Source organism: Adiantum capillus-veneris, chromosome 22 (genome assembly GCF_014529385.1).
Source record: "Adiantum capillus-veneris isolate H3 chromosome 22, ASM1452938v2, whole genome shotgun sequence".
In the NCBI taxonomy this organism is placed as follows: Eukaryota; Viridiplantae; Streptophyta; class Polypodiopsida; order Polypodiales; family Pteridaceae; genus Adiantum; species Adiantum capillus-veneris.
The window spans coordinates 96002620-96074708 of NC_140952.1; the positions used below are offsets into that span (position 1 = coordinate 96002620).

The 72089-nt window shown below is 42.2% G+C and overlaps 5 pseudogenes; 4 read left to right on the forward strand and 1 right to left on the reverse strand.

The window, feature by feature from the left end:
- The first annotated feature begins 9805 nt into the window (after nucleotides 1-9805).
- LOC147429839 (scarecrow-like protein 33) lies at nucleotides 9806-39002 on the forward strand (annotated as a pseudogene).
- Nucleotides 11711-14338, forward strand: LOC147429840 (uncharacterized; annotated as a pseudogene).
- Nucleotides 18664-19125, forward strand: LOC147429841 (large ribosomal subunit protein eL21x/eL21w pseudogene; annotated as a pseudogene).
- LOC147429842 (large ribosomal subunit protein eL21x/eL21w pseudogene) lies at nucleotides 28459-28975 on the forward strand (annotated as a pseudogene).
- Nucleotides 39003-45871: 6869 nt separating the features above from the next.
- LOC147429843 (uncharacterized) lies at nucleotides 45872-48475 on the reverse strand (annotated as a pseudogene).
- Between the last annotated feature and the right edge of the window lie 23614 nt (nucleotides 48476-72089).

Consider the following 72089-nt stretch of genomic DNA (forward strand, 5'->3'; position numbering starts at 1 on the left):
CCTGAAATGAGAGGGGAAAGTGATCTCTTTTTGTTGCTGCATTTAGTGGATGATAATCCACATACACCCTCCACTTGCCGTTTTTCTTGGGAGTGACAACAACGGGAGAGACCCACTCTGAATTCTCCACTGGATAAATGAAACCTGTTGCTAGAAGCTTTCTTACCTCCTTGAGTAGAGCCTGCTCCTTGATGAGTCCTAGCCTTTGTGGCTTTTGAGCCTTAGGTGTGGCCTCAGGTTTTAACTCAATCTTGTGTTGAACAACATCTACCCCATGCACGTCGGTGTAGTCTTTAGAAAAAAGCCTAGGAAATTTCCTTAACACACCTTTGAACTCCTTCTTTCATCCTTTGTAAGTGTTGTAGACAACATACCTTCTAACATTTCTTCATCTTTCACATTTTGGTTCTCTTGGGAACCTACCTCCTCCAAACCTTGGCAAGAGGTCTCTTGGTTGGTTGTCTTAAACCTTACCCCCATTACTTTTTTGAAGGACTCCTCTTCAGTAATGCTACCGCTACTTTCTTCTTCTGAAGTGTTATCGGTCCAATATTCTTCCGTTTCACTTTGAGATGATTGTTGCTCCTTCATGTCAAAGTCAACCTTCTTATGATTGTCATTCCTGCAAATTAATTTTCCACTCTCCCAATCTTGCAAAGCTTGCATTTTCATTAGCCATGGTCTTCCTAGGATAAATGGATAGTCACTTCCCTTGGTCTACATAACATAAAAATCCACCACCTTCTTAATGCCGAAGGCCTCTACAAAGACATTTTTACAAATGCCTACACACCTAGCCTTGCTATTGTTTGCCATCTTGACTTTGATTTCAGGTGTCTCATGGATGTGCATGCCTAGTCTTTGCATGAGTCCCTCTGTCATGATGCAAATTTGTGCACCTCCATCCACTAGACCTTTCCTAACCAATCTTCCTTTAATGTACAACTCCGTGGTCAACTATTGAGTGAGAAAAGCAACTTTGACTACAGAGAAGGGCCGAACTATTGTACTTGATGTAAAACTTAAGGGCGAGTTTGTCCCTATTGTATTGGCTTCGGCCGTTTCAAAATTAATGAAATCCAGTCTGTTTGTTTACTCAATCTTTTAGAAAGAGTTGAATGATTGAGAATAGGAAAAATATGTCTAAACTTGATAAAGAACGCTAAGATTTTCTCCAAACTCATACCGATTGCTTTTCAAAGGGCTTGCCAGGCAAGTTACCACCCGCTCGTCTTGAGGATCATACCATTGATCTGATACCTGGAAGCACACCACCGAACCGGCCACCTTACCGTGTGAGACGAGCCCTGAACAAAGAAATTATGAACAAGGTGAAAGACCTCTTGGAAAAGGGTCTTGTCCAGCCTAGTACTTCACCGCACTGCTCTTCGGTGTTGTTGGTTTTGCATCGATTATAGAGATCTCAACAAAATCACCATCAATAACTACAAGACAACTTTTGGGTTATTTGAGTTTTTGGTGATGCCTTTTGGCCTAAACAATGCTCGAGCAACATTTAACCGGATGATGGACACGATTTTTTGAGAGTATAGACTATTTGTTGGCACTTTCTTTAACGACTTCATTGTTCTCTCCAAGGATGAGGCAAAACATAGAGAACATCTGCTATAGGTCTTTCAGGCATTACGAGATCACAAGTTGGTGATTAATGCGAAGAAAAGTGAATTTGTTCCTACCTGAGATACACCTTCTAGGACACATTGTCTCAGCAGCAGAGCAGGAGTGCAGATGGACCCGGCCAAGATAGAGACTATCCGTGATTTACCCAATTTGAGGAATGTCCATGAAGTTAAAAGCTTCTTAGGCTTGTGTTCGTACTACAGGAGGTTCATTAGAAAATTTGTAGAGGTTGCTTCCCCTTTGCATATCTTGAAACAGAAAGGAGTCCCATGACTGCCTTTCAGACATTGAAAAAGAAATTGACTACAGGACCAGTTTTGACTTTGTGGATTTGCAGAAGTCATTCAAAGTATATTGTGATGCTTGTGGTCGTAGTTTGGGTGCGGTCTTAATGCAAGAAGGCCATGTCATTGCCTACAAAAGCCGATTGTTTTCAAGACCAAAATTGACAGCACAAATTTTTGAAAGAGCTTTTGGTGGTTATCTTGCTGTTACTCAGTGGCGACATTACCTACTCAGAGCGGATTTTACTATCTTCATAGACCATGAGAGTTTATGATACTTCTTGTCACAAAATCATCTATCAAAAAAGCAGATGTAGTGGGCGAACATCTTGTCATAGTTTCACTTCCAGATTGTCCATGTGGAGGGACATAAGAATTTGGTCGTGGATGCTTTGTCCCAGAAGCCGTTGGTTCTGGCTATTTCCATGATACATCGTAGGAGCTTAGAGGATATGGTCGATTAGTATGCCATATTTATAATTTTGCAGATATTATCACTTGGATACGAAATGGTGAGATAGTAGCGGGATATTCCATTCGGGATGGCTACTTGATGAGGAAAACGATGTTGTGCGTTACATAGCCGTTGAGGGAAAAGGTTCTAACCGAATCCCATTGTCCACCTTTTACGGGTCACCGTGGCATAGCTACCACCTTGAAAGGTGTAGAGAGATACTTCTTTTGGCCGGGACTCAAGAAGGTTGTGGATGATTTTGTACACAGTTGCTTGGTATGCCAGAAGGTCAAGTTTGACATGCATAAAGCATAGGTTTGTTACAGCCTTTACCCATACCCACCCGCCCCTGGGAAAGTATTGCAATGGATTTCATTTTTGATCTCTCAAGAACACAGAGTGGTCACAGTGGTATCTAGACTCTTATTGACAGATTTAGCAAGCAAGCTCATTTCATTCAGTGAAGAAAACAGTCAAGCCAGATCACTTAGTGAGATTGTTTGTGGCCCAGATCTTTAGATTACATGGCATGCCTGAGACGATTGTCTCTGACAAAGACCCCAGATTTACAAGTTTGTTTTGGAAGGCTATTTGGGAGAACATTGACACGCGGTTGCAGTTCTTGTCATCATTCCACCCACAGACTAACGCGCAATTAGAGATTGCCAATTTAGTGGTACTAGATTTCTTGAAGTCTTACATCTCAAATCAGAAGACTCAATGGGAAAAGTATTTACCTTTGGTGGAATTTGCCTACAATAACACATTACACTCTTCGATGGGGAAGGCGCCATTTGAGATTATTGAAGGTGTTCCGAAGGTTCGACCCTTCCTAAGCACGAAAGATAAGATTTATGAAGCCGACGAGTACACGTGTGACTTGGACACGACTTTTGCCAAGGTCCACGAGGCTTTGCAAAAATCTCAAGAAAGACAAAAAAGGCAGCAGATCGCCATCATCGCGATTTGAAATTGAAGGAGAACGATTGGGTGCTCTTACATTCTAAGAAGGCACGCCTGAGAAAGAAAAAGGAAAAGGAGATGCTTTTTCCGAAGCTTAGTATACGATACTACGGACCTTTCCAGATTTTTGAAAAGATAAATGATGTCTCCTTTCGACTGAAGCTACCAGATACTTGGAGGATTCACAATTCTTTTCATGTGAGTCTCTTGAGGTGCTGTGCCAAGAGATGGGGAGCCTGATGAGCAACCCAAAGTGGAAGAAAATGAGGAGATCCTTGTTCTAGAATAGATATTGGCACATAGAGACATAAAGATTAAGGGTAAAGCGATAAGGTGGTTCTTGGTTAAATTCAAGAACTATCCTGCATTGGATGCGAAGTGGATGGAGGAGGAGGACCTAGAAAATATGCCTCAGATTGTGAATCTTTACCTTGAAGCATTTGGATCAGCAGAGTCTATTCTAAATGGAACCCCTTGGGCAGAATTTGGTGCAGCGGGTATGCACAAGAGGGAAGTCACTCCGCTCCTTTGTCAACAGATTGCCTCGATTTTTTATACTAAAGTCACTGATGTCTCTTTGAGTTTCAGGGATAGTGTGAGCTGACAATATTCTGGTGTATGACTTTATGAACTGGAATTCCCAATAATATGATATTAATTTGTTCTTGACTTGTTTGAGTGCAGGAACTGATAGACGAAATGAATGCAACATTTTGGTCTGAACGATCTGGACAGACATGGATGCAATAAGGATTAGTCAATCGGGCATCCGTGAGGTCCCGAGTGGATCTAGATGTAATTGCTAAATACGTTGCCGATAAATCATGGTCTAAGATCCGAATGAATTTTGAACGTGATTTGTCAAGTGATGTCGTGTGAAGTCAAGTGATGCCATGTGATGTCGTGTGATGCGACTGTTGATTGGTACATGTGCTAGATGTGTGTTCCTAGTGCGTCGGTACTAACAGTCAGTGTTTGCTAAGACAGTTTATGGCCTTGTCTGTTTTGTAGGCGTAATCAAGGGCAATTACAATGCTTTCAAGAGGGGGGTATGTCACAAACTTGTGATGTGGTAGCCAATACACACACATACACACCCTCCCTTGGCAAGGACAATCCCAAAAATGCTGGCTGCAGAGCTGACGTGGCTCCGGAAATTCCACCGCAGCACACACTAACAGTGCTGATGTGGCAACAGTGTACGGACACGCTCTACAAAATTCCACATTTTACGGCGTGTTTCATAGAGGCAGTAGCATACGCCGGTTTTTGGGCTTGCTTTTGATCTACTCAATTTAGCAAGAGAGAGAGAGAGCTTTAATTGGCTTGCTTTATTTTTATCAAGCAAGGCTTGAGAGACAAAGGGGCTTTATTTTTGAATGCTTTTGATTTTGGGACAGCTTTTGGGGTTCTACTTTGGCATCCCTTGTAAACCTTTAAAAGAGTGGTCTGGGCTCCCACTTCTCGGAGCATTTGGACATAGAGTCTGAGAGTGAGACCCTCCCACTCCCTTGTAATTTGTGCAACAGATTTAATACAAAAAGAAATACCGAAAGGGGTGCCAGTGTTTGGGGCCAATACCTCTTAGCACGGAACTCCGCCGGGCTGGTGTCAAATAAAATTGTGAACTGTTTTGAAGTGGATTCCTGTTTTGTCGCGGTAGATTCTTGACTTGGGGTGTCCAAGTCTGTTACATGACGTTTTGCAGTCTGGCTACCAGCACTGGCGTATTTAGGCCTTTTCATAGCAAAAGACCCCTCTCCTCTATTTGCGTTTTTCAACCAAATCTAGCATTTCAAGCTATATTGTTTTTGTAGGAGAGGAGGGGAGAGCGCTATGCCCATTGAGATCTTGCCTTTCCACACCGGCTCTTCATCTGGTGCCTTGCCTGTCAAGTGCAACGAAAAGTGAATGTTGAACTCTACTCAAGATGAGTGCTCCGAACTTTGCTCAGGATGAGTGCTCCGAACTCTGCTCAAGGGTTCCTTTTACTTACGAAAGAAAGAGCCTTCCGTTCCTTTAGTGAGAGAGTGCAATGATCACAAACAATGTGAATGACACTGTGAATGAAGGTGCTGAGACTAAGAGAAAGAGAGAAGAATACGCCACCAGAATGTTGTCAAACCCTCCTCCAAGGGCCCCCACTCTCTATGGCGAGAGAGGTCTATGCTATTGATTGCACAATCCTTGTACAATGGTCTAGATGCAATAGACTTGCCAACGATGTCACGACGATGATGAGGATGACGACAGGCTATAATCTGAAAATGCTAAGGGCTGAAACCTACAAATCTTGTATCTGCTGAATTCTGACTCTATGTCAGTGACGACGGCGGTGATAACGATGCGGCGACGATGTGCTGAAAACGCAGATGCTGAAATCTGCGAATAGCTGGCTGAATGTGCAAACGCAGGCTGATCTGACCGTGCGGCGAGGATCTGTTGTTGCAGGAAGGTGAGATTTGCGAGGTTTTGGGGGCTGCGGTATGGAGTCTAATTGTGCTGAAAATGCAAAACACTGATGCAACTGAAGGTTTTGTCACCGGGAATCTGCAAAACATTGATGGTAGTCAGTAATTGCAAAAACACTGGGCTGATCTGCTGCAAGAACGCTAGGGAATCTACTATGAATCTGCTAACGCCACGCTCATCTGCAAGTTGCAGAAGCTGGGACTGATCTGCAAATGCTGAAAACGTTAGGCTATCTTGATCATTGAAAAACGCTAAGAGTTCCTGCCGGGGGTCTTACTGAGAAGGTTCATTGCCAGACACTGGGTCCCTGCTGCCTCTTCTACCAAAAAGTGCTAGCACTAGGTTTTCTTATATATTGACTTACCAGAATTGCCCTACCCAGTTTCCCAACAAAGTTACTTAATAATAATAAGTGAAAATGGCCAAAATAGGGAAAATGGGTTCTATGCACTGTAAAATGCTCCTGATGGATACTAACTGTAATATGGTGATCATGCTGTGTGCAACCAAAGGAAATGCAGCTACTCTAAGTGTTTGGACATGCACGGCCTGCGACGAACAGACTCACAAAGGTGCCAGAACACTTCTTAAGCTAGCTGAATTGAATCCTAGTCATGAAGTAGCTTGTCCACATGCACACAGGGTTAGATGTGCACGTGACATCCCCTCTTGTTTAAAGTGAGGTACTGGTACCGAACTATATGGCGTCGAGGGAGATCGCCAACAACTTCTAGAATTTTGGGAAGAACTCTTTGCCGGCCTACTCTGATGTGTGGGTCGTGCTATACTTGAACTTCATAAAGGTCTACAACGCTTGCATCTTTGGGCCGCGACGAAAGCAACACAAAGTCATCTGAGGCTGCTTCAATGGTCAACTGCCTCTATGGATCTAGGTCCACCTTCATCAAGACTCTCCGAGAAGGAAAATTCCTGAAACAACTTCCAACACAAAAACATGAACATACCCATTCCATGTAGAGTGAGTGGAAAAATTCTAGTCTTCTTTAAAGACTATGCATGCGATGTAGATGAACAAAGAGAGGAGTGTCAAACTATTCACCAAAAACACGCAAACAATGAGATCAAATCTTGACTTTCTGATCTAAATCTATCAACTATGGCAAATCACAATGGAAATGCTAATGCTTGAGGGAAAAATTTTCTGGGAATTTTAGAAATTTGAGGGGTATTTTGGGAATTTCCACAAATTAGAGGGGTATTTTGGTAATTTTCCCTAGAATGTATTTCGATTAAAACTTGCAAATTTTGTTGGTTTTCTTCAAGGTAAACTTGAATCTTTTGGGATTTTACAATAATTTGCTACACTCTTGCGTTGGAGACCAACACACACACACACACACACACACACACACACACACACACACACACACACACACACACACACACACACACACACACACACACACACAGAGTCACTGGCAACCTGACATCCTTCCAAAAGGAACTAGATACTATTTCAAGGAAAAAGTGAGTTAAGCATTCTGCAATGAAAAATACTTTATTACTAGCACTCTCTACTTTGGCTTTCAAATACTGCATAAAATCAGTATTACATTTTGTAGACATGCCAGTGGTGTGAGTGAAAGATTATGGAAAGCAAAAGATGAAATATCCTAATATTTGTTGACGAAGTCTTGATTACTGCTCAAGGACCTGAGGTTGTGAACACCAAAAGAGGGTGAAACTATTGTGATGGATTGCGATGGTTGCACTATTGACTATTGAAATCATATTTTTGAGTCTAAAATTTTGAGGGAAATTAGAAGTGTTATTTGAAAATGTGGGTTTGGACTCATGAGCTTAGGTGGTGTGTGCATAATTATATTACTAGTAGAATTTGGGTATCCAGATAATGATTTCAACAACTTTTTGCAGACAAAGACTCTTGTATTTGTGATAAATAAGACATTGCTTTTTGACATAGAACTCTTAGATATAGAGGCATCAATTGCCTGAAGGTTTGTTTATCTTGAATAAAGAGATCAAGGCCATGCAATTGAGCAAATCTTTATTGAAGAAGATATCATATCATTGTCCAACAAGGATCAACTGTCAGAATTGTATTACAATTACATTTTTGTGGAAAAGTTTTAATGACATGCTTTCAATTATAATTCCTGAAGTTAGAGAGAGAGAGAGAGAGAGAGAGAGAGAGAGAGGTTGCAGCTCCTTACGGGCCTCCATTTGCTTATAAGAAGAGAAAAATTGATGGAGGGAGATAGAGAGGGTGATCCAAGGTTTTGAATGCCAGATGCATGCATGCGTGTGTGTGTGTGTGTGTGTGTGAGAGAGAGAGAGAGAGAGAGAGAGAGAGAGAGAGAGAGAGAAGAGAGAGAGAGAGAGAGAGGGAGGGAGGGAGGGAGGGAGAAAATAGTTGTAGCTCCTTATGGACTTGAATTTTTTCATAGGGAGAAAATGATTGATGGAGGGAGATAGAGAGGGTAATTGAAGGGTTGTGCAATAGCGCGCGCACGTGTGTGTGTGTGTGTGTGTGTGTGTGTGTGTGAGAGAGAGAGAGAGAGAGAGAGAGAGAGAGAGAGAGGTTTTAATATCATAGGAACACATGGGAACACATCAAGAGATCTCAAATCTCTACCCTGACAAGTCTTTAATTTGAGATCTGGTTTTGAAGAGGGAATTGTGATAATCGATCCACCACACTCAACGGTTATTATCATACTTTCCTCTTTTATTCACTGAGAGAGATCTCAAAGATCTACTTGACAAGTCTCAACCTCAAAACTATCTGTGCATGTGTGTGTGTGTGTGTGTGTGTGTGTGTGTGTGTGAGAGAGAGAGAGAGAGAGAGAGAGAGAGAGAGAGAGAGAGAGGGATGGAGGGAGAGGAAGATAAAATTTATTGATTCAAATAGACATCAAAGATCTACTCGACAAATCTTGATCTCAAGGTCTAATGTGTGTGTGTGTGTGTGTGTGTGTGTGTGTGTGTGTGTGTGTGAGAGAGAGAGAGAGAGAGAGAGAGAGAGAGAGAGAGAGAGAGAATATTGTCATCTTCCTGGTGTGATTACAAATACTACATTCCACCCTCTCCACTTGTATGCATACGCACACTCACACACCCCTACAAATATGTGTGTGTGTCTGTGTGTGGTGTGACCCAATGTCAATGCTTTTCGTAGCCGCAACAATGCTCCCGCTAGTCTCTTCTTATTTGGAAATTGGAAAACCCTTTTCTCTTCTCCTTTGGAATTTAAACAAAAACAAACACAATTGACAAGACGTTCGAGAGGTCCTTTAAAGATTTACAAAGACTTTTTTTCGTTTCTTCCAAAACTCTTTTTTATTCTCATTTGGAATCTCCAAAAAATCACAAGACCTCCTTGAAGTCGTGATATTAATAAATGGGAAATTCCCAAAATACCCCTCAAATTTCTAAAATTCCCAGAATACCCCCAATATTTTGTCATAAATTCCCAGAATGCCCTTCAAATTTTCCAAAATTCCCAAAATACCCTTGGTTGTGAAATTAAATTTCTCCAAAGATTAAAAAATTTGCAGCTTTTCATAGGAAGACTCATTGCTTATGAATATAAGATGCTAAGTCCAAAATTTGAGTTGATTATGTAGGCTTTGGAGATGAATTGCTTCATTATCTTTAGAGAACATGCCTTTTTTTGCGAGGTAATTTGTGACAAATTACATGCTAAGCACGCAACGTGGATCTCAATTGTCAAAAAGGAGTAAAGATTAAAAAATCTTGAACAATCCAACCAAAATAGATACAAGGGTATTTTGGGAATTTTTGAAATTTGAGAGGTATTTTGGAAATTTCCACAAATTAGAGGGGTATTTTGGTAATTTTCCCTTAATAAATCTACCCATTCCGACTTCAAAATTGAAACAAGGTGGTGCGAGACTTTGCCAATTACGGTGCGTATGTGCACCAGATCACTCCCAGCCAAAGAGAGAGAGAGAGAGAGAGAGAGAGAGAGAGAGAGAGAGAGAGGCACCATGGCATCACTCAAGAAGCTCAGAGTCTGCAGAATGATGGGTTCTCATTCTCAGCACAAGGCGATGATGTACTACACGCCATTCATGATGTTCCCCCTCAAGAAGCCATTGCCTACATTCAGGATTTCTTTGAACAAAGAGGATCAGGATTGCTCCTTGTCAAGTTTTGGTCAATTTTTTTCCTTTCATACTAAGGTCTCTGAATTTGCTGCCATCTTGAAGGAAGACTCTCCTGCTTTAAACTTCAATTGGAGCTCCCCCATTGACTCTAGACAGCAGATTTTGCTCACAAAACCTCAAGAAGATGTGAGCAGATTTTGACCAAATGTTTGACAGAGCTTGTGGGGAAAGGCACACGCAATCATGTTCTTCTTTTGAATAGCTTAAAGAGCTCCCACAATCTCAATTGCATGCCAAGCAAGGTCCTTGATGTGGGGCTCTTCAGCCGTCTGCTTAGTCGACCGTCAATATTACATGAGAGAGAAAGAGACGAGGTTTGTAATGCCGACAAGGATGTGAATTCTATACTTCTATTATGCAGCTTGAGATTTTCAAGCTCTTTGAGCCCCTCCACTTGTCTCTCCCTCCTTGCTTCTCCAAGGCAGGGCTCAGGAAAAGATATGTTTGCTTTATCCAAAGCTTGCTCAAATTGCCATGGGGCCGGCTCAAAGTCAAGGGAGGAGATTCGGGGAACTTTCTCAAATTTTACCCCAAAAGGCTTTAGGCCTGTTCATTTTGGTTGCCAAAGGAAAAAGTTAAGCTCTTTCTATGTTGAAGAGGCTTTTATTATATATATATATATCTATATATATATATATATATATATAATGTATATTATACACAATTGTCCTCTAGAGTCTAGGGTGAGGCTTGATGAATCACAGTTCGCACTTTGTCAAAGTTGAAAAAATGAAATTCGAACCCAGGCAGCTTGATTTGTACTATGTACTAGGTTGTACCCTAAAGTTCTAATTTGCCTAAAATGAATCGTTACAACTTTTGACTGAGCGACTCTCTGTGTTCACAATTCGAATTTCGAGGGCCAAGGCTTTTCTTGCTGTGAGTCATGACGCTATCTGAGACAATCTCTCTCGCGCGCACACATCTCACGCTCAAAGGCTAAAGCCTCGATCACCAATACTCGCAGGCTGCAGTATCTAGTTCGCTCCTCAGTGCTCAAGCCTGACGAGTCACACCGTAGTGGTGCTGGGACCCGGGTACCTGTAGAATCATTCTTGCTTGACAAGTTGACACTGGACAGTGGAGGGCGCAGCTTGCAGGTTTCCAAAGCCTGAGACTCGAGAGTTGAGTGCAGGCTTCAACTGCGCAGCAGCCTCAGCATTGAGCGATTGTTTCCTCAGCATTGAGCGATTGTTTCATGAGCCGCCAGAGGCCTGAAAGTTGGCTGAAACTTCAAAGTTGAAAGTTAACTTAGCCTTTGAGTAATGATTTTGAAGTTTAATCCTTTAAAGTTTAAGAGCCAAGATTTGCTGCGACCTGCCAGGAAAAGATACATATTACAGAGTCGAGACTCAAACAGTAGACTCGAGAGTCGAGAGCATCTCGAGAGTCGAGAGCATCAAGGGCCAAGGCTTCTATTCTTTGACATCAGACAAGGATAGGGTGCGCTAAAAGGTAGCAGGGCGTGTACTTGCAACTCGCGAGGCATCAAAACAAAAACTCGCGTCTCGACTCTCGAGTAGTAAGGAATACAAAGCTTGTCGTAGTCCGTGGATTGCAACTTGTTCTTGGGCAAGCCACCTTGATCTTGACGACGATAAATCAAATCTGCTAAATATGTCCCTAAATTTTTCGCTTGCTACATGTTCGTGCTTAAAGATTTAGGCATCTGTAAACTAAACTTTTTTTTTGTGTGTGGATATGGTTTTTATAGCCTATTTTAAATGGATTTCAATAATGTTGGAAAGGGTAATAAAGGGGGTGAAAAAGGTAATAAGAAACGACAAGGTATGCTTCTTCAATGGGCAGGGCTTGAATCTTCTAAGATAAATTCCAAGAAAACGAAAGGAGATTCATCTAACTTACCAAAGACAGTTTCTATTGATGAAATTTCTTCATTGTCTTTAGCAGACAGGTTAGAATTGGAAAGAAGGATTGAGGCGTGTGCTGCTTTCCAAGATGATTGGCTACAAAAGTTTGATTGGCTTGTATACAATGAAGAAGAAGCTAAGTTGTATTGTAAGTTTTGTCTAAAATATCCTCATCACCATGGTGCTTATTCAAGAGATGGTTCAGTTAATTTTAAGCTTAGTAACTTGAAAGCTCATTGTCGAACTGAATGTCATGTGAATGCAATGGATGCTTTCCTCTTGCAAGGAAAGGAAAGTATTCAAAATAGCATGAAGAGGGCAAAGAACTTCAAAGACGAGGCTCTCTTTACTCTCTTTAGGGTTGCCTATCATATGGCAAAGAAAAATTATGCATTTTCTGGATTTACTGACATGATTTCTCTTTTGCAAGATTGTCGAGTGCCATATTCCACATCCTTGTAAAATGACGACAAGGTTTGTGTGGAGATGGTTTATTGTATTGGTAAGTGTCTCATGAACTCCACTTTGAAAAAAGTTTCTCGAAGTCCTTTCTTTGGTGTCTTGATTGATGAGTCTAATGATATTAGTAAGCATGGACACTTGATTATCTATTTGTCCTACCTCATTGATGATTGTATTCCCACCTAGATCTTTTATGGCATAGTTCGTGTAAGTGATGGGACTGCCAAGTCTATCTTTAATGCTGTTCTTGATGAGTTGAAAAGAAATGATTTTGATCTTTCGAAGCTAATCGCTTTTGGTTCTGATGGGTGTTCGACCATGACAGGGTCAGAGAATGGTGTTTCAACACTTTTTAAAAAACATGTAAATCCATTTCTAACATCTATTTATTGTGTTGCTCATAGGACAGCTTTGGCTGTATCTTCTGTTGCAAAGAATTATGGGATTACAATAACATTAGAGAAGCTTGTCAATTCGATTGCCACACATTTCAATCACTCTAACAAGAGGCTTGATGAGTTAAGGATTACTCAAAAGGATTTGGCGTGCCCGATCTTGAGATTAGAGAACACATTTGATGTTAGGTGGCTAAGTCATGCATTCGCAATAGGTAGGGTATGTTCTTCTCTTGATGCCATTCTATTGGAGACAAAAGAAAAAGCTCCAACTCTTTTTGCTGATTTGTCTAAGTTTGAAAATATTTATTATCTTTTTTTCTTAGCAGACGTTCTGAAAGGTATGTCTATAGTCAGTAAGTTATTTCAAAAAGAATTTGTAGATGTTACTACCGTGTCTGCAATCATTCAAAAAGAGATCAATTTAATTCAGAAGTATTACATTGATCCTCTTGATATTGATGAGAATGAACTTATTCTTGATGCTAGTGGTTATACATTTTTGCGAGAATACGGTACAGATAAAGGTTTTTTGTTTTACTTGCGAGGAGCTATTAGTGGCAAAAAGTTTTTTGATATTGAGATAGAGAGAGATATCTTTAGCATGGATCTAATGCATGCTTTAGAGTTTCAGGTTTCTTTTTCGAAGAAAGTTATTGCTTCTCTTCAAGAACGGTTCGCTGACAATTCCATTTTGGGTAAGCTAGGTATTTTGGTTCCAGCACAGCATCCTATACTAGAGAAATCTCTACGAGATTATGGTAAGTCAGAGGCAAAAGAAATAGCCTCCTTTTATGGTAAAATGAAGTCTTTAGAGATTATAAATTCTGTTGCTTTGATTGATGAGGATGATTTTATCAGTGAATTTCGTAGTTTCAAGCAACAGGCTGCCATTAGTTGGGTACGTTTTATTCTTCCAGATGTTACAGCTGCAATTGCTTGCAATGCATCATGGAGAGACTCGTATCCTAATATTTTGACCATTTGTCAGATTGCTTTAGTGCAATGTTGTTCTAATGCTATATCTGAGAGAGGATTTAGAGCACGGACAAGGATTAAGACAAAATTACGAAACAGTATGGAGTTACAATCCTTGGATGCACTTTTGAAGATCAACATAGAAGGTGCTTCAAAGTTAACAAAAACAGAGTTGGAGCAGAGCATCGTGTTATGGGGTGCTAAGGCACATCGACATTCGTTCACGTCACAAGGTATATGCAACTTGATTCTACAGTAAACAAGGTATGGCTATCTATTGCTTTTATTTGTTACTTTTGATTATTTATTCACCATTTCGTTTATGCCAATTAGTTCTACTTTGTGCTTTCATAAATGTCTCTTTGAAGTTTGCAGATTCTATTGCGGTTTGAGAAAATGACAAATATGAATCTAAATTTTCTACCAAAAAGGTCAAATTCAAGCTATTTCAAGCATGGCAATAAATATACATCTTATTATTCTTACAAATATCTTTGTTTTAAATTTGTAATTTTGCAGCATCTATCAAAGTCGGTTGTCACGAGTCACTGTAGACATCTTGGTCCTCGGATTGGCTCAAAAGTGCTCGATTTATTGCGACAGGTTATCTTTGTTTTTTATTGTTGTGTTGATTGTAACTCTTTGATAGTTTTTTTAAGCTTTCTCAATCTTTTGGTTGGATATTCAACTCTATAAACTAGTCTTAAATATTGAGTTGTAGTAATGAGTAAACGCAATAGTGGATTGTGGGTGTGTTAAAATTTAGTTTTAGTTTAGAAGTAAGCTTCTTGTTCACAAGAAAAATCTTTGAAACTTTACTGAAAAGGAAAACATCCGGTTCATTTTGGTTCGAAAAAGATTTCGCTTCTTCAAATTTGATGAAGCCGGTTCGGTTTAGGTTGAGGGGGATATTTTACTTGTTGAGATTTTAGATTTTTCCGAGCCCTGCTCCAAGGGCTTTCAACTCAAAAAAGCATTCATCTCAAAGCAAAGGTCCAGACCAGAGAGAGAGAGAGAGAGAGAGAGAGAGAGAGAGAGAGAGAGAGAGAGAGAGATAGATAGATAGATTTTATTATCGTCCTCGGAGGTCAAATATGACCTATGGGACCAAAGTTACATGTGATGTAGTATGTGTATGGCTGATGAGTGACTCTCGATGCTCCAAAATTGTAGTGATGAGAGTCGCAATGGAGAGCCCACACTTTGGCTGGGAGAGGAAAGTGTGTAGGTCTAAGTTATGGCTGAAAATGTGAGAGAAGCAAGTTCGGATGTGATCAAAAGCTGAGCACTATAGTAGTGTGTGGTACTCAGACTCTCGAACTTGCAGTGAGCATAATGTGCACAATCGATTTGACTCTTCTCCATTGCCCCAACGCCCTATCTCGCATCGAAGGAAATGGGAGCTAAGCCGAATTGCTGCGATAGTGCGTATCGCGGACAAGGGAATAGGCTCAAGCATGTAAGTGTGAGTACGGTTTCCTCTCTCAGCGAAGAACATGGTTTTGTAGTTGGGGGCAATATAGGTGGTGTAATGTATGAAGCGTGACCCACCGGATTTCTCCCAAGCTGTAATACATTGGCGTTGTAGAAAAGCTTCATTCACTTGAGAGTCAATTGAAGCATCATGTAGCAAGTGTAATGCATCCCATCTCCCAAACCACTTCTTTATGTCTTGCATCCATCCCGTGCTCAAGATCTTGCTTTTATGCGTCTTTTGAACTTTTTTGCTTGCTTCCCATGCAATTGTAGGAAGTCGATGTGAGGGGTTTTGACGCATCTTTATCATGTACTCCACAACCCTTTCCATGCCCATAACCTCAATTGGAAGAGATCCCGACTCAAGAAGTAAGAGCATATATGGTGTTTGTGTCTTAACTTGGAGAAAGTTTGTAAGAAAACGCTTTTGGACATTCTCAAACTCTTTCCAAGTAGACTTTGAGATGCTCCCGCCCCACACTTCAACTCCATAAAGAAGAACCGGTGTCACCAATGCATCAAAAAGATACTTCTTGAGAACCCAACACTTGATGTTTCCTGCATTACACATGTTCTCAAATGCATAATATGCTCTCTTTCCCGCTTCCAAACGACGCATAGCACATTCATGCCACTTGTGATTGGATGGAACCTCAAGGCCAAGGTACTTAAAGCTCTCAACAACTTCAAGTGTCTCGTTGTTGTACACAATGCATGGCTTCTCCTTATGGTTGGTTTTCACAAGCATAACCTTTGTTTTGGATTCATTTACAATCAGCCCACTATGCAAGCAAAAGTTCTCAAGGACAACCATAAGCTTTTGTGCATCTTCTAAAGTGTGTGCTAGAAGCACTACATCATCCGCATATAACAAAAGCATGATTACCGCATTGCAAATAGTGACCTCTTCAATGCCTTCTTCTTGCATAAAGTCAAGTACCATTTGTTCCAATTGATCGATGCATAGACCAAAGAGAGTTGGTGACAATGGACATCCTTGTTTAACCCCAATAGTGCTTACAAAAATTTCTGAAATTTCTCTTCCCATGCGCAATTGACAAATCACCTTCTCATAGATTCGAGAAACCGCAAGCATAAACTCACTTGGCACTTGGAGTTCTTCCATCCTTCTCCACAAATTGTTACGTGGAATCATATCAAAGGCTTTCTTAAAGTCCACAAAACAACAATACAATCGCTTGCCTTTCAACCGACTTTCCTCCATGAGAACACGAAGAGTGACAAGATGATCAATGGTGCTATGGCATCGACGAAAACCCGCTTGTCCCTTTGCACGCTTGTCATTCTCTTCAGCCCAATCACTCAATTTCATTTCCATTATGCACCCAAACAACTTTGCCATAAGAGACCCAATCATTATAGTCCGGTAGTTGCTTACATTCTTTACATCCCCTCCTTTATGCAAAGGCTTAACCCAATTAGTACTCCAATCATAAGGCATACCATGTTGAAGTGCAAAGTTGAACATATCACACATCCACTCATGGGTAAAATCTCCCGTCCATTTGATCATCTCCGGCTTGATACCTTGAAGATCTCCCGCTTTGCAAGTGGCCAACTTTTCAAGCCCACCGCATACATCCTCAATAGTAAAACAAAAAACGGCATACATGGGAGTGAACCATAAAATGGCATTTTTTCAGTATTTTCTTGCTCATATAATTGCCTACAATGTGTGTACATATCCACTAGACTCAAGTTACCAAAATTCTCAATCCGCTTGCCTCTCAAGTTTCTCCAAAATCTTCCACATGCATGTGCCTTTTCTTGGACTTGAAATTCTTGTTGCTTTACTTCCCATCTTCTTCTCTTCTTTTGAATCAATGCCTTGTATGTATGCAAATGACTTTGATAGTTGTCTTTGTCCATAGTTGCATCAAGCTTTATCAAGGACTTTCGAGCATCTTGACATTCTTTATCAAACCACCTTTTGCGTGATCTATCTTTGTTGATACCATGGAGATGCTTTATGGCAAAGCATTCTTCCGCACAAGAACAAATAGCTTTTTTGAAAGCTTCCCATTTAGTTTCCAATGGTGCATCACATTGAAGCTTTGTCATCCATAATTTTTGCTCAACCATTTCAATGTACATTGGTGCCGGTTTGAAATCCATACATAGTGATAACTTCTCTTTCCTTTGGCTGAGATTATCATGCTTAGTTGCTTCTCCACATGAAAGGTCAATACATAAGGTGCGATGGTCGGATTCCGGGGTCCATTGACCAAACATAAAACTCTTTATGCAATACATGATGCCTTCAGAGAGTAGCATATAGTCAATCACACTATCCCCATTATGTCTTCTACATGTAAATCCATTGGTTCCACTCCACAAAGATACACCATTGGCAATGAGCATACCCGTGCTATTACACATGTGTAAAAGTAAGAGAGAGAGAGAGAGAGAGAGAGAGAGAGAGAGAGAGAGAACCTTTCATAACAAAAATAAAGCAATTGATAAGGTCAAATCTGGCTTCTGCACGCTGAGTTGCCATCAATCCCCCTCAGGACTAAATAACACATAGTATTAAACAGGGGGGGGTAAGGGGATCGAGGGCAGAGAAGTGCGCGCACGAAAATCAGAGAGGTTGCAGTCGTGGATGGGCATTTAAAAACTAAACCCGGCCACAGACTAAACCCGACCACAGATTAAACCCGGGCAGCGCCTATGTTTTAATAATAAAACCCCAAAAACCCGGGCCATGGGTACAACATGTGCGCGCGGGTGGGATGGTTACCCCATGCGTCACAATCTGAGCGACGAGGCCCTAGATTCAAATCGAATCGCCGCCCGGGTTCTTTTTCGCGTTGACTTGCCACACGTCCGGGTTTAATCTGCCTCGGGCTCCCCGCATCCACTTCCGCACCGTCGATCCACTTACCCTCCCCTTTTTAATGTTATGTGTCACTTAGTGTCGTGGATCAGTCCCTTCTCTCTCTCTCTCTCTCTCTCTAGCTTGGGCCCACACAATCCAGACTCCAGAGACGGGAGGGGGAGAGAGAGACAGAGTGCTACCCTCGCATCAAAGTGACCTTCGGGCCTACCATCATCTTCAATTCATCCATGCCCGCTGCTGCAAGCCTGCAACCTAGAGCCTGCCTTGCCCTGCCCTGTCATCAACTACCGTGCTTTGCGTGCCTTGCCTTCCCTGTCCTGTCATCAACTACCATGCTTTGCTTGCCTTGCCCTACAACACAGTGAAGAAGAACCTCCCACACTACTCCTGTCCTTATCACAACCAGCCGTAGGAAACTCTACGCTTGGAAAAACGAGAGAGAGGCTTTGGGCCTCCACCTACATTGTCACCTGCAGAGACAAACCACACACACACACACACACACACACACACACTCTCTCCACGGGACCACGTCCCCGTTGGCTGCAAACAAGTCGAAAAGGGGGGTGTTGGGGAGAGAGAGAGAGAGAGAGAGAGAGAGATCTGGAGAGTGGAGGAAGCAATGGAAGCGGAGGAAGATGTCGGGTGGGCACGGGCAAAGATCTTGCACGCGCGACCTCTTCTTCAGGCCTTTCAGGCGAAAGGGTTACATCCCGCTCTCCACATACCTTCGCACCTACGGGATCGGCGACTATGTGGACATCAAGGTCAATGGAGCTGTGCACAAGGGTATGCCTCACAAGTTCTATCACGGCCGCACCGGCGTCGTCTGGAACATCAGGAAGCATGCCATTGGCGTGGAAACGAACAAGCAGGTGAATACCCGGATTGTGAAGAAGAGGATCCATGTGCGGATTGAGCATGTGCTTCCTTCACGATGCTGTGAGGACTTCATCGAGAGAGTGAAGAAGAATGATTTGCTGAAGGCTGAAGCAAAAGCCAAGGGTGAGAAGATCTCAACAAAGAGGCAGCCAGAAGGTCCAAGACTAGAATTCATCGTTGAAGGAGCGACTCTAGGTTACTCCCATTCCTTATGATTTTGTTAATGACCTCAAAGGAGGGTATCAGACGGGGGACAATTTTGATGCTTGCTGAAGCTACCTGTTTTTGGCTTAAAGATTTCATATTGTCAACCTTTTCAAAGAATTAATCAAAAAAAAAAAAAGAGAGAGAGAGAGAGAGAGAGAGTTTGCCCCTCTATCGTGAGCTCCCTTCTGCAATGATTCTGGCTCCTCTTTATTGCACCTGTCCGGCAACCTTTGCACTCCCAAACCTCAGTTTGCATTGCTTTGCCTTCTCAACGAAACCAGCGCCATCTCTTACGTTTCTCTCTGGCCTATCCACACCTCAACCCTTCGAGCTCTTGCATTGCATGATCGACACCAACCCTTCAAGGTCTGTACCACAAATCCTACCATGCATCTCCCTCTGCCTCCATTCCCCCTTGCTCAGCTCCTCCGCCAAGAAGCTCGGGAGATTTTCCCTCTGTGTCTCAACAAAGTTCTCATTCACCCGCATATCCGTGTGCAGTCTGCGCCATGGTCTCCTCCGCCAAGACCCACAAGGGGTCTGCCTTCTGTCTCTCTTGCATCGCCAAACTCTCTTCCCTTGATGTACAACTCGCTGCGGCACCTTTTGTTGCTCTGCCCAATGCATCATCCCGCTCCTCTGCCCAATTGCGTCTCACACACACACACATACACATGCATCCTCCAGCACGCTATTAGCATAGCGACAGGACAAGACTAAGGATGAGGCCAAGCTGCCTCCTCGGACGACCAACAAGCGCACCTGCACACACACACACACACAGATCGTCGCCATGCTGTGGAATGGTACCTCCCTGCTCTGCGCCTATTTACCTTGCAGTGCAACAAGCGAGACAAACCTATTGTACGCCATTTGCTGCACTTAGGCTTGAAGGCTCAAGTTAAAGAGAGATTTTTTTAACGCCTTCCTTCCACCATGCAACATCTGCCAAGGACTTTCCCTTTTACATCCATTCCCAATGGAGAATCTGCCAAGGACTTTCCCTTTTAAATCCATTCCCAATGGAGAATCTCCCTTTATTCCCTTTAATTCAACCCCAAAGCAACGTTTGTACATATATATATTTTTACAGACGGGTAGGTTCTTGATTTTATTGGGTGGAATCTTTGTAGATTTCGCTCCACTCCTCCCTCGACCAACCCTTGTGTGGGCATCAGCCAAAAATCCCCGAGCAGGGTTCAAACTTGGTTTGACGCAACCAGAGATCCAATTACATCATGGTAACCACCTCACACAAGGGAATTCGGTGCTCCACAGGTGTTCACGGGTGTATTTAAAAAAATCTTTTGCAGTTCCCTTCTACAACAGCTTCTGTGCACACAGCCGGTTTCCTCACCTGCTTTCCACCTCGAAACTCACTTTAGCCGGTTTCCTCACCTGCTCTCCACCTCTCCACCTTCATTCGCATCAATCGATTTTTTTTTCTCGACACCTTTGTCAGCATCCTCTGAAGATTCTCCTTTATTCAGCTTTTCTTGAAACCGTTAGGACATACTTAGTACTATATATGTATTTATATTATTTGGACTCTTTAGCAAGGCATGGAGTTTCACTCCAGCCTTCAATTTTGAAAGGTGATAATTTTTTTTTTTGTAAAGGGTGGCTCTATTTGGCAACTTGGGAAAAAATGAGCAATGAGTTGTCACACGTCGATAAGTGGTCCATCTCGAACGTGTGTGTGCGCGCGTGTGTGTGTGTGTGTGTGTGTGTGTGTGTGTGAGAGAGAGAGAGAGAGAGAGAGAGAGAGAGAGAGAGAGAGAGATACGGCACATCGCAGGTGTAACATTTAATGGCCTAAAATCTTATTTGTAGCGGAAATTAGCATGAACATAGTGGGCATTTCATTAGAATAGATTCCTAATGAGAATTACAAGAGTGCTTGGGTGGAGAGAGCAACAAAAAGCATAACACCTAGTTAGATAGCATCGACAATACTTTCAAAAGAGAGAGCAATTAAGCTATTGACAACAGTTGAGGACCGGATTTGCATGGAGCCGGTCCCCCCTCCAAAAGGCTTTGTATTATGGTTTCTCCCATCAAGAGAGACATTGTACAATACAATTCTTTGTGTTCCTTCAAGACTAGCTAGTGCAATGAAGATGGAAGCTTCATACACCAAGCAAAACACTTAATCAAACACAACTTGAATTATCCCCGTTCTCAGACCCAAGACCTCACACACCTTCGAAGATGGTGAGAGCTAGCAGGGTATGAGAGTAGATTGAGAGGAAAAAGAAGTATCTTACGAGAAAGAAGTACATCTCCTCACATAATCACTCATATTAGCATAGCTTAGCTTAGTAATTAGCTTGGTAGAGAAGATGAGCATGCATTGAAGCTTGGCTCTTGGTTGGATTTGCATCCACATGCCAAGAGAGTGTTGATGTAGGCTTCTATCTCACAAGCTTGGAGTAGGTGATGAGCTCTCCATTAAAGCTTGGGAGGAGATAGAGTATTTTTTTTCACACATGGTCCAGTGTGAGAGTGTGTGTGTTCATGCCAAGCAAAAATCAGCCCCCCCCCTCTCTTGGGCGAGCCCTAGCTGCTAAATTAGTCTGGCTTTTGCCTCATTGGACCTCCCCAGGTCAAGCCAATAGGGATTAAGCAGCATAAGTGATAGCCTTCTGACATGTGTCCCCCTTTTCCCTTTTGTGAGAGCTTTAGATAATTAAATAATTAAACTAAACTCTCATTGGACCCCTTTGCCTCCTGGCCAATAGGAATCAGGCAAGCCATGGGGCTCCTGAATGCTCATTGGACCCCTTGGGAGACTGCCCAATAGTCTTCTAGGACACTTAATTCTTATTGGTTTCTTTTATTAAATGTTTTTAAATTAATTAAACTAGATTTACTCTAGCCTAATTCTCATTGGTCCACTTCAAGGGTCTTCCAATAGGAATTGGGCACACCTTGTGGGCATCTGGCCTAGGGAGCTGACATGTGTCCCTCATTCCCTTTGTGTAAAGGGAGCCTGTGTGTGTGTGTGTGGCTTTCTCTCTCATCCCCTAGCTTTGGGGCTCGCCCCCTCCCATGTAGGGATGTAGAAAGACTTTTTGGGCACACACTAAGCATCCAATTTTCCCTAAGGTTGACCTTTGGACACAACCTTTGAATTTTGGAACCTTAGCATTTTGGAAGTCTTAATGGGCTGAACCTTAGGGTCTTTTTAGCCCATTGTTTCACATGGCTCTTTTGCAGATGGCCCCCCCTTTGGATCCCTATTTTCCCTCCTTTGGATCCCTACTGTGGCCGGTCTGCTAACTTAACCAATATTCTAACTTTTTCTCCCTTGGCACTTCCCCACATTAAATGATCAGTTTAATATGAGAAAATCATTTAGGAGAATTAGATATTGATTATTATGACATTACCTCTCTCTTGAAATCATAGTCGTCCTCGACTATGGTGTAGAGAAGATAAAGCATATGTATGAGTCCTTTTCTTAGCGGGTAGAGGATCCCTATGTTACCCTACGACATCATTCCATAATGGATGACTAGTCCATTTGGCGCTTGAGAGCCTGAGGCTGCCGCAAGCATGTCTGCACATTAGTCCTATCAGTCTTCCATAGTAGAGTGACAAGCTCTACTTGGTGTTCGGGAGACGTCGTCTCCGCAAACTTGATCTAAGCATGCATACTACTTCATTTTTGTGCACAAATAAAGAAAAAGAGAGTCTTATAAGACAAAAAAATTTTGTTCATTTTTAACATTTTGTACATTTGCTTACTCTTGGGAAGCATTGTAAGCATTGACAAGGTTTAGGTTATCCTTTAATTGTATGCCTTGCATCCATCTAGCATCTTCAAAAGGATAATTCTTAAACTTAATAAGATATCGTCGGATAGTCTTACCGCCTCTTAATACCTTGTCTTCATGTCGGAGAATGGACTCGGGCTGCAGCACCTCCTCGTGGTCCTCGATCTCCGGTGGGTCTTCAATAGTTGGTTCTTGAGGTGGCTCTCCTTTGTAAGGCTTCAAGAGGCTCACATGAAAAGCATTGTGTATGAGCCAATGATTGGGCAACTTAAGTTGATAGGACATCTCATTGATTGGCCTAAGAATCTGGAAGGGACCATAGTACCTTTTTGCTAGTTTAGCATAGTACTTTTGGTGGCCCGTAGGATTCTTGCCCGTCGTGTGCCTTAATCAAGCCTTGGGAAACTTTAACAAGACCCAATCGTTTTCTTTGAAGGCTTGGGCTCTTCTGTGCTTGTCAGCAGCAGCCTTTTGCCTTTGCTGTGAGATAGAGATAGCATCCTTAATCTTTTGGAAAGATTCTTGTAGGTCTCGGCTATACTCATCTGCAGCGAAGATCTTCCCATGTACCTTAAGTAGCAAGGGACTTTTTGATCTTCCCTCAATTACCTCGAAAGGTGCTTTTCCTGTAGAAGTATGTACAGTGTTATTGTAAGCATACTCTACTAAGGGTAAGTACTTCTCCCATTGGGATCTTTGATCTACTTCCGTTACATAGGCTTTTAGTAGATCGAGAATAGTTAGGTTAGCTATTTCACTTTGGCCATCAGTTTGTGGATGATAGGCCGAAGAGAAGTTTAGCCTTGTTCCTAAATTCTCAAAGAGACCCTTCCAGAAATTACTGGTCATTCTAGGATCTCTATCCGACACTATGGACATTGGCAAGCCATGGTACTTGAAAATTTGTGAAATGAAGAGGGTTGCCATTTGATGGGCTTTGATAGTCTTTTTGACAGGTATAAAATGAGCTTGTTTACTAAACCTGTCTACTATCGTCCATATTCCCGTATTCCCATGGATAGACTTAGGCAATCCAAAGATAAAATCCATGGATATGCTCTCCCACGGTGAATTAGGGATTGGCAAGGGTTGAAGCAATCCAAGTTGCTTCCCTCTATCAAATTTTGTCTTTTGACATACCACACATTTGGAAACATACTCATGTATGTTCACTTTCATGGTAGGCCAATAGAAATATGTTTCAATTCCCTTTAGGGTAGACTGAATCCCTCTATGCCCCGCATATGGGGGAGCATGAGATTCATACATTACTTTCTCACGTAGTGAGTTAGTAACACATAGTCTATTGCCATAGAGAAGATAACCATCTTGTAAAGTAAATGGTTCTTCTTTCTTTCCTAATGCAAGGGCTGAAATCACATCTCTAAAATCGGGATCAATAGCATACTCATCTATCATTGAAGATAGATCATTGTGAGTTTGCTATGGAAACCGCATTCACTCTCGGTCGTCTTGAGAGTGCATCGGCTACTTGATTATGCTTGCCAGCAATGTGAGCAATATGAAAATGAAATTGCGAAAGGAAATTTGCCCACCTCATTTGTTTGTCGGAGAGCTTGGTCTGCGTCATGAAGTACTTAAGACTTTGGTGATCCGTTCGCAGAATGAAAGGAGTCCCCAATAAATAGTGCTTCCATGAGTCTAATGCATGTAGAACTGCAAGGAGTTCTTTTTCGTATATGCCTAGAGCTTGCTCAACAGGGTCGAGCCTTCGACTCTCATAGCCTATGGCGTGCCCTTCTTGGAGCAAAACAGCCCCAAGGCAATCACCACAAGCATCACATTGGACCTCAAATGGTTTTGAGAGATCTGGTAGTGTAAGCACAGGTTGAGAGATAAGCTTTTCTTTAAGCTTTTCGAAAGCATTGTTCTCCTTAGCAGACCACGTATACCTAACATTTTTCTTTGTTAGGTCATGTAATGGTCCCGCAATTTGTGAGAACTTTTCTATGAAGCGTCTATAGTATGCACACATACCTATAAAGCTTCTTAGTTCATGAAGATTCCTTGGTTTAGGCCATCCTTTTATTACCTCTAACTTGGATGGATCCATTTGGATTCCATCTTGAGAGATAATGTGACCTAAATATTGAATCTCTTGCAAGAAAAATTCACTTTTCTTTCGATTAACATAAAGTTTATTCTCTCTTAAAACTTGAAATATTACCTGGAGGTGTTGCTTGTGTTCCTCTAATGAATTAGAGTAGATGATAATATCATCAAAGAACACTCCAGTGAAGGTTCGATGAGGTCTGAACAGCTTCTCCATCAAGCGGTTAAATGTGGCTGGTGCATTAGTCAAGCCAAAAGGCATGACAATGTATTCGTAAAGACCAAATGTAGTACGAAATGCGGTCTTTACAATGTCTTGATCAACTATCCTTATTTGATGATAGCCACTTTTTAGGTCAATCCTACTGAAGTAGGTCGATCCTTGTAGCTTATCAAATAGGTCTTCTACCCGTGGAACGGGAAACCTATTCTTGATAGTGATCCTATTTAGTGCTCTATAGTCGACACACATACGATATGTGCCGTCTTTCTTTTGCACTAATAGCACAGGTGAGCAAAATGGAGATGAGCTAGGCCTAACCATGCCCTTCTCAATTAACTCATGCACTTGCCGCATAATCTCCTCTTGTTGAGCTTGAGAAACTCTATAAGGAGGTTTGTTAGGCGGTGAACTTCCTGGAAGAAGTTCAATTGCATGGTCATCATTACCTCGTTTAGGAGGTAGCTCACAAGGGATGTCGTCAATAAAGACATCTTGAAACCCCTTGAGAAAATTGGATAACTCTAATTCCTTTTGGTTGCTTTTATTTTCTTTTGCTAAAGCATTAGGTTCATTTTGAGAATCTTTAACAAAAATCATGTACACGGAAATAGAGCTCTTTATTGACTTGTTGAAAGCTGGTGTATGTACAATGGGAATGGTGTTACCCATCTCCCTAGCATCTATATACATGTCCTTTTCCCTGAACTTAAAGGAGATTCTCCTTTCAGGAAATTTAACATGGGCAGCCAGACGGTCAAACCATGGTGCCCCTAGGATTACATCCTCATGCTTGAGAGGAGAGATAAAGAAGTCCTCTTTGTCCACATAGCCTTGAACATGAAGCCTCAATTTCCCGATTAAGGGAGTGACTGAAGCTTCTTGCCCCTTGAAGGCACTGTCTGCGGGTAGGATATCTCCCATCTCGTAGGATTGTATGCCTAGCTTGGTGGCTAACTCCATAGATATGAAATTGTGAGTAGAACCAGGGTCAAAGAGAATAAAAGCATCATGTTCTCTTACCTTTCCCCAAGCATGGCATAGAGGAGATCCTTTGTGGTGAGTTTGATGAATCTCCTCCTCTTGGATTTCAACCAAAGAAGCTCTAGGAGGATCTTGGCGGTTGTTCTTTTGGGGACAAGCGCGGTACGCATGCCCTTGTTCGCCGCACTTGAAACACCGGTTATCTTTACGATAACGCTCAAGCTCTTCAGGAGAGAGTTTATTCTTTCCTTTGTAAACTCCCTTCTCTTTAGCTTTGTTGGAATTGCCCTTAGGAGACTTTTGGACATTGTCCTTCCCCTTAGGCTCATTGGAACCTTTGTTTTCCGGGGGTTTATTATTTCTTTTACCCCCCGTTTGGAAATTGATTTGCGAGGCCACCATAGTATGGTGTATTACCGCCGATATGGTACGTGGCCTTTGGGAGTTGACATACTCCGCCATTTCTTCGGTTAAGCCCGCACAAAATTGTTGCTTTTGCTCTCCAAAATCCAACTTTTTGAAGACAGTGGCTTTGAGTTGTAGGTCCCAAAACTTGTCTACATATTTGTGGATGGATCCATTGGGAGAGAGCTTTAAGCTTCGCCATTCGGTGAGTACTTTGTCTTTGGCATCGGTGGCCAAAAACTGCTTCATAATGGAAGATCTTAAAGCCTTCCATGTTCGTGGAGCTTCACCGTTGGCTCGTAGGCTAGACCACCATTGTCTGGCGGACTTTTGAAAGTGCATAGCTACATGGCGTAGCTCAGAGGACTCCGTGAAGCCCTCATCTCCAAACGCCGCATCGAATTGCTGGATAAAGGCCAAAACTTTGTCTGTAGCACCGAAGGTGCCATCATAGGTAAGGAAAGAGATGCTCTTCCCTCCCTCTTTGAATTTCTTCAGCTTGGACGACCTCTTCCATGCGGCATAGGATTTCCTATGGCCTCTTCTTTTTGATGGTTCAAAAGTTGCACCATCACTTTCTTCAGAAGATGAAGAATTTGAAGAAGGTGGAGAAGAGGGTGACCTCTTTCTTGCCTTTTTCTTGTCTTGATCTTTGTCGTCTTCACCATAGCTTTCATAAGAGGAAGAGGATGAAGAAGATGGAGAAGAGGGTGTCCTCTTTCTCGCCTTTTTCTTCTCTTGCTTTTTATCATCCCTCTTTGAATTATGGCGTGGAGAAGAGTGTGATGGTCTTCTCCGCTTTGGTGGTGATGGAGAGCGTTTAGCCCGCCGTCTTCGTGGAGCCATCTCCGCCGAGGTGGCGGGAGACTCGCTTCTTTCTCGTTCCTTCGGTGGAGGCTCTTGAGTTCTCCTTTGGGAAGGAGATGCATCATCAAGAAGTAAGTTCTTGAGCCCTTCATATGGATTCTCTTCTTCTTCCCGAATCGGAGAGAGACCTCTTTTGGTAGTCTCACAAGGAGGCTTCCTAAGTATTCTCTCGTCATGGTGATGAGCTTGGAGAATCCCGTGAGCACGGAGCTGCCGTTGCACTTCACTTTGGAGAGATGGATTGCCCATGGCTTGTTGAAGCCTAGAAACAAGATAATTAACAAGCATTGAAGCATCATTAGTAGCTTGCTCATGAGCAAAATCAAAGTTATCAACATTAATTTCACTCTCTTTAATATTGTCAGCCATTCTAACAACTTTTAGGTGTAAACTTTTTAGGTGTACTTTGGCACTTCAAACCCTAGTTGCTACTCCTCTTTACCCCTTTAGAAAAAGCACTCAAGCTACTGTACCCGCGGCTCGAATACCATTAATTGCAAGGAATAGAAGAGAGGGTCTTTCAACACCAAAACAGCACCGGCTCCTGTCAAGCTTCTAATAGCTCAATAGTGGTTAAACCGTAGGCAAGCCCCGTAGGACTCCACTATTAAGACCATAGCTCTCGACGGTGATGCCCCGTTAACTGCCTGCCTTGCCCTGTCATCAACTACCGTGCTTTGCGTGCCTTGCCTTCCCTGTCCTGTCATCAACTACCGTGCTTTACTTGCCTTGCCCTACAACACAGTGAAGAAGAACCTCCCACACTACTCCTGTCCTTATCACAACCAGCCGTAGGAAACTCTACGCTTGGAAAAACGAGAGAGAGGCTTTGGGCCTCCACCTACATTGTCGCCTGCAGAGACAAACCACACACACACACACACACACACACTCTCTCTCCACGGGACCACGTCCCCGTTGGCTGCAAACAAGTCGAAAAGGGGGGTGTTGGGGAGAGAGAGAGAGAGAGAGAGAGATCTGGAGAGTGGAGGAAGCAATGGAAGCGGAGGAAGATGTCCGGTGGGCACGGGCAAAGATCTTGCACGCGCGACCTCTTCTTCAGGCCTTTCAGGCGAAAGGGTTACATCCCGCTCTCCACATACCTTCGCACCTACGGGATCGGCGACTATGTGGACATCAAGGTCAATGGAGCTGTGCACAAGGGTATGCCTCACAAGTTCTATCACGGCCGCACCGGCGTCGTCTGGAACATCAGGAAGCATGCCATTGGCGTGGAAACGAACAAGCAGGTGAATACCCGGATTGTGAAGAAGAGGATCCATGTGCGGATTGAGCATGTGCTTCCTTCACGATGCTGTGAGGACTTCATCGAGAGAGTGAAGAAGAATGATTTGCTGAAGGCTGAAGCAAAAGCCAAGGGTGAGAAGATCTCAACAAAGAGGCAGCCAGAAGGTCCAAGACTAGAATTCATCGTTGAAGGAGCGACTCTAGGTTACTCCCATTCCTTATGATTTTGTTAATGACCTCAAAGGAGGGTATCAGACGGGGGACAATTTTGATGCTTGCTGAAGCTACCTGTTTTTGGCTTAAAGATTTCATATTGTCAACCTTTTCAAAGAATTAATCAAAAAAAAAAAGAGAGAGAGAGAGAGAGAGAGAGAGAGTTTGCCCCTCTATCGTGAGCTCCCTTCTGCAATGATTCTGGCTCCTCTTTATTGCACCTATCCAGCAACCTTTGCACTCCCAAACCTCAGTTTGCATTGCTTTGCCTTCTCAACGAAACCAACGCCATCTCTTACGTTTCTCTCTGGCCTATCCACACCTCAACCCTTCGAGCTCTTGCATCGCATGATCGACACCAACCCTTCAAGGTTTGTACCACAAATCCTACCATGCATCTCCCTCTGCCTCCATTCCCCCTTGCTCAGCTCCTCCGCCAAGAAGCTCGGGAGATTTTCCCTCTGTGTCTCAACAAAGTTCTCATTCACCCGCATATCCGTGTGCAGTCTGCGCCATGGTCTCCTCCGCCAAGACCCACAAGGGGTCTGCCTTCTGTCTCTCTTGCATCGCCAAACTCTCTTCCCTTGATGTACAACTCGCTGCGGCACCTTTTGTTGCTCTGCCCAATGCATCATCCCGCTCCTCTGCCCAATTGCGTCTCACACACACACACATACACATGCATCCTCCAGCACGCTATTAGCATAGCGACAGGACAAGACTAAGGATGAGGCCAAGCTGCCTCCTCGGACGACCAACAAGCGCACCTGCACACACACACACACACAGATCGTCGCCATGCTGTGGAATGGTACCTCCCTGCTCTGCGCCTATTTACCTTGCAGTGCAACAAGCGAGACAAACCTATTGTACGCCATTTGCTGCACTTAGGCTTGAAGGCTCAAGTTAAAGAGAGATTTTTTTAACGCCTTCCTTCCACCATGCAACATCTGCCAAGGACTTTCCCTTTTACATCCATTCCCAATGGAGAATCTGCCAAGGACTTTCCCTTTTACATCCATTCCCAATGGAGAATCTCCCTTTATTCCCTTTAATTCAACCCCAAAGCAACGTTTGTACATATATATATTTTTACAGACGGGTAGGTTCTTGATTTTATTGGGTGGAATCTTTGTAGATTTCGCTCCACTCCTCCCTCGACCAACCCTTGTGTGGGCATCAGCCAAAAATCCCCGAGCAGGGTTCAAACTTGGTTTGACGCAACCAGAGATCCAATTACATCATGGTAACCACCTCACACAAGGGAATTCGGTGCTCCACAGGTGTTCACGGGTGTATTTAAAAAAATCTTTTGCAGTTCCCTTCTACAACAGCTTCTGTGCACACAGCCGGTTTCCTCACCTGCTTTCCACCTCGAAACTCACTTTAGCCGGTTTCCTCACCTGCTCTCCACCTCTCCACCTTCATTCGCATCAATCGATTTTTTTTTCTCGACACCTTTGTCAGCATCCTCTGAAGATTCTCCTTTATTCAGCTTTTCTTGAAACCGTTAGGACATACTTAGTACTATATATGTATTTATATTATTTGGACTCTTTAGCAAGGCATGGAGTTTCACTCCAGGCTTCAATTTTGAAAGGTGATAATTTTTTTTTTTGTAAAGGGTGGCTCTATTTGGCAACTTGGGAAAAAATGAGCAATGAGTTGTCACACGTCGATAAGTGGTCCATCTCGAACGTGTGTGTGCGCGCGTGTGTGTGTGTGTGTGTGTGTGTGTGTGTGTGTGTGAGAGAGAGAGAGAGAGAGAGAGAGAGAGAGAGAGAGAGATACGGCACATCGCAGGTGTAACATTTAATGGCCTAAAATCTTATTTGTAGCGGAAATTAGCATGAACATAGTGGGCATTTCATTAGAATAGATTCCTAATGAGAATTACAAGAGTGCTTGGGTGGAGAAAGCAACAAAAAGCATAACACCTAGTTAGATAGCATCGACAATACTTTCAAAAGAGAGAGCAATTAAGCTATTGACAACAGTTGAGGACCGGATTTGCATGGAGCCGGTCCCCCCTCCAAAAGGCTTTGTATTATGGTTTCTCCCATCAAGAGAGACATTGTACAATACAATTCTTTGTGTTCCTTCAAGACTAGCTAGTGCAATGAAGATGGAAGCTTCATACACCAAGCAAAACACTTAATCAAACACAACTTGAATTATCCCCGTTCTCAGACCCAAGACCTCACACACCTTCGAAGATGGTGAGAGCTAGCAGGGTATGAGAGTAGATTGAGAGGAAAAAGAAGTATCTTACGAGAAAGAAGTACATCTCCTCACATAATCACTCATATTAGCATAGCTTAGCTTAGTAATTAGCTTGGTAGAGAAGATGAGCATGCATTGAAGCTTGGCTCTTGGTTGGATTTGCATCCACATGCCAAGAGAGTGTTGATGTGGGCTTCTATCTCACAAGCTTGGAGTAGGTGATGAGCTCTCCATTAAAGCTTGGGAGGAGATAGAGTATTTTTTTTCACACATGGTCCAGTGTGAGAGTGTGTGTGTTCATGCCAAGCAAAAATCAGCCCCCCCCTCTCTTGGGCGAGCCCTAGCTGCTAAATTAGTCTGGCTTTTGCCTCATTGGACCTCCCCAGGTCAAGCCAATAGGGATTAAGCAGCATAAGTGATAGCCTTCTGACATGTGTCCCCCTTTTCCCTTTTGTGAGAGCTTTAGATAATTAAATAATTAAACTAAACTCTCATTGGACCCCTTTGCCTCCTGGCCAATAGGAATCAGGCAAGCCATGGGGCTCCTGAATGCTCATTGGACCCCTTGGGAGACTGCCCAATAGTCTTCTAGGACACTTAATTCTTATTGGTTTCTTTTATTAAATGTTTTTAAATTAATTAAACTAGATTTACTCTAGCCTAATTCTCATTGGTCCACTTCAAGGGTCTTCCAATAGGAATTGGGCACACCTTGTGGGCATCTGGCCTAGGGAGCTGACATGTGTCCCTCATTCCCTTTGTGTAAAGGGAGCCTGTGTGTGTGTGTGTGGCTTTCTCTCTCATCCCCTAGCTTTGGGGCTCGCCCCCTCCCATGTAGGGATGTAGAAAGACTTTTTGGGCACACACTAAGCATCCAATTTTCCCTAAGGTTGACCTTTGGACACAACCTTTGAATTTTGGAACCTTAGCATTTTGGAAGTCTTAATGGGCTGAACCTTAGGGTCTTTTTAGCCCATTGTTTCACATGGCTCTTTTGCAGATGGCCCCCCCTTTGGATCCCTATTTTCCCTCCTTTGGATCCCTACTGTGGCCGGTCTGCTAACTTAACCAATATTCTAACTTTTTCTCCCTTGGCACTTCCCCACATTAAATGATCAGTTTAATATGAGAAAATCATTTAGGAGAATTAGATATTGATTATTATGACAGCAGGCCTGAGAGAGAGAGAGAGATCAAGTTTCATTTTCTACGACACCATCGTTTGTGTCGTAGGTCTGAGAGAGAGAGAGAGAGAGAGAGAGAGAGAGAGAGAGAGAGAGAGAGAGAGAGAGAGAGAGAGAGAGAGAGAGAGAGAGAGAGAGAGAGACGTCTTCGTTATTTGCTACAACTTTGTGTGTGTGTATGTGTATGTGTGTGTGTGTGTGTGTGTGTGTGTGTGAGAGAGAGAGAGAGAGAGAGAGAGAGAGAGAGAGAGAGAGAGAGAGAGAGAGAGAGAGGGCCAATCCCATTTAGTCCTATTGAGGAGTGTGTATGTCCATTTCTGTTCGAAAGAGAGAGAGAGAGAGAGAGAGAGAGAGAGAGAGAGAGAGAGAGAGAGAGAGAGAGTGCCATTGACTGGCCTTGGCGCTTGATAGAGAATGCTCCCTCCTCCCCTCCTTACACTCAGTCATGAACACAACCCACCACTTCATGTATAACTTCTCAAATGTTGTCGCAACAGGCCTCACGTAGTCTCCTCTATCAACACCCCTCGCTGCCAACAGCTGATCCGCCACGACATAGGTAAGAAGAAAGGGGTTCTGCAAAGGGGACAGGCGGCATTACCTGCTACAACAGTGCTCACGGCAACGGTCGAGCAAGGCGGGTCTTCCATTCAATGTTTGGGAAAAATGTGTCTCAGCTTAATATCATGCCGTTTTCAATTTGAAAAATGCAAGTTGCGAGCAAGGGGAAAAGGAGAAATCCCGTCCCAAAATAGAGAAAAATAGTGTAAAAACTTGCAAAATAAACCTAATTTTCTAAATTTTCTCTTGAAAATGAAAGCAAAGCCATTTTGTACATTCGAAAAAATGTTTTTTCCTGAACACTGATGTGATTGCATTAGAGGATGATCATCGCCAGTCGAGGGTATTGGCCTTGGTCTTGGAGTTAGCAATCCTTTGCTCATTTGGATCCTCCTTGGTGTTGCATACCTAATGTGGGCCTTTTGCGTCCCCCTAGAAATGATGACTCTGGTCTCTTATTGTAGGGCTGCCTCCATGCATGTGCCTCCATTGTAGGATTGCCTCCATGTCATTTTGCTTACATTTAGAGCCTGGTCACTTTGGAACGGCTAAATAGCCTTCCAGCTTTGTTTGCAAGTCAAGAAAATCGGTGGCTTTTGGAAGATAAATGCTTGAATTGATTGAGTGATGAGATAGATCTTGAGCAGGTTCTTGTTAGCCGAGAGGGCCTCAAAAGCCAACCATGCGAAGACTATGGCCATTTCGAGGCTCTTAACTACCACGATTAGATAGGCAGAGAGAGAGAAGAGTCAGCTCATGACCGAACAGAAAGCAGGCTCACTGTTACACACTACCAGGCTCTTCGCCTCTCACGTGCTTCATTTTAATACTACAAACTAGACATACAGCATGAGAGAGAGAGAGGGACATTTTTCTTCCTACTGACGTGGTTTGAGACCCGTTAATCGTGAGACCGACTAATCTCGACTCTCAGCTATTAAGTTTAGGCAAACCTTATCCAATCCAAAACAAGTCGTCATGTTGCATAGCAGGAGAGAGAGAGAGAGAGAGAGAGAGAGAGAGAGAGAGAGAGAGAGAGAGAGAGAGAGAGAGAGAGAGAGAGAGAGAGAGAGAAGAAGAAGAAGATCACAAGAGACCTAAAAATATTAGCCGAGGAGTTGATTCTTGAACTCAAGGGCTTGGATGCTCACATACTTATACAAGGAGAGGGGGACACAGTGACCTCAAAGATTAACGAGAGAGAGAGAGAGAGAGAGAGAGAGAGAGAGAGAGAGAGAGAGAGAGAGAGAGAGAGAGAGAGAGAGAGAGAGTTCTCAAAGGTCAGGTTGACCAATGGGACCAAGTACAACATGTAATATGCTTGAAGACTATGGATATAAGTGTGGCCACTGACAAGTTGAATCCATGAGGCGGCTAAGAGACAAAGGTATGTAGGCCATGGTATGGGCTAAAATGTCAGTAAAGCAAGTTTGATGTGATCAAAAGCTGAGTACTCATGTAGGGTATGATGATCGCACTCCCACATTTAAGGGAGTGGGAGCTAAGCCAAACGGCTGCTATGGTATAAAATATGGGTAAGGACAAGCATGTGAATGGTTGAATACAGTCTGATCTCTCAAAGAAGAACATGCATGTGTGTATGTTAGTGTATGTGTGTGTGTGTGTGTATTTTGCAGCACGCCCTTTCTTTTAGCATGATGCCAAAAACTCTTGCAAAGAGTGAACTTTTTTGCTTTCATTGCCCTCACATTTTAAGGTGCCAATGGTGCCCAAATGTACACAAAAAACATATGCGCCTTATATTACTAACATGCTTATGGTCAATTGCAAGAGACCTCAACATCCATGCGAAGAGTCTTGGTAGATGCAAGTGTACATGCTAGCTAGATTGAGTGCAATCCAACCTCTAAATTTTAAAATTTACCCACATGTAGAGACAAAGTTGCTATAGCCATGCAATCACCCCCCAGGTCACACACCCATCATGAATATTGCCTTTGCAAAGCAAATAACACACTACTCACCAAATTAGTTGTGCATACCAATGACAAAGTTTCTTCTACTACTATGTGGTGTAATGTTGGCATGTTGGGTCATGGCTGGTACATGCATCCTAAGTGCCAACAAATAGCAGTTGATGACTTAGTTGACTGTGATGCCCCAAATACAAGACCAAAACTACACGAGAGAAGCATGGGAGAGTTGCTATCATGACCAATGCCTTGATTGGTAAGGATGATGAGAGGGGATGCTAATGCATCTAAAGAATTCGTCGTTCAATGCAAACACTATATCCAAAGAAGGATACTAACTCTCTATTAGTCTATTTAGAGGGCCAGTACCACTCACCAAGGTCTCATAGCAATTATGTGACGGGGACATCTCAGGCCTAATCGCAAATTCGTTGCCTCCGTAGAAAGAAACATAGGATGTTAAGACAAGACATCATGCGAAGGGAGCCCATTACTTAATTCATTCCTAAGAGACCTCAAATCGACCTGATAATTCTTGAACCCAAAACACACACACATACACATGGATAGAGAGAGAGGGGGGAGGGACAAACTTGCCATGATTCGGAGGAGTATGTTAGATCTTGGCATGACCAACTACAAGGAGATTTGTCCTTGGTCAATCCACAAGAATGTGGAGAGTAACTACACTTTATTTGTTGTTCGATCTTACACTCGAAAAGATAAACATAGTGTTGCTCCAAAAGATAGATTTGTGCTTGGGTTGATGTGAATGTGGAGGGCACTTACACCTTGTGTGTTGTCATACATTGTCATCTAGAAAGTAGTTATAGAGGTCGTTGATGCACAAGTGTATTAAAGAGCTATAAAAGCTCACATGAGAATCATAAGCATTTTCCCATATTTTCCCTCTCTGTGAAGGGAAGGAGAACAATGGTTGCTTCAATTGACGCACATGTAGCCGTAGCAATGCGCGGGTCACATACTAGTATGGTAGTATCAAGCACGATGAGACTGAAAGGATAGGAAGCGCTTTGAAATTGCGGAAGGGTTTGAGCATCGGCAAGCCAAGATTCCATAAGCATGCGGATACGAGCATCAGCAAGCTAAGACATTATGAGGAATATGCTAACATGAAGATTGACAAGACAGGACTTCCTATGTATATTGACCTGAATGACATGCTTTTGCAATGTGCTTATGCAGTTGGCTTGAACGACACACATGCAGCCAAGGCAGTAGCACGGAAAGTGAAGCAGTGTACGTCGCCTGATGGGACTGCTGTGGAGCGTCTTGCACACAGGCGTTAAAGTTGACTCCCTCCCTTAGATTTTGGTTAAATATATACGACTCCTGGTCTACATTTATTGAGCTTCAAATTACACTCAGCCTATAAAAGTTGGACGTCAATCGATTTTTGAGTTGTGCAGTTCAAATGAAGCTTAACATTGTACGATACTATGTCACTACAATATAACAAGTGACATACTGTTATAATAAACATTTGAAACATGAGAGAGCTCATATTCAAAATTGCATAGTATTTTGAAGTATCTAACCTTGAGATAATAAAAATACACAAGTTACAACACATTATAAAATGTGTTGTAACTTCTATATATATACACACACACACAAAGAGAGAGAGAGAGAGAGTTATATATATATATATATATACGGCCACGGGAGGGGACCCCCCACCTACACACGTTAGCCCCACTCCACGCACTCGTGCACCGTGGGGGCTCCACGCAAGGTTCCCCAGGGCACGCTATGACCCTCCGTGAGTGCGGGGGAGCTTGGGGCTACGTGGGGCTAGGGACCCGGAACGCGAGACCCTCGGAACACACCACGGTCGCTGACCCACGGAACGCAACGCGACCCGAGCCGGCCCCGACCCGAGCCGGGCTTCTTGAAGGCAAACACAACTTGACCCGAGCCGGTCCCGACCCGAGCCGGGCTTTTTGAAGGCAAACGCGCCCACCACGCACCTCCACGTGACGCGCCCAACTCCCGGGCCGTCACACTTATATATATATATATGACACCCTACTCCTTATACTTGGGAGTTTAATGACACCTTGCCCCTAGTAAGAAAGTTTCACGGTGAAGCCTTTGTGGACCATTCTAGCCTTCATTTGATGACCATTCTAGCCTTCATTTGATGCCCAAAATGCCAATGATGCCCAGAATGGCCTCCAAATTTAAGGCCTGCAGTTACACATTACTTTGTGAAGGCTTTGTATGCGCGGTTTGCAGGGACAGGTTGGTCATTGTACTGGGGACATTCGGATGAACACCGCCCATCATTCACACAGATCTTGAAGGCCAAAATGAAGTACATATTAAGTTGCCTATTTACTCAAGCATCTCATCCTTTTTCGAACGAGACAATACTGAGGGTTGCAAAGGGAGCGTCAACATTGATCATCATTGAGCTTCAATTTTCTGGCATTCAGTATCCATCACTCTTCGAAAAGCTGGCTGCACTGCCGGGAGGGCCACCAAAGGTATGGAGAGTGAGCGTCCTTTGAACATTATCTGTGTATGCTGTAACATGTATCATGGTTGGGCAATTAGGTTCATGTTGGCTACAAGAGAAAGAATTCCTCAGGCTTGAGAGATTCACTGACTTGCGAGGATATGTTTCCGTTTTCATGATAGAGTCCAAGGAACTGCAAGTTACAACCTTACGGTCTTGAAACTCATGCCCTTACCATCAGTTTAACTCAATAGGCATCCGGCCATTGTGAGAGAGTCAGGAATTCAGAACCACTTGGTCATAAAGCTTGTGCCTTTCTGATTAGTTCCTTCAGAGGTTAGTGAAGATGTTATAGTGTAACATGATGCCATTACGACGGAGCATGTGTCTAGGAGGTGCATGCGTCCTCAACGAACCAAGAGTCTTGCATACATGCAAAGGTGTACGTTGCCCTTGGCTTTCATGGTGCTGAGGGCGGTAAATTTGCAGGTCCATATAGGTGCAAAAAGGGAATTTGCAGGTCTGGAAAGCTGCAAGATTGTGTGTGCAGAGGTCTTCTTCTACGTGGGTCTGAACCCGCACGCGGGGGGGGGGGGGGGGGGGGGGGGGGGGGGTTGTGTGTGGGGGGGGGTTTAACTCTACCAGGCTGGGATCATTCAGCAGATGATGGGAATGCTGACAAAAGAGTGGTGGGTCCCCTCCCTTGGGCCTTTTTAGCCAACCAGGGGCACTATCGGGTTGCATGTGCCCCCCTAAGTGTCTTGTGGATAACCCCACCTTGAGGTCAGAACTGCCACTCCTATAATATAGAATGATTATCAATGGAAATACAAATATCTATATGTGGGTGTGTCTGTCCATGTCAAGGTCGTGATGCTTTTGCTTGTGTATAATCCTTTGTTTCTCTGCAGGTTCATCTAATTGCTCTTGCAGTGGTTCCACATTATTCAATGCTGCCTACCCAAACTGATGCTATTTTTGCGGCACTGGAGGAAACTGGTCGAAGACTAGCAAAGTGTGCAGCATTGTTCAAGGTTCCCTTCCATTTTACTCCATGGGTTGGGATGCGAGGGAGGAAATACACACAAGATTTTGTGAGGTCAAAGAGGCTTCCAGGGGAGGTATTTGTGGGTGTATCTACATCGTTTTTGGGGTTTGTGATGGACGGCATATTGTAGCCACAACCCATCAGGCTTAAGAGCTTTAAGAAGTTCATACATGGTGTTGTGTCTGGTGCCTACACAGTAGTCCCTTCTACTCGGCTCGCTTCAAGGAAGCTCTCTTTCACTTCACCTGCGTTTTTGACGTGCTTGACACTTTCATCGGAAGGAAAAATCAAGATAGGTTGGTTTTTGAGAGCGAAGTTTTAGGCAAGGCCATCTTGAATGTAGTGGCATGTGAAGGTTTGCTAGTGTCGGCACGCGTGGAGAAGTACAAGCAGTGGCAGGCAGTTTTAGAAGAAGCTGGTCTGCAGCAGCTCGCTTTGAATGCAAACACTGTACATCAAGTGGAAGGGTTGCTTAAAAGCTGGCACAAGGACTACATGATCATAGAAGACAGGCAGAATCTCTTACTTGGGTGGAGAGGGCGCACTTTGTATGGCTTGTCTACATGGAGATCACCAGCCTCATCATGGTCAATGCCAAGGTAGCGCATGTGCAACCCCCAAACTCGCAACATTAACACAAGAAGTTTTGGACAAATTCTCACAATATTTCCCACATTGGGACTCACCTCAACATCATGAGCTTCTGTGAGGGAGGCGTTGCATACCTAGCTAGGTACGATTGGGGGCAAGGGACTGCCGGCCCGCTGGGGGGGGCCGGGGGTCCCCTGTCCCCAATCGTACCTAGCTAGGTATGCGGTGCCTCTCGGGTAGAAGCTCATGATGTTATGCATTGTATGAAAAACATTGAGAAAGACTCCATTTTCCTACATGAGAAAAGATCTAAATCTTCTTGTGATTATGTCTAAGTTAGGGTTACATAATACCAACTTGATGTTCATGACATGTCATCTTTAGAATGTTCACTCTGAGTTTGATATAGTGGGAAAAAATCAGATAAAAACTTGCAAAAATGTGACAAAGAAAGTTTTTGTGATAGTGCTGGTGACGAAGCTAGTAGGATAATCGACCGCTAGCTCAATTGGTAAGGTGCTTGAATAGGTCGAGAATTCAAGTGCGGCCAAATCTATCTGGATTGTTGCCTATCGTGGGAAAGAGTGTGTGTGTGTGTGTGTCCTCTCAAGGAAAAGTAACAACAAAAAGGCACATAACTTTCAGTGAAATGGATTTGGTGTGTCGACTATATGACAACAAAACGCATTGCAAAACTTAAGGTCCTACTTTGGAAAGGGGAGGCCAATCTATTGCTAATGCGGTGGAGGAGCACACAAGCCATATGTTTCTTCCAAAGTTTGTGGTGCATGGAAGCGAAGGTTGTTTTTCTGGGGAAGAGGATCTTCGTACTATTGATTTTTTATTTTTATTTTTGTAGATGTGCCATTAAGGTCACCATTAGGGTGGCTCATAAGTAATTATTGACAAATTGAGGCATAGCTACATATAACTGCCCGTCTGTAATGTATAGAAATAAAAAGACTGCTTTTATCTGTACTATATATCTACCTATACTATCTACAACACAAAGGGGAAAGGGATCTACAAAGGTAAGAATAGACTCTCCCTTGTAGAGCTAGAGCGTTTTCGCAAAGACAACTAGTCTTGCTTGGTGGGCATTGCTATATGTAGAACATAAAAGAACATACGCAGATTGACATCAAAGTATCTATGAGAAAAGAAAAGAAGTGTGTATCTATTGATATATAGATATGATGACCGAGATTGAGTATGTACTAATCATGCGAACTACTCAAAAAAAAAAAAAACATGTAGCTAAACTAAACTTAAGCAAGCTCAGAAATTACAAAAAGAATCAACAAACTATAAAAAATTAAATTGCAGTATTACCGACATGATAATCGCATACGAGTGTCGTCTAATTGTCCAAGTCGGAGGATAATGTTTGTGTCAAGCTACATAAAACCAATGTGAATAGTTAATCATCTCATGTTGCAATGAAGCGTCACAGAGTAAAAATGCTAATTATTCAGTGCACGTCATGCAAAAGTGCCATACAAAAGTACGGTGGAGAGTTGGCACTGTGGTCTCTCCAAAAATTATAAGAAACGGAAGCCGTGCCCTGCCCCGTAGCATTTATGTGTTGCGCCAAGCAAACGCATAGACATAGAAATTGACTGCAAATAACGGACCTTGCAATGTTGTCGAGTTGAAGTTGTGCTTGTGCAATCAAAACGTCCACTATTGTGAATATATGTGTCAAGCAAAAACGCCTGCAAGAGCTTGGATGGCCATCTGGTCACCCATTCCACCTTTCTCTTCATTGCCTCTAATTTTGCATGGCAAAACTAGTGAAAGTCCTCATCGATCTTCATTAATTGGTCTCTGTTGTAGTTCTCCAAAGCTTGCAACACATAGCGGGCTCTCCAAGCCATGCAGTGAATCACGCTTGGGAAACCTCTCCCATAGCTTTGTGTGTCAAAGTGATATTTTCTTATTGAGCTTGTTGTTATCTCATGCTTGTGAGGTGTGGGGGAGAACCAATAGATGCTCGTCGGAGGCTACTGATCAAGTCAAAATATGTCATGCTTTTAACTGCAAGCTTGGGGAGAGATTGAAACGATAGTTGCGGGTGGCCAAATAAGGAGAAATTTGTATAGATACCAACTTCAGGATTTCAACATCATCTTACGTCTCAACTAGTGATGGAGTATGAGTGGTGCATATCATTTATAGCAGCGCTGAGAAGCATTCTGAAAATCGTTTATAGCAACACTGAAAAGCTGAATCCACAGCCATGTAAGGAAAAGCTTCTTGTTCTTCGGGGCGAGGTTCTGATCAAGTCTGCCACATCAAAAGATCTTCAACGTCCATCCTCCATTGTTATAGAAGGGCATAACATTTTTTTTCGACATTCCTTGACTAGCAATGTGATCGTGAAATCTTTTTCCCATCTCAGCGTTTTCCAAATTGCCAATTAGCCAGTTGCTTGCATCTTTCCATGCGCTTTGTGTCCTGATGGCAGAAGGAGAACCAAAGATCTGCAAAATGAGCTTGAGCATTCGAGCAAAAAAGAGGTAGCATCAGGTGCACACTGGGTGAAAGTAATAGGAGAGTTCGTCCAAAAACCAAAAGCCAAGTGGCTTGAAATTATACATACATCGGTGCCTCATCAAATGTCATTGTCATCCTTTCAACAGACAACACAACTAATCCTCCTCCAAGCCATCTTTAGTATTCAAGAACCAGAGGTTGCCATCCTGCATTGCAAAGAGAACACGGTGACAAAAGATGCCAGAGAACCTGTTGGAGCCTTCTGCATCGGCTCTGTGATGAAACCCTCGATCCTTAGTCTTCTTGAAGGCACCGAACGCAGCCTGCGAAGTAACAGCAGAGCCTGCTAAGTACCAGCAGAGCCAGAGGTGATCGTGGACTTGAGATTTGGGGCCGCCGGGGCCGGCACTGCCTCTCCTTTCTCCATCACTGTGTCCTCATCCAGGAGATCGTCTTCCACATCTGGCTCGAAATCCAGAGTGTCTATATCTTGCGTTGCCATTCCACGCAGCTAAGGAAGATCGGCAGCAGCCAAGGATGGTCGGCACAGATGCCTGCTGTAGACGTTGACAAATAAGCTCGTCGACACTATCGCCCTGGTCAGCTACAGATGATGCTGGTTGATGCCCTGCTATAGACGGCACCCTGCTGCTATACTGTAGGAGAAGTTGCTGTTGCTGCGAACTTGCTTTTATTACTTGGAAGCTTTTCAAGACGGCTTTTTTTTTAAATAACTCTTCAGGGCGTTCTTTTTTTAAATTTGACCCATTTGCCACGTGGTGGCTTCTCCTACGGGATAGAGGAAAAAGAGCCTTTGGCTCACCAAGTAACAAGTGCTTCAATGGAGGGGAGCAAGGACATGGCTATCGCACTTGCCTCCAAAGAAATACACGCAATGAGCCACCTAGAGCTTCTTTGATTGAAACTCCAAAAGGGGCTGCTCATTGCAAAGGATCTTTCCTTTCCTTTGCTTGGGGAAAGGTGAGAAAGAATGATGCCTTTATCCTTTTTGACCTTGGCTCAACTCACAACTTTTTATCAACGGAGTTGGCTACCGAGTCAGGCATACAAGCTTTTGAGATGGGAGACCCTGTGATGACTGCCGATGGGGCTTTCAAGGGACAAAACGCCTCCATTACTCCCTTGATTGGGAAATTGAGGCTTCATGTCCAAAGCTACGTTGACACAGAGGACTTTTTCATCTCCCCTCTCCAACATGAAGATATTATCCTAGGGGCACCATGGTTCCATCGCATGGCTGCCAATGTGAAATTTCCTAAAAGGAGAATCTATTTCAAGTACAAGGAAAAGAACATGTATATAGATGCTAATGAGTCGGGTAACACCATACCCCTTGTAAATACGTCCCTGCTTTTGATAAGTCAATAAAAAGCTCAATTTCCGTGTACATAATTTTTGTTTTAAGGAATCTCTAAATGATCCTAATGTTTTACTAGTTAAAAATGGTCACAATAAAGAGGAAATAGAGTTGTTTAATTTCTTAAGTAAATTCCAAGATGTTTTTATTGATGATATCCCTAAAGAGTTACCTCTAAAACGAGATGTCACGTGACACATCCAACCCTATGTGTCCGTGGACAAGATACAGCATGACACGGGTTCAGTTCAGTCAAGTCAGTCTAGAATAGGAAGTGATCTGGCACTTTTGTGAGTCTGTTCGTAGACCGTGCATGACCAGACACTTAGAGTAGATGCATATCCTCCGGTTGCACACAACATGATCATCAGCATTCCCATCAAAATCCATTAAAGGAATTTTGCAGTGCATTAAACTTATTTTCCCTATTTTTGACATTTTTCACTTATTTATTAAGTGACTTTTGTTGAGAACTAGGTAGGGTAATTTTGCTAAGATAATATATAAGCAAACCAAAGCTAGCACTTTCTGGCAGATGAGGCAACAGGAGCATTGCTCAGCCGACCAACTCTCAGCAAGAACAAGAACACTTCAACCTGGCGTTTTCATTAAGGTAGATCCAACGTTTTCAGCACATTAAGCCAACGTTTTTCAGTCCCCTTCATTTGCGGTTTTAGTCCTTGTATTGGTGCTTTTGCAATTTCAGCAAGAAGAAGAGCCTCAGAGTTAGCATTTTTCAGCCAACCATACCAGCGTTGTTCAGCCTCCCTTGGGCAACGTTTTTAGCCTACCTTGGGCGATTCCACAAGATTTTTTCACAGGAGCATTCCAAGCCCTTGGTGATCCCCGCGGCATGGTTTGCATCAGCAAAGATGATACCAGCCAACATTTTTTAAGCAGCCTATTCAGCGTTTTCAGCAGCAGTTCCTCAACCATTGAATAACGTTTTTAGGGCGGTTCCAGAGCCATAAGACAACGTTACTTTCAGCAGCAAACACGCCAAAACAGCCAGCAAAGATCAGCGTTTTCATATCACATTCATGAGCGTTTTTGGGGACCTAGCTGTCATGAAGAATTTCAGCCTTCAAGTCCACAACCGCAGGTAGCCCGTCGATTCCTCGCCATCGTCGCCGTCGTCTCCACACATTGCATCATGGTTCTCAAGTTTGCAGCAGAGTCTTGTATCAGTTTGTGCAATCAAAAGTAGATTACTCTCGCCATCGAGAGTGGGGCCTTCGGAGGAGGGTTTTACAACTCCCTGGTGTCGTAATCTCTTCTCTCTCTTCTCTCAGTCTCATGCACCCTCATGCATAGCTTCCATTCACTTTGTTTGTGTCCATTGCACTCTCTCATTAAAGAACGGAAGGCTCTCCCGTCCATAAGTAAAAAGGAACCTTGAGCACAGTTCGGAGCACTCATCTTGAACAAAGTTCAACATTCATTCTGCTGCACCTTACACGAGGGGATGACGAGCATGCAATAGAGATTCTACTAGCCTCAACCTTTCAAGATGGCATGCTCAAGGAATGGCCTTATGGTGTCGATCACCCTAGATATGAGAGAGAGAGAGAGAGAGAGAGAGAGAGAGAGAGAGAGAGAGAGAGAGAGAGATGTTTACCTGCTGAAACCTATTCAAGGACTTGCTGAATGCACTATTTGTGGGATATGCCCAACTTGGGAAGGGCCAAGCAGCTCTGGGTTGTTTTCATCGGCGGATGCAAAGAGAGCGTGTCTCTCTAGATGCAATCACTTACGCTTGGCATTGCCTTGGTCGACATGTATGCCAATTGTGGTGCACTTCATAAAGCACAAAAAGTGGTTGGGGAGCTTCGTCTCTTGGATGTCGTCTCTTGGAATGCATTGATTGTGGGATATGCCCAACTTGGGCAGGACCAAGAAGCTCTGGGCTGTTTTTGGCGGATGCGAAGAGAGGGTTTTTACTCCAGATGCAATCACATACGCTTGCATCTTAAAGGCAAGGGTCATAGTCAAGAAGCTCTTGGTTGCTTTTAGCAGATGCAGAGAAAGGGCATCTCTCCAAATGCAATCACATACATTGGCACCTTGAAGGCATTTGGCATTACACAAGATGTGGATATGGGCAAAAGAATTCACAATGATATGGTTAGTCACGGGTTGTTGAAAGAAAACGTCGTGCTTGGCACTGCCTTGGTTGACATGTATGCCACATTTGGTGCACTTCATAAAGCACAAAAAGTGCTTGAGGAGCTTCCTGTCTGGGATGTCCTCTCTTGGAATTGAGTGTTTGTGGAAGATGCCAACTTGGGCAGGGCCAAGAAGCTTTGGGCTGTTTTTGGGAGATGCGAAGCTAGGGTGTCTCTCCAGATGCAATCACATACGTTTGACACTTCCTTGGTCAACATGCATGCCAAATGTGGTGCACTTCATAAAGCACAAAAGTGCTTGAGGAGCTTCCTGTTCGGGATGTCGTCTCTTGGAATGCACCGACTGCGGGGTATGCCCAACTTGGGCAAGGCCAAGAAGCTCTGGGCTGTTTTCGGTGGATGCAAAGCGAGCTTTTTCACTCCAGATGCAGTTGCATATGCTTGCATCTTGAAGGCAAGGGTCATGGTCAGGAAGCTCTGGGCTATTTTTAGCAGATGCTAAGAGAGGGCATCTCGCCAGATGCAAATCACATACACTTGCACCTTGAAGGCATGTGGCATTACACAAGATGCTCATATGGGCAAAAGAATTAATGATGATATGGTTAGTCAGGGGTTGATGAAAGAAAATGTCGTGCTTGGCTCTGCCTTGCTGGACATGTATGCCAAATGTGGTGCAATTCATAAAGGACAATGAGTGCTTGAGGAGATTTTTGTCCGGGATAGCGTCTCTTGGAATGCACTGATTGTGGGATATGCCCAACTTGGGCAGGCTAAGAAGCTTAGGGCTGTTTTTTAAGGCCTCAAAACGAGGATGTCTCTCCAAATGCAATCACATACACTTGCATCTTGAAGGCAAGGGACCAATTGAGGAAGCTCTGGTTTGTTTTCAGGAGATGCAGAGTGAGGGCATTTATACAAATGCAATCATGTATACAAATTTTAAGGACGTCGTCTCTTAAAATGCATTGATTGTGGGTGGTGCCCAAGATGTTGATATGGCAAAAAGAATTCACGATGATATTGTTAGTCAGTGGTCGTTGAAGGAAAACATGGTGCTTGGCACTGCCTTGGTCGACATGTATGCCAGATGTGGTGCAGTTCATAAGCACTGCCTTGGTCGACATAAGTAGTGAGACCAAGTCGAGGAAGTAGCTACCATGGACACTCGAGAAGCTGCAGACTCCAAGATAATGAACTTTGAAACACATCCTGTCCATAATCCGGCCAACAACAATGGATTGGTGCAATCATCAATAATGTTTTAGATATGTGTGATTGGCTCCCTAACAGATGCATGTGCCTTGAACTCTGACCTAGGGGTTCAAACACCGATAACTTGAACTCCAACACAAGGGTCCAAACTAATCATATGGAGCACTTCTTGCCTCTCTTTGCCACTCACAAGCCTCTCTCTGGCTGAAGCTAGTGGCGGCAACTGCCCTCTAACTAGAAATTTGGTGTCGTGGCCATTGTGGTCGTCACCACGTGTGCCATGCATACCTCCTCTGTCAAATCTTCATTACCGTTATCTGTGTCTAGCTTACCTTTTTCTTTGTCTCTTTGTAAGCTCTTGCTTTTGTCTTTGGTTTCAAACTCCCGAGCTAAACAAAGAGTCGTGTCACATTTATAACAAATGTGGTCAGACCTCGTGGGGACCAATGCAACTAACTGAGTACTAGTACTACCGTCCTTGCCTTTGCCTTTGTCCTCTAGCAAAATCAAACATTTGCTTTTTGCTTCACAATCTCGAGCTAAACAAACTGTTAGTTTCCTTGAGAACTTTGCATGTGCATAGGCGGCTAACTGGATGGTTGATCTGCTTTCCATAGCCGATAGTTGTTTTTGGTCGATGTTGTTGGCACTCAAGCAAGGGGGGGGGGGGGGGGGGCATGTTCTACGTACAAGATCTAGAAATGTTTCTGCTTCCTTCTTGTACTCCAAAAGATGGCCACACAAAAATTCCACCAAGCTGCACCAAAAAATCCCTAGAGGGCTCTATCAAGTTGCCTTCTAACTTCCCCAAGAGAATTAAAGGAACCACAGTTGATACCCCTCTTTTGGGCTCCAAATCACCAAGGCAAATTGCCCATAGTGATTTAAAACAGTGGCATGGAAGGGAAATTGGGCCGCCGGCAAGTGGTAGGGGGTGTCGCTGTTGACATGCTGAATGGAGCATTCTAAAATGCCGTCGCCGAGAGGGGGTCGCTGCCGTCGCTAAGGGAGAGCCACTGTCAGCACGCGTTTCAACATGCATGCAGTGTTCTGCATGGCTTCAAGATGCTAGCAATCTGCAGGCCTTTCAAAGCATTGTGTCGAGTTTTTGCCAACAAAAAAAGGCTCCCTCTACAACCTCGCAGAGAAACGCCAGCAACGTAGCTGCACGTGGCGCGCCGACTTTTTGTATGCACTCTAAAACGCTGCCGGTATTGCCACTTTGTGCTTGCGTTTTTTAGCACTGCGAGGGGTGAAGCTCAATGGTCCACAAGGCCACCCTTCCTGTCGACATCTTCAAGACAGAAACACAAATTACTCTTCTCAACTCATGGGTGCCTTTCCTCGCCCAAGGTCACGGAGCACGAAGCTTTGATACCATGTCAAAGTCGACGATGCGGAAGCGTAGAGACCAAGGGGAGAAAGCACGATAGAGAGAGGGAGAACAAGAGAGAGAGTCTCCTAAACCAATCAAGCTTGGCAATGAATAACTGATACAAGGTACAATGGGGGCAAGGGGTCACACATATACCCACCTCAATAAATTGCCCTACCTAGACTTTGATAAATAAGTAAATAAATACCTAAAAGCCAAAATAAATAATGGGATCACTTTGGGCACTTCAGTTGAGATGCCAAAACTCTAACAATCGTCTCTTGGGATGTGCTGATGGACAGGGTCAAGAAGCTCGGGCGTGTTTTTGGCCAATGCGAAGTGAGGGTTTTTACTCCATATAATCACATAGGCTTGCATCTTGAAGGTAAGGGTCATGGTCAAGAAGCTCTGGGTTGTTTTTAGCAGATGGAGAGAAAGGGAATCTCTCCAAATGCAATCACATACACTTGCACCTTGAAGGCATTTGGAATTACACAAGATGCGGATATGGGCAAAAAAATTCACGATGATATGGTTAGTTAGGAGTTGTTGAAAGAAAACGTCGTACATGGAACTGTCTTGGTTGATATGTATGCCACATGTGGTGCACTTCATAAAGCACAAAAAGTGCTTGAGGAGCTTCCGGTCCGGGATGTCGTCTCGTGGAATTAACTGTTTGTGGGATATGCCCAGCTTGAATAGGGCCAAAAAGCTTTGGGCTGTTTTCGGCAGATGTGAAGTGAGGGTGTCTCTCCAGATGCAATCACATATGCTTGGCACTGCCTTGGTCCACATTTATGCCAAATGTGGTATATTTCATAAAGCACAAAAAGTGCTTGAGGAGCATTCTGTCCGGAGTATTATCTCTTGGAATGCACCGATTGCGGGATATACCCAACTTGGGCATGGCCAAGAAGCTCTGGGCTGTTTTCGGTGGATGCAAAACGAGGGTCCATATGCAATTACATATGCTTGCATCTTAAAGGCAAGGGTCATGGTCAGGAAGCTCTCGGCTGTTTTTAGCAAATGCAAAGAGAGGGCATCTCAATTTTCAGGACCTTTTTTGTGATGGATCGTGATTTTGGTACCTTGTTGATTGCAACTAGACTTGGTAGGATAGTGTCCCTAGGTGTCCTAGACATCCTCCTAAAGTTTCGTTGCATTTTGAGTTCGTTCAAGTGCCAAAATGACGTGATGACCTAGAGCCGTGAGAAAGAACATAGGCAGATTTCCCTAATCATTGAGTGTTGGTTTGCTTGTAGAGTTATTGTATTTGCTTGTTAAGGTTCACTTATTGAGATTGACGATCTCAAAGAGTCTCCCTGCCCCATCCGAGTCACTTCCTTGTGTATTGACATTATGTTAGTACCAAAAAACTATGCTGCAGACGTCCGCGAATGTGGAATTGGCCTGCTACTCTGGAATTAGGATTTACATAGAGTATCACTACACTAGCTCAGAAAACTAATAGAGTACAAATGTGGTGTCCAACTACGTGTTTGGGCAAGTGGACGCCCGTTTGATCTGTCCTCAAACAGTGCTTCTCAGTGGGGGCACCAGAAGATGGAGAGGGGGAATGGGGGAACACACTCGGCACAACAACAAAGGCCTCTCTATAGCTCAGGGTATACAAAACACCCTATCCTCTCAGAAAACACCTTCAAAAACACACTTTACACTAGCAGACCAACGCTTTCTCTTTTCCCAATGCCTACATACTCTACAAGTCCACCACACAAGACACACCTACTGCTATGGTCTGTCTCTACCCATACACACACACACAACCGCTCAATCTTACTCTCTCACACAAAGCACCATCGGTTTGGTGGGGCACACAAATCCACACTGTTGCACCGCGGGGGAACACAATGGTAGAAGAAAGAGAAAAGGGGGGAAGGGAAAACAACAACAAATTTGGGCAATAATGGCATGATTACACTTCAAGAGGCATGTACAAAGCTTGCAATGCCATCACAATGGCCTTTTTCAAGAAACTTTACAAAGGGGATTGACAGGCACACTCCTCTGCCAAAAAGCTCCACTCTGCAGGCTTCAAACAGCACAAAAAGAGCCCCCATTTCATGCAAATATCGGGATCTGACGCAAATGTATTGGCTATGTAAATTTGCAAAGTCTAAAGACGATGCAAACTAAAGAGATGGTTACAGGTTTGTAAACCTTTAAAGTTATTGAAATATAAAAAATTTGTGAGACTTGTCAATTTAGGAAGTAGAAAAAAATATTGTTTCCTCATGACAAGCATGTAAGTAGAAATGGGTTGTATTTAGTACATACGTATGCGTGGGGTTTGGAAAAGACAGTGTCTATGGGTGGATGCAGGGTACTATGTGAGATTCATTGATGACCATAAAAGGAAGATATAGGTCTATTTCATGAAGCATAAAAGTGAGTTGTCTATGCACTTTCAAAATTCTAAGGCTATGGTTGAAAATCAAATTGGGAAACATGTAAACCGGCTGAGGTCAGAGATGGAGGGAAATAATACTTCTCCAATGAGTTAATTGGTTTTCTAAAAAAACATGGAATTTAGAGATACTTTTCATTTAGGTATAGCTTCTATTAAATGGTGTTTTCGAGTGGAAGAACATGCACATAAAAGAAGTTGCTAGAGTGTTGATGAATGAGAAGAACATGTCTCATTGTTATTGGGTTGAGGCTCTTGCCATAGGTGTTTACATTATGAGTAAGACCCCTACTACTGTGGTACATGACATGACACCAAAAGAGAAGTTTTCTTTTGCCAAAAAATTGGATGCATCAAGTGTTTAGATGTGTTGCTTATGTGCATCAAGTGTTTAGATGTGTTGCTTATGTGCATGTGCCACATGAGATGAGAAGTAAGCTTAATACAAAAGCAGAAAAAATGTGAGCTCACTGGATATTCTCTTAAGGAAAAAGGGTATAAATGTTACAATCCTATCAAAGTAGGTATGTTGATGTGAAGGATGATTTAGGGTCTGCTATGTAAGAGATAAAGTGGCAACAAAAAATACAGTTGCATAGTCACAATTTTTGAGTGGGACACAAGGATCACCTAGTGCAAGTTATGGTGAGAAGACCTAGAGTGGTAGATTGTGTGAAAAGACGAGTCTTGCTAGCCCATTAGATGTATCAAAAAAGGGAAGGAAAAAGTTGATGATGTTTCTGAGTTGCCAAATCTGAGTGCAATTCATGATGATGGTGACATCAATGATTTTGAATAGAGTCTAGATGAGGAGTTTGGCATACCCTCTACGAAGACTCTTGGTGCAAGAAGATGTAATCAAGGAGTAAGGCAAATGGAAGGGATCTTGGACCACGTAGGTCTAAGAGAGTAATAAATCATATGTAAAGATTGACTTACAATAGTTATGTGGCTCGATCAGTGTGCACAATATGACGAAGATTACATAGGATGTAGAAACCACTTGTCTTGAAGGTGCTATCAAAGATGAAAAATGGTGACAATCTATGTGCTTGCCCTTGATGCAAATGGGAGTTGGTTCCATTACTAGATGGAAAGAAGGAAATTGGATGCAAATGGAAGATAAAGAACAATTTTGATGGTAGTGTGAGCTAGTACAAGGAAAATCTTGTGGTCAAGGGTTATGCACAAATGTATGGGATTGATTATGAGAAGACATTCAATGTTATAGCCAAGATACCTATTATTTGTGTGTTCATCATAGTGACTGTAACTTTAGGATGGATCTTGAAATACGTGGATGTAAAGAATGCTTTCTTGAATGGAGACTTGGAGAAAGTTGTGTATATGATGCAGTCACATGGTGTGTGGATATGAGGCTACATGACCTCGTATGAAGGTTAAAGAAATCAAAATAAGGACTAAAGCAAGCACCTACAACTTTTTATGAGAGGATCGTAGCACTCCTTGTTTCTTTGGGTTTTGAGATTTCTAATGTCGATCATTCATTGTATGTGTGAAAGAATGAAGCAAGAATTGCAATGATATATATCTCTGTGGATGATTTGATGCATGGAGGCAATAATAATATGGTTGAGCAGATGATGTATAGACTCTTCTTATGTAGGAATTTTAGATGAAAAACTTGGGAGACTTGTAGTATTTCTTGGGCATTGAAATTGTTTGCATAGAATCAAGGTGTATGGTTGTCACAAAGACAATATGCTTTGGATATGCTGACAAAGTATGGTATGTCTGATTGTAAGCCAATTACAATGCCCTTGATTATAATTTGAAGTTGGAGAAAGATGCAGGACAAGTGCTTGAGAATGCTACCATGTGTAGGAAGATGGTTAATAGCTTGATCTACTTGACTATCTCACATCTAGATTTGAGCTACACATTTGGATTGGTGAGTCAATTTATGTAGTCTCCTAGGAATCAACACTTGGATGCATTGAGGTGCACATTGCACTATGAGAGTGCTACTTTGAATTATGCACTCTTTGGATTGGTGAGTCAGTTTATGTAGTTTGCTAGAAAGCCACACTTGGATGCATTAAGGTAGAAATTATGGTATGTGATGAGTGTTACTTTGGATTATGCACTCTTTGATAGGTTTGATACTAAGTAACATGTTTATGGTTACACAAATGTGGATTGGGATAGTAACATATATGATTGCAGGTCTACTAGTGGATTCGTGCTATCACATGGAGCAACAAGAAGCAACCTATCATTGCTCTATCAAATACAAAGGTATAGTATAGGGGTGTTGTAGTGGTGGCATGCGAAATAGCATGGTTGGGATCATTACTTCAAGACTTTGGAGTACATGTAAAAATGTCAGTTGCCATCTACTATGACAACCTTAGTAACATATAGCTGCCTTGGAAACCAGTGTTTCATACAAGGAAAAAGCACATTGAGGTACAATACCACTTCATTAGAGAGGGGGTCTTGGTAGGAAACATTGATCTTTGAGTGCGTGATGATTGATGATCAAGTTGCAAATATCTTCACAAAGGCCCTTGAAAAACATAGAAGCTATGGAGGTTTTGAGTGATGCTTGGCATATGAGAGATGACATTGATCTCGAGGGGGAGTGTTGAGATGTCAAGCTCAACATGTACGTATCACCAAAAATCATCATCACTGGTGCACCTTGGTGGATACATATATCTTTTCCAATGACACTACACTTGGACTACACCAATTTGGTATGCCTATCAGAGTGATGGTACACTTATCCATCTAGCTCACTCACTAGCGATTCACACTAGAATATCATACTAGTTTTTCCTTATGTTTTACTTTCCCTTTTATGCTTTGTAGACTTCTAATCTTGAGTTAGTGAAGAAGAAGAAGTAGAATGTTTGCCTCCATTTTTGTATATGGGTTTGGTGTGCGCGCGCGCGTGTGGTTGACTCACAAGCTCTCTCCTTCACTATCTCTTAACATGTAGAAGCCGATTCAAAAATTCCTACTGATATGTGAAATATATTCCTATAGTCGTATGTTGTCAGGTTAACCCTTGTAGTCGATACCCATAGGCCCAGTCTTGTACCACTATGAGATTTTTCTTAAATGATCCACTTATTATAATATGTTAATTAGGGTCTCTTCCATACTCTATATTAGCAAACGTCTGCATATACGTGTAAGTCCATGTTTACATAGAATGACCATCCTCACACATTCAATGACCAAAAATGGCTTTCTTAGGGTTAGGAAATTTTTAAAAATCAAGTTTCTTTTGAAAGCATGAAAAGAAAAAAAAGCACAAAACATTTCTTAAAAAATTGAACCAAGGCTTCACTTGGTCTAGCAGAACTAGGAAACAACCTTGCTTTTTGCCAAAAAGCACAAAAAGAACAAAAAAAAAAGATTTTTGCAAAATTAAGTCATAGCTTCAGAGGACCTAGTAATAATAGGATTTGGCCCTAATTTTTACTAAAAAGCACCCAAAACCACAAAAAGTAAACCAAGCGTCTATCTGGCTTATAAGGGATTTTAAATGGCTTTGCTTCCCATTTAAAACATGAAAATATTTCACAACAGGTATTTCATATAAAAATGATGGAGATAAAATTATGTGCACCTAAAAAAATAATTATCTTATTTTTCACAATAGATATAAAAATGATGGAGATAAAAGTATGTGCATCTAAGAAACCATTTCTCTTATTTTTAAAATGACCAAAAAAATGGTGATCTTATAGTGAGAAACTGACCAAGAACAAATCCCATGCTTGGAATTTAAATTGAACAATTTCTTTGCGGATAAAGGTTATTGAAAGTACATTCAATGTGAAAATGAACATGGGTCAATGTTTCTCAAGGAGAACTCAACTCCTTAATAACAGGTGAATGCGTTCAAGTATTGGAACCATGGAGCACATAAGGTTATGTGTTGGTTGTCTCTTAGTGTTGAAAAATACCATGATTGGGTACATATAGGATGCCAATTCTCGTAAGCAGGCTTGGAACAATTGGGTCTCACTGGATGTGACCAATAATAAAGCAAGGAAGTTGCAAGTGAATATAGAGCTTAACACTATGAAGAAGATGGGTATGCTAGTGAATGATAATGTCTTGAGCCTGATAAAGGGCATACATGAATCCCTGGCATTTATTGGTGCTATAGTTGATTATGATGACAAGGTGGAGGCATGCTTATGTTGTTTAGGGACATCATACATATAGTTCAAGATCTTTATGTGTACTTGAGAAAATATTTTGAGTTTTACATATATTTGGCATTCCTGATTGTCAAAGAGAAAAACATTAGTGAAGATTCATCTTCACAAAATTTAGATGAATTTGAGTTGGTTGTCTACAACAACAACATTAGAGGAAGAGGTAGAGGTTATGGTGCAGGCAACGTATGTGATTGTGGTTTTGGAAATCAAGATTAGGAAAATCATTGACAATAAAAGGCACAATACAGGTGGTAGAGGAACTTTCTAGGAGAAGGGGAGTCAAAGAGGTCATGGAAACTTCTGTAGAAATTATGTAACATACAATAATGGTAGGAGATGTTTTACATGTGGGAGTCAAGACCACTGCCTCAAGCATGATTGTCCATAAACAAGAAAACAAAAAAAGATTACAGGTACTCGAAGAGGTGTGGATGAGCCATAGAAATTTTCTTGATGTAGTATATGGTGAATACAATGCCTAAAAGTGTATCAAATATGGTGACAATGTATGGTATGTGTATTTGGGTGCATCAAATCTCATGACTAGCCATGATTTTGGGGCATGCAAACCTTGGATAGTCTTGGTTATGTTGAAGTCAAATTGATATAGTGCATCCTATTGTGCACACAAGAAAAAAGTCATTGTGCTTGACATATGGAAAAATAAAGTATCTATTTGAGGTGTTGCATGTACCCAACATTACAAAGAACTTTCTACTAGGAGTATGTTTAAGCAAGGTTTGCAGGTCAAGCTCAATTGATGGGCTCTATGTAGAGGAATACAAGAAAAATGGAATGCTCATTTTATAAGGCAAAGAGGTAGACGAATTGTTCACTTTGATGTAAAACATGCTACATATGAAAGCTTCCATGTTTGCACAAGGGTCAGGAGTTGTTGAAGGTATTGACATTTGGTATATGTGTACTTGACATGCAAATATGCAAAGGCTTAAGACTATGCAAAGTTAAGAGCTTGACGTAAACATCCTACAGATGAAAGCTTCCATGTTTGCACAAGGGTCAGGAGTTGTTGCAGGTATTGACATTTGGTATAAGTTTACTTGACATGCAAATGTGAAAAGGCTAAAGACTATGAAGAGTTAAGATCTTGTGATAGGTTTTCTAGTGTTTAAGATGGTAGAAATGAATAACGTTTGTGAGGCTTATCACTTTGGAAAGCAGAGAAAAGTTTCATTTCCTCATGACAAGCATTTAAGAAAAGATCTATTGAAGATAGTTCATTCTAATGTATGGAGCTCTACAAAGATCCTGCCTATGAACAGATACACATTGATAAGCCACTTTTGGTCTGTACAAAGTAGTGCATATATGCATGGTCATATGTACAAAATGATGTAAAAATATATGCATTTGGGAGCTTTGAAAAGTGGTTTCATGTCTTAAAAAATGATGTAGGGTGTGCACATTATGAATAGTCGGGTTCGCGTGCCAGCAATCGGGCACATGTACATGCCTAGATAGGACATGAGGGCCTTGGATATGGTTCTTGGTGGCCACTTTTGGCTCTATAGAATGTGTTTGAGCTTTCTAGAATGTAAATAATGCAAGAAACAAGTGTGGGCACTCTCATCTCGCCCAAGAAGTTTGACACATGCAGTAACTGTCTATTTACGGTGCCTGATCTGCAGTGATGCGTGCACCACCCTAGAAGTGGTAAAAAATGGAATGTGGATATGTGGAAAAGAGATTCAGGTATTGAGGATCAAACCTAAAAATTTGGTGAATTTTGGAGTCCGTTGGGGTTTTTCCCGCGAAAAATGCCTGTCGGAGGTCAAAATTGGTCAAAACTGGGCGAAAAAATGGTAAAAAAAGGTGTGAAAAGGCTTCAAATTGTCACATCACTCACCGTGCCATGATGGTCCAGGCTAAGGGAGAACTTTTGAAGTACAATATCATCACTTTCACCTCTCTGTGTGTGGGAGGGAGTAGGGTTCCTACAGGTGGTCTAGTGCTGTCCCGTCTCATTCGCGTCCTGTTTTCGAGTGTGTGGAGGAGTGAATGAGAGATTTCTCTCTTCAATTTTGCACTTGTGAGAGTCTGTGGAAGTTTTGAGGTTTTCATGGATGTGTGTGTGCAAGGAATTGAGGGAAGAAGGTGCGGCTTTCTGCAAGATTATGTGACCCTGTATCGGTGCCATTAGGGTTGACGCTACTCCAAAGAGTCCAACAGAGTGGAGTTTGGTGAAGGCTTTGCTATGGTTTGAGAGTGGAATTTTGTGGCTGGATTTTTGGATTTGTGATGGTTTTTCTTGTATATTTTGGTCACCATCAAGTGTGCTTTCAAGTGTTGATCAACTCGACTCACCTTGTAGTGTTTGCGGGCAGGCAATGGGGTGTTTGGAGTTTGAATCGAACTTGTGGGTAGTGTTTTTATTGAGCTCTTGATTGGTGGTGTGTGTGGGTGTGTATTTAGCAAATTACTTGTGGTGTGTTGAGTTGTCTAGGTGTGTGAGTGTGCACACGGCATCTTTTGCTCCATCATCCTTTGGCGATCCCGTTGGGGAGCGAAAATTGCCGGTTGTGCACCCAGAATTTGGATTTTGAGCAGTGATGTATGCACATTTTGGATGTTGAAGGGAATTTCAAGATGGTGGTGCCATTCCAACCATCAATTTTCAGAGATTGCGAGGATGCAAATGATTGGCTTGCATCATATGAGTTTGACTTGACATGTTTATGCCGTGTTGTTCCAAGTGAGGCGCAAAAGCTTGCAGGTATCAATCTGGTGGTTAGAGGTAATGCAAGAGATTGGTATGAGGGCTTGTCACAAGATGAGAAGGGAAATTGGGACATGATTAAGAGATGCTTTTTGAAGCGGTTCAAGAAGGTGATTCCTCACCAAGATGCATGGAAACAGGTCATTAGTTTGTTTATGCAAGAGCACGAGTTTGTCACAGAATTTTGGTCAAGATTTGATGATGCTTGGAGAGTGTGGAAAGATGCTCTATTGCATGTGGAAGCCATGTCTAAAGAGGAATTTTATTCCACATTTACAAATAGCCAAAGACTATAGGTATTCACAAGCTTGTTACGACCAGTCCTTAAGATGAAAGTGCAAGAGAAAGAGCCCAGTTCCATGCGTGAAGCATTGAAGATAACGCTACAGAAGGAGAGAAAGTTGTGTGTTGCTACATGCATGAAGTGCCCTTTGTCAATACGTGGTATGGATAGTGTGGATGACCTTTATGTGCATAAAGTCACAGTTGTAGGTGCTCATGTTAGCAAGGATAATAGCTTGGATACAGGTGTGGATGCCCATATTCACAAATTCAATGCAAATGAAGTATGTGAAGAAATTTTAGAGGCCATACACATGCCCATGGTGCAAAATGGCAAGGACATAGTAGATGAATGCAAAAGTTTGAGCACTAATGTGGAAAGTGAATATGATGAGAGTGAAATTTGACAAGGATGAGGCAACCTATGATGGTGACGCATCTGATGCTTGTGAGAGTTGGTGCGATAATGACATAGAGTCACTAGATCCATTGAAGGATATGGTATCCTTGCACAAAGAGCAAGGTATCTTTTGGGAAGAAGCTTTGCAGCAACATGATATGGATGCGTGCATTGATGATGAGATGGTGGGCTATGGTCAAGGAGTTTCCACATCTAGTGAAATGATGCAAGAGAGGATGATGCTATGATTGTTGATGTGACCTTGGGTCCATGTGCTCTAACAAAGCTGGGGGTTGGCCAACCCTCTAGTGGTTGTGATGCAATGGTATTGGGTCACGAAGGTGATTGGGATAAGATCTATGTATGCAAGGATTTGATTCTAGTGCCATCTCCAAGGGATGTCGGTGATGAAATGTGCCATGCAGTTGTTAAGTATAAACGTCTTGAGGATGGGGTAGACAAGGAGGTTCAAGTGATCTTTTGCTTGCACCATCATTTGATGGATGCATTTCACATGCTTCAATGTATGTTTGGGCCATATCCTCTTATCTGTGAAGATCCTGATTTGCAGTTAGTAAATCTTGGGGCAGGTTGGCATGATGAGGGTTTCTTTATGATGTGTTAGGTGGCTTTGTATGTGTGTTTCCAGCTTTTCAAGCGAAAAATGTCTTGTGTGGAAGAAGCAGAATCTGTTGGTGATAGAGTTTTTGAAGAGAGTTTTCAATTTTGGAGTGGATTTGTTAATGCTTGGAATGATGATCTCTTGGAAGTGGGAAATGAAGAGAAGTCAATGCATCAGGAAGATAATGTGAGATTTATGGTTGTCGATCAAGTGGGCTCTAACTATGACATGCATTTTGAGATATTTGTGGGTTCAGTTGGTTGGAATAAAGTATGTACAACATGGCATGTGCCAAGCTTGGAGAAGATTCATCTCATGCATGGGATCCAGGTGGACGGTGGCATTTTGGCGAGAAAAAGGATGCTTTTCCCTTTGATAGGGGTGGTCTACTTGAGCATGTAGTTGGTTCTATTTGGATGCATAAGTTTCCCTATGATGCTGGAGGAAGTTTACGGTCAGTTTTATAGGTTTTTGTCACAGTTTGATGCGAGTGTTGAGCATAAATGCTCAACTTGGGGTTGGGAAATGATGATAACTACTTTTGGTATGTAGAAAGTAGTGCATATATGCATGGTCGTATGTACAAAGTATGTATGTACATGCATTTTGGACCTTTGAAAAGTGGTTTCATGTTTTAAAAAATGATCCAGGGTGTGAATAGTCGTGTTGGTGTGCCAACAGTCGGGCACATGTACATGCCTAGATAGCGTATCAAGGCCTTGGATATGGTTCTTGGTGTCCTCTTTTGGCTCTAGAGAATGTGTTTGAGATTTCTAGAATGTAAATAATGCAAGCGACAAGTGTGGGCACTCTCATCTCGCCCAAGAAGTTTGACACATGCAGTAATTGTCTATTTACGGTGCCTGATCTGCGGTGATGCGTGCACTGCCCTAGAAGTGGTCAAAAATGGAATGTGGGGATGTGGCAAAGGGATCTAGGTACCGAGGATCAAGCCTACAAAATTTGGTGAATTTTGGAGCCCGTTTGGGGTTTTTCCCGCGAAAAATGCCCGCCGGGGGTCAAAATTGGCGAGAACTGGGCCAAAAAAGGTGTGAAAAGGCTTCAAATTGCCACATCACTCACGGTCCGGTGATGGTCGAGGCTGAGGGAGAAATTTTGGAGTACAATATCATCACTTTCACCTCTCTGTGTGTGGGAGGGAGCAGGGTTCCTACAGGTGGTCTTGTGCAGTCCCGTCGCGTTCGCTTCCTGTTTTCGAGTGTGTGGAGGAGTGAATGAGAGCTTTCTCTCTTCAATTTTGCACTTGCGAGAGTCTGTGGAAGTTCTGAAGTTTGCATGGATGTGTGTGTGCAAGGAATTGAGGGAAGAAGGTGCGGCTTTCTGCAAGACTATGTGACTCTGTATCGGTGCCATTAGGGTTGACGTTACTCCAAAGAGTCCAACAGAGTGGAGTTTGGTGAAGGCTTTGCTATGGTTTGAGAGTGGCCTTTTGTGGCTGGCGTTTTTGGCTTTGTGATGGTTTTTCTTGTATATTTTGGTTACCATCAAGTGTGATTTCAAGTGTTGATCAACTCGACTCACCTTGTAGTGTCTGCGGGCAGGCAAGGGCTTGTAGGTCGAGGGTTTGGAGTTTGAATCGAGCTCGTGGGTAGTAAGCTCTTGAGTGGTGTTGTGTTTGGGTTTGAATTTAAGCAAATTCCTTGTGGTGTGTTGAGTTGTCTGGGTGTGTGAGTGTGCGCACGACGTCTTTTGCTCCATCAACGTTTTATGTTACATTCTATTATGACCATACAAGGAAGGTATGGGTGTGCTTCATCAAAGAAAAGAGTAAGGTGTTTACTCACTTTCAAGCTTTCATAGTTATGGATGAAAAATAGACAAGAAAATATGTATAGTGCCTAAGGTCAAATGGAGGGGCGAATACTTCTCTTAATAGGTTTAGCGGTTTCTTGAGAAAGTATGCAATTCAAAGGAAGCTTTGATGTAGGTCTACTCCGTAGAAATGTAATATTCTTGAGAAAAAGAACAAAAGGATTAGAAAAGTTACAAGGGAAATGATAAATAAGAAGAACATGCTTCATTATTCCTGGCATGAAGAAGTCTCTATGGTTGTCTACATTATGAACATGGCTCCTACTACCATTGTACAAATATGATGCCAAAGGAGAAGTTTAATAGAAAAAAAACTGATTTGGGACACCTTAAAGTGCTTGGATGGATTGCTTATGTGCATGTCCTAGATGAGTTGCAACAGAAGGACATGAAAGCTGAAAAAAGTGTGTTTATTGGGTATTCCCTTGAGTAGAAAGGGCATGTTGCAACCCTATTACATATCAAGTGAGGGTGAGTAGGGATGTTCTTGACGAGTTGAAAAGATCGTTTGTGATGTAAATAATGATTTCGGGGCTGATGTAAATGACAATGTGGCTATAAAAAATGCTGACCACAAGGGTCATCTATTGCAAGTAATGCTAAAAACCCATGGAGTGGTAGTTTATAGCAAGAAGACCCATGATTGCTTTGTTGAGTATAGAGGCTAAGTACAAGGATGTTGTACATTGTGAAAGCATGTGAGGTAGCATGGTTGGAGATGCTACTTTGAAAGGTGTGTATAGATTTGAAGACTAGTTGTCATCTACTATGACAACCTTAGTAGTATATAAATGGCACAGTACTGAGTGTTATATGTATGGACAAATCAAATTGAGATGTGTCACCAACTCATCAAATATAGGGTCCTTGTTGGTGCCATCAACCTTTGGTACATCAGATGATAGATGAGTAAGTAGTAGACATCTTCACAAAGGACTTGGGAGTAGAGAAGGTAAGAAAAATTTGAAGTATGTTTGGAGTACAAGAGATGGCATTGAGCTTGTGGGAGAATGTCAAGATATCAATCTCAACACAAGGTATGCTTGGATGACTTCTCTCCTTAGTGGTATTACAACTAGACTTCATCAACATGGTCTACCTACCATGAGTGACGGCCACTTAAGTACCTTGCAAGCTCACTCACTGTGGTGGTTTCACATTGATCATCGTAGATAGTTTCACTTAAGTACCTTGCAAGCTCACTCATGGTGGTTTCACATTAATAATTGTACATAGTTCTTATTATTTTGTATCTCCCATATGTTTAGTGAAGAAGAAGAAGCAAATTTCTCCCTCCATCTCGAGTGTGTGATCTCTTTGTGTGCTAGTGTGTGTGCATATGCACTTGGTAGAGCTCAAGCTCTCTCCTTCTCTGTCTCTTTTCAACTATTGTGACCTACAAAAACATACAACACATTATCAACCCATAATGGAAGGAAAATGGAACACTAGTATGGTTGAATATTTATTGCACCAGTGAAAATGTTAATAGTGTCGTACATACAACCAAACATGTGCAAAAAAGAAGCAAATTATTATTATTTTTTTGACCCTTTTACTAGGAAATCAAAGAAAATACCACGTGCGTTTAACAAGAGGGGTTTTGTATCCATGAAAATATAAGCAATGTAGTAGAGATACATCAACAAGAGTGGGCTTTGATGTAGTAGAGATACATCAACAAGAGTGGGCTTTGATTCCATATTGGAAGAAAACTAGTTAATTCATTAAAAAAGAGGGGTCAATCTATTCATTCCCACATTTTAACAAAGGGTTTTTTAAAATACCCTACAATCGCACGTTATATATGAGCGTTTAATAGCAGACCCCTTGAGAAGAAACTTAGGAAAGCTCAACGAGAAAATATCAAACAAAAAGTAAAAATTCATGAAGTAACCTAAACCGATGTACAATTATATTTTTGGTGGATTTCTCCATTTTCTTAGTGTTTTGGCTAAATATGAGCAAAAACCAAGCTGAAAGCACTATTATGTGCATATAACCACACATCTAGGGGCTTGTACTTGTTGTTTTGTCCCCATATCTATGTATTAGACTTAGTTCAATGGGAGCAAGTAATAAGAACTGGAAAATTTCAAAATCAAACATAAAAAAATTGTAGATTTATCTCAAAAAATAATTCCCACATCTCTCTTTTTGGACATTTCTTGGGTCTTCCTTTACAATGCATCCCCCTTTTAATTAGAATCTCCTAGGTGACATTAAGCTACCAAGGTTTTTTAGTGCATGGGATAAAACTTCGTGTCTATACATTATTTTGGTTGGCTTTGCCATGGAGCTGAAGTCTATGATGTTCAAAGCATAATGATGTGCAAGTTGTAGGGCATGAGATGATTGCTCAAGGGTTTTTTAATTCAAGGCTTCCTATTAAATTTTTGCTTTTCCAAAGATCAAACTTTGAAATCACATTGATCTTTCTTTGATGGTAAGCTTTGGTTCTTGGATTGGTTCACATGGTATCCTCAACTTCCATACCCAATACTATTTTGTTTGTTACTGATGGGGTTGAGTAATAATTTAGCCATTCTTACCTTTGAAGCTACCACAATCTATTTAATTTGGGTAGATTGTTGCGGTGATTGATACTTCTCCTTTCTTTTTCACACCAGCTTTATCTTTGGTGGAGGTTTTTTGGTCTTTCTTTGAGGTTGTTGAGGTCTGGATTCTTGTTTGTACTTAGGTACCCAAAATCTATATTGTGAATTTTCTTGAAGCATCTTCTTTGGTGCCCAATATGGATGTTACTTTCATGCCCATGCTTGTCAATTATTTCTCCTTTCTAACTTGTAGTGGAGGCTCTTCAAAATGCTACTTGTAGGGAAAGTGGCTTGAACAAAGGAGTACAATCCGTGATCCATCTAGAGTCTCTACCTTCAAGGAATTATTGTTCCAAACTAGTATAAAAGTGTAGGTTATGATCCAAGATGTGCCAAGTATTTATCTTTTTCCAAAACATTTCATCTCAATTAATTAGCCATCGAGATTCCGTCTCAATCTTTCAAATTTAAAAGGAAAAGGGCTTGCGGCGGGGTTCATGCGCATGAACCCTTCTGCAACTTGCACACCTTGCCCCACCTTATCACCTCCATTCTCTTGTCCTAGCTGTACTCTTCGGTGCCTCTGCATCTCTCCCTGTCTCTCTCCTTTGCATCCCCCATCACCCTCACTGCTATGCAATCCATAGATTCTCTCTCTCTCTCTCTCTCTCTCTCTCTCTCTCTCTCTCTCTCTCTCTCTCTCTCTCTCTCTCTCTCTCTCTCTCTCTCTCTCTCTCTCTCTCTCTCTCTCTCTCTCTCTCTCTCTCTCTCTCTCTCTCTCTCTCTCTCTCTCCCCCCCCCCCCCCCCCCCCCCCCCCCCCCCCACGATTCCTAGCATCGCATGGAATCATCCATCGGCAAGTATCCCTGTCTCTTTCCACAAAGCACCCCAGAGTAGCCAAGCAGCTATGAATGTTCTCCATCTGGCATCCGAGCTGTGGCACTCTGCTCGACGAAATGAATAGTTGCGCCGTTGATCTCCTCACTAGCTCTATCAGCACTCACAGCCTTCGTACAAACCAGAGAGAGAGAGAGAGAGAGAGAGAGAGAGAGAGAGAGAGAGAGAGAGAGAGAGAGAGAGAGAGAGAGAGAGACTACGAGTATGCAAGGCATGTTCGCACTCAGAAAAAAATTCCTTTCTCCTTCGTCCATTTCATTGACGGATGCACCACATGAATCTCTCCAGCCAGCATGCAGCAAACCTGCAGCTCCTACACTTGCTCATCTCATGATCGTCTCCATCAACCTATACTCACAGAGCTCACAGAAAAACGGTTCTTCCACTCAGAGTCTCCTCTGTAGGCCATCAAATTACCTCCACTACGACACAATAAAAAAATCTGTCTATCTAGCTTCGGACATGGCAACCTATCTTTCCCTTGCATTCTCTCTCCTCCACTTGTCGTCCCCTTCTTTTTTTCCTGTTAAACCATACAAAGCATCAAGCAAGACTCGATCTAATGAGCCTTGTTTTGAAAATTGGGAGGACCTACTCCATGTAATGTGACATCCATATGAGCTTTACCTATTGTCTAGAACATAGAATCATTGGCAGTCCTTAGATTCATTTAATAAAGCACCATTTCCTCCATGGTCATTCTATAATATGTAGTTTTAGCTCATTGGATTAGCCCAAGCTCCAGTGGAAACTAGTGCTCATTTAGAATAGCCCATATATGTTTGAAGCCACTACAATTCTAACATCCATTCAATCTTGTAAGTATCCAACTATTTCTATTCGACATACTGACATACCTGACATACCTGGGTCTATGTCGAACCCATTAATTAATTAGGTTGCAAGATTCTATATCCCTTAAACAATCCCAAAAGTAAAAGTGCATCTCTCCTTCGTTCTCACGAGCTACACCTTTCTCCCCCAATCGCCTGCTCGAACACCCCACCATCGCTTGCTCTCCATCATCCTCTTCTCTCTTGTCTTCGGAGGTTTTCCCTCCTACGCTCCACTCGACCTGCACATGCTCACTTGCAGTAGACGCCCTTGACAAAACCTCTGTCGTCTTTGTAGACTATCCCACCTACGGTCCACTCGACCTGCATATGCTCGCCTACAGTGGATGCCCTCTCCAAAAACTGGAGAGAGAGAGAGAGAGAGAGAGAGAGAGAGAGAGAGAGAGAGAGAGAGAGAGAGAGAGAGAGAGAGAGAGAGAGAGAGAGAGAGCTCAATCTCCTGTAGTGGACGCCCTCACCAAAAACTGCAATGTTCGAGATGGAATCCAACTCTCTTGACTCGCAATCTCCCACAGACGACCATGGAGCTCGTCCTACAAGCACAACTTGCACATTCTCTCTCTCTCTCTCTCTCTCTCTCTCTCTCTCTCTCTCTCTCTCTCTCTCTCTCTCTCTCTCTCTCTCTCTCTCTCTCTCTCTCTCTCTCTCTCTCTCTCTCTCTCTCTTGTGCGCAAAAGAAAATCTGCCACCACTACTGTAGCGTCGAGCTCGTCTTGGCTTGTCTTTCTGCTCTCTGCATACACCTCCTGCCTTGGAGCTTCGGGCCTCTACCTATGTGCATTGGATCTCCCCGTCCTTTGCTCTCGCCTCGACATACGGCCTCTTCTTTCTCTCTCTCCCTCTCTCCCTCCCACGTGGTCTCTGGTCCCTTTTTACCCTAAAAAAATCTCCGCCATCCCTTTTCTTTTGAGGCTCAAAACTGAAAGCAAAGACACAGACGACAGCATCCCTGCAAATTCTTATGAAAACAAATGTAAAAAAGATTAGAGCGACATACTCGACAAATGTCTAGAATTGGTTGTACTTTTCATTTTCGTAGTGTTTTTCTCTTCATCAATATCTTTATCCTAGATTGTTCTTTAGAATGTTTTACAACATGTGCTTTCTTCATTTCTTGTTCTCTGGTTGCATATAATCTGTTTAGCATCTTATTCGCTAGTAGAAATTAATCTAGTTTAGCATATTATTGGCTAGTGGAGAAAATCTACCTTTTTAATCTACATCATCTAATCTAGTTAGCCATGATATCCTTATCCAATGTGGCAAGCTTTACAACCCCTCTTGGCGAGACCTCTTCAGTTACAAATGGTCCTTTTTTTTAATAAATTTTGGAATTTTCTATTTTGAGTACACTAAAAATAAGCCCCCTTTTTTGAATTCCTTCATAAATCATGCAAGAATTGAATAATTGATTTTTCCCCCTTTTTTGGGCATAGATATGAGCAATAAGTGCTTTCCAATCATTGCTCATCCAAGTTTTCTAACTCTTCTAACATCTTTGACAGTTATGCTCCATCCATTCCAATTGCTTTTCCACTCTCAAAGTTGGCAACAAAAATTCCATTAGCAATATAACATCTAATCCATAAAATAACTTGAATGGATTCGTGTTGAAAGTAGCCTTGTATGCGACTCTATAAGCCCATAATGCAAATAGCAAGTGCATCTCCTGGTTCGTCCTACCTAAGTTGACTACCTTTGTTAATTCTGATTTTAATATATTTTTGATATGTTTGGCTTGGTCAGTATTTTGTGGATGATAGGGTGTTGACTTGTTATGAATGATCATGAGCTTATTTAGCAAGTTTTTAATCACTTCATCAAAGAAATGAGTACGCCTATCACTTACTATCTCAATTAATAAGTCGTGCCTAGTAGAGACATGCTCATGCCAAAAAAAAGCTATTGTTTGTGCATTGTTCTTCCTTATGGATTTGTCTTTTTCCCACATAATTTGAAAGCCCATGACTATGATATTGTATTGAGCCTAGAACCTACAAAAGTGGGTCCCACAAAATCAATATCCCATCATTGGTTTCAATGGCTTACTATATTTTCTTTGTGGTATTTTTTACCTTTGGCAAGCATCACATTGTTTAACATACTCTTTTGAATTTGAAAATAGAGGAGGCCACCAAATCTCAGCCATAATGATTGATCTAGCTGTTATATTAGCTAAAAAAATTCCCTCTTGCTAATCAAGCTTGAACTTGATCTTAGATAGGCATATACTCGTTTTTCTAGCACATGAGAAAAATTGTCGATCCTTACTTCCTCTATATAGTTGCTCTCCAACAAGAGCATAAGTTTGAGCCTCAATGTCAATAACTCCTTGGCTATGTTTTCTTATTTTCTTATGAATCATTCTATTCAAAAGGTACGCTATGAAATATTTCCCCCATATAGGTATCACCATGATTTGAAATAGTGTGGTAGAATGTATTGGAGATATCTTAACACTAGAATGGTAAAACCTAACAGGCCATAAAAGTGTCCTTTCAGGGTTTTGGGAAAAAATTCCAAAACCATAGTAGATCCACTCATTTTGAAAAATCCTTTCACGAGCTTATAGTTCAATAACTACTACATATGGAAAAAATGAGAAACTTGTAATTTTTCTCATCCCTTGGTCACTCTACAAGCCTCCAAAGTTGATGGACCAGTGCATTTTTCCCAAAACAGCAATTTCTTACAGTTGATTGCATATAAATAAGAGTGGAGATTTTTGTAGGACATGAGATAAAATGCCCCGTTAACTTCAATGGGTTGCTGACCAAAACATATGGTTGCTTTTACCTCACTAAAATTTTTTTGGGCAAAAATAATAGGTACAAAAAAGTTGCATTTTTGCCATTCTGCGGACCTATCAGCAAAGTTTCTATAGTCACGCTCAATACAGATACTATATACATGTTCTATTAGTTCCCTTTGGGCCTCTGGATTCAAAAGGAGCCATGGAGCATGTCAAAAGGATAATGGATCTCTTACAATTGGAACCTTGGGGGCAATGATAAAGTGCTAAATACAGCAAATATGAAAAAACTGGGTTTAGCATTATGACCTCTAGAAACCCATAGAAACTACTCAATATCTAGCCAAGTTTGTAGTCTATGATTAGATATGGTTACTACCTACAAAACACACACAATTGGCCTAAGAAACTAGCAATATTGAGAAAGTTATACTTGCTACTCTAAAATGTATCGTATTCTTCAGCAATCAGAAAACTCAACCATCATCATATACTATGCTATATAGCATATTAAGTCCCCGAAAACTCAAGGAAGATTAACTTTATGTTATACATTACACTTACACAATCAAAATTGAATTTGAATATCAAGAAAGCCACCAAAAAAATCATAAAAGTGCTAATTTTGGCCAAAAAACAGGATTATGCAATTCTTGTAAATTGGTCATAACTTTCAATTTTAACACTTAGCTCTCCTTACAAGCTCAAAACATGTTGAGAACTATGAAGGCCTAACCTCTAGCCATCTAAACCTCACAAACATGAAGTTTAGAGTGGTATAGTCGCCAAAATTTGAAAAAAAGCCAAAAATAGGACCCATTTTTTCACACAGTTTAGGTTGAAAAATGTTGTGCAAGAGTAAGGTTAATGGTGAGATCGATACTCAAAAAAAAATGCTAAGTTTTTTTCAGCTCATAAGGCAACTTTGTGGATATATAGCACCTAAAAATTCATTTTCATACTCTTCAAATAATTCAAGAAAAATGGTCATTTAACAGGACACAAAAGTGTCAAATGACATAAAAGTGTCCTGTTACCATTCTAGTGTTAAGGCCTTGTCAACAATCCTCAACAAATCTATGGACATCTATTTTCATAGATAACAAATACATATCCAGCCATTTGAGATTCTTAACACTCTGATAATTTGCAAAATGAGACCTTATTATAGTCATATGAGCTTTGCTCAAGTTAATTTTTTTTCCTTGAAGCTCTAAACACAATTGCAATATTCTCTAAGGACTCTTATCGTAGAGTCTACCTACTACCATGTGATACAAATAAGAATACTCGATGATTAATGGTTTAAAGGAATTGTTCTACCTAATATAAGGTTTTACCAAGTATATTTCTCAATGATTCTAGGGTTTATATGAATTGGAATCTCTATATCAAATAGAGCTATGGTCATAAGATTCACAATTTTTAAAGATTCGTTGGTATCACTTCCACATAGAATAAATAGGCATCTGGTAGATCATCATCTATCCATTTTGGTGCTTTACCCAATGTAATCCAAGATAGATGATTAGCTCTAGTTGAAGAGTGCATGTATGCGGATGCGTGCGTGCGCGGTGTAGTGTGCATGTGGGAAGGAGAGAGTACACAGTGTGTGGGTGGTCAAGACTCTACTCATGAGCGCCCCCTTATTCTTTGTATATGTACGCAAGAATAAGGTGTCAGTGGATGGGCCCCCATAACCTGGGGGGCTGGGCAAGGCACATGCCCATGTACCCCAACAATCTCCTGCTTAAAGGCGAATGTGCCTATAAGTGGGTCCTACTAGTTAAACTACTAGTATGTACAAAAAAACACGTGAGACTCTCTCAACCTACACCCACTGGCTTGCTCAGTCGATCTACATGCAGCCATATCGTCTCTGGTGGTAGGCGAGCATGCGTTCCCATGCTAGAGCCTGCATGTAAAATCTTGCAGACTACTATGTATGTTTTGCAAAACTCCACTATGCATCATGCTAGTGTCAGTCATTGCACGACTAAAAATTCTTGCTGCAAATGCTCCCATTGCAGCTACTAGGTCGGGCCTCGACACTAACAGGTCGTACGCCCAAACACTGACAAAATCTGTGCAAACTTGCGTGTACCATGTGCATACTTTGCATCATCAAGAATAATTGTCACAAATGGATGTGTCAACTCTGACTCTTGGAGGACCACCTCCTCCTCATCCATAGGGACTTGATGCATGTGTCCTGATATCACCTCATTAGCCTCTAGCATGAGCATATAAAAAGACTCCATATCTCTCATCTCTACTTGTGTCTCTAGGGAGCAGAACTGCTCTACCTCTACCTACACAAACTCTGACAACACTTGCTGTGTCTCACTAGAGCACTGCCGTTCTACCTCGGTCTCTATAGAGTCTAGTGGCATATCCTGTACAACTAAATGATATGTCTTGTAATCATGGTGGAGCTCACCTGCGAAGGAGACACATCTTGTCTCTCGCTCAAAGGATGCCAATAAAAAAATCAAGACCATGCGGTCCCACCTTAGACACATGCATAGGATGTACCAAGCTGTTGTGGGCTCCTCTGGCAATCACTAATGAACCACAATGCATCTAGAAACACTGCTCTCTAAGAAATATCTAACAGCCAAAGTTTTCTAACTGTCTCACTGAGATCAAGATCTATCTTAGCTGAGGAGCATAGCGCACATGCCGTAGTGTATATGATGCACCACTAGGAAAAGACAAACAAAGATCTCTTGCACCCTCTATGTCACATGTTGAACCATGAGCAAGTCGCACGCAATCAAGTTTCCCACTAGAAAATGTGATGACCCACTCACGACATGATGTGACGTGGAAAGCAACATTTCTATCTAGTAACCACTATGGAGAAAGTGTGCTATCCATAGACATATATGCAAGAGGTACACTCGAGGCAAGCATGACATCACTGTCATGCTTGCCTATCTAGTAACCACTATGGAGAAAGTGTGCTATCCATAGACATATATGCAAGAGGTACACTCGAGGCAAGCATGACATCACTATCATTGGCATAGACTAGTATTGTAAGTGCCTCTCTAACATGTGTCAAAGCCATATCTGCATGACGCATACATCTTTGCTGTTGTCTCATACGTTTGAAACAACGGCGCCTAATGTGCACTGTGTGACCAAAATGTCAACAACACAAGTATTGGCAAGAACAAGACCGCTAAGTCTCAAGAGTCATCGGTGTAGACTCTAAATTGTCACACATATCTGAAACCATAAGTTAACATCAAGAAACTATGGTGAGAAAACTTGGGAGAAATCCAATAGAGTCTCCCCTATAAACTAAGTAAAACCTCAAGGACAATCTCTACCGTATACCATGTGAAAATGGCAACAACAAAGTGGGAGATAACTTGACCACTCAACAATCATGGAAAATATGATCAAACACATCAAATCCGATGCTCACATATGCATAAAGAACTCCACAATCTATAAATATAAGCATATAATCTAGGACAAACTGGTCAATTGAGTATAAAGCGCATAATCATATAGGCAAGTAGAGAGCGAACTAGCTCAAAACGTATCCCACAAGAGAAAATGCCTGCAAAAGTCTGCAAAACACTTGTGAAATCTGTGATTGGAAAAGTTTGTAGCCACACTAGCATACGCAATCCTCATTCCTTGTGAGATCCCCAACCCGCCAATACCAAGATCGGGATGGGATCCTTGACAGGTCTCTAGATCTGATAAAAATCAGAGTCTCTAAACAAGAAAAATCCAAGGAATAGACCTTTACCATTGACAATGGCTTGGGTCTATAGCCTTAGAAGAAGACCTAGTCCTGTCTCGCAGCGAAAACGGGACAACGTATTAAAAGTCCAAAAAACTATTTCGGCCCTATAAGTGCGACAATTGGGCTAAGGTATCCTCAACCAACACTTTTTTCCCCCTGACAGATGTGAGGGCATAACCGCTGGTGGACTCCTCTTCCAAGTGAAGAAGTTTTCTAAACGTTTTAGTGCGCAGGGATGGATAGTTACCAGACTAATCAGGTCCACCCGTCCATGATTGAAAACCTTAGTCAATCCCCACTTACCACCCCACACTCACACATGATTCATTTGTTATGTAATTTCTACCACGTTTTTATCACAATTAAAATAATGATTCCTTTTATCCTTCATAACAGGATTTCATTAAAACAGCCCTTGAAAACAGTATTGAAAACATTCTTTTAGCAAACAGATATCTTTAAACTTAAGACAGGGTATTTTCAATCAAAAACATTGTCCACAATAACCATGACCATTACTCTTCTTGTCTCAAGATCACCTAAGGGTGAAAAATGGCACCCATTCCTTGTTCACAATCCGGAGTGGATAAACCCCCACCCAAGGTTCCGGGTGCCCATACACCAAACGAGTTTCCATACAACCGGGCAGCTCCCCTAGGATAAAAAACGGTATCCTAACTTATGTAGAAACATCAAGACATGACACGGAGTAGAAACTCATCGTTCATGGGGGTAACCAACTTATCCGTGGCTAGAAAGCCATCATTATCATCAATTTATACCAAGGAGTCGGAGGTGTCTTGAGACAAGCTGTCTTAAGGATGGTCAATCATATCTTTCCTAATTCAACCAGTTTTTACCCAAACAATTCTTTCCTACTTTATAAACAAATGCACGTTGGTTTCTTGGAAGTTACCTTCCGTTTTGACCAACTATTCCTTTTCTGATTGTTACTCACTCCTTACGTATGCAATGCTAACTTATAAAAGAACATAAACTATTTAAAGACTTAATTGAATAATGGGAAACCCACTTGAGATTGATCGGCCATCTGCTGCTACGCTGGCGCCTGAAGACTCTCCTCTGTAGGCTTACTACTCGTCGTCGTGCGACGCTCTAGTTCGCTTTGGAGCTATGTCCTCATCATCAGATGTAGGATTTGCTCGGGTCCTTTTAGGTGCCATAACTTATTATCATTATAAAAAGGACGTCTAATTATTAGGTAAATTATTTGAAAT